This window comes from Homo sapiens, chromosome 2, assembly GCF_000001405.40.
Source record: "Homo sapiens chromosome 2, GRCh38.p14 Primary Assembly".
In the NCBI taxonomy this organism is placed as follows: domain Eukaryota; kingdom Metazoa; phylum Chordata; class Mammalia; order Primates; family Hominidae; genus Homo; species Homo sapiens.
The window spans coordinates 173,410,647-173,482,735 of NC_000002.12; the positions used below are offsets into that span (position 1 = coordinate 173,410,647).

At 42.4% G+C, this 72,089-nt stretch overlaps 1 long non-coding RNA gene and 2 pseudogenes across 1 annotated transcript, besides 2 other annotated features; all 3 read right to left on the reverse strand.

Annotated features, from left to right (window-relative positions):
- Positions 5,155–5,663: an enhancer, noted in NCBI's record as "H3K4me1 hESC enhancer chr2:174280529-174281037 (GRCh37/hg19 assembly coordinates)". NCBI's record gives its function as "activates a minimal SCP1, AML or CMV promoter by ChIP-STARR-seq in naive H9 embryonic stem cells {active_cell/tissue: H9 hESC(naive)}" and the evidence as "EXISTENCE:reporter gene assay evidence [ECO:0000049][PMID:30033119]".
- Positions 20,584–21,278, reverse strand: JPT1P1 (JPT1 pseudogene 1; annotated as a pseudogene).
- On the reverse strand, positions 24,829–36,134 carry LOC105373744 (uncharacterized). The gene is made up of 4 exons (XR_923586.2): positions 35,979–36,134; positions 35,446–35,552; positions 29,647–29,718; positions 24,829–25,347 (listed from the first exon to the last, which is right to left on the reverse strand). It is a non-coding gene; the product is annotated as an uncharacterized LOC105373744 (long non-coding RNA).
- Positions 40,615–40,684: an enhancer, noted in NCBI's record as "active region_16768". NCBI's record gives its function as "activates an Ori minimal core promoter by ATAC-STARR-seq in GM12878 lymphoblastoid cells {active_cell/tissue: GM12878}" and the evidence as "EXISTENCE:reporter gene assay evidence [ECO:0000049][PMID:35858748]".
- CBY1P1 (CBY1 pseudogene 1) lies at positions 67,374–67,754 on the reverse strand (annotated as a pseudogene).

Sequence of the window (72,089 nt, forward strand, 5' to 3'; positions counted from 1 at the left end):
GTATTACCATCTCCCATTTCCAGATGAGGAAACAACACTCAAATTTGCACAATTAATCAGGGGCAGGGCCACTATCTGAACCCAGCACCGGCTGACTCAGAAACTTGAGCTGTTTGTTTGTACCGGTGCATCTCAAACTACACAATAGTATCATCTGGAGTTAAAAATACATCATTGCCTCAGCTCCACAGCCAGAGACTCTGAAGTCATTGTTCTGGGCTGGGGACAGGGCATTAGTATTTTTTTAGAAACTCACCCAGGGATTCTAACAGACGGCCAGGTTAAGAACCATGATTATATCATACCACCTGCAAAGTTACAAACCCACTGTAAGTCACTACATTTACTTGAACCACATAAGTCATAACTAATGAATACCCTGCCATCTATACTGTGGGGCATACAATAAAATGTGGATGTCGTTGAACACGACTCATTATCAATCCTTTCTATGAAGTCTTCATGCATTTGCCATTCCACAGTGGATTGTACTGTCCCCTTTTTTTCTCACTGCAGTTCAACATCTTAAGATGTTTTAAACAAGTTCATTGAGCTGTATTCTGGTAGTATTCTGGTAGTGGTTCTATCATACCAAGCCCATTAAATAAACTCAGGAAAGGAAATAATCAAATTAAGCTGTATATCTACAGGGTCAAAGATTGGGTTAAAATCTTAAAACTTAGACATTTCCAATAGTTAATTTCTTTCTTTCTTTTCTTTTTTTCTTCTTCTTTTTTTTTTTTTTAGAGAGTCTCACTCCTTAAGTGATCCTCTCACCTCAGCCTCCTGAGTAATTGGGTAGTACACCACCACTCCTGGCTAATTTTTTGTATTTTTAGTAAAGACAGGGTTTCACTATGTTGCCCAGACTGGTCTTGAACTCCTGGGCTCAAGCTGTCCGCCCGCCTCTGCCTGCTAAAGTGCTGGGATTACAGGCGTGAGCCACCATGCCTGGCCAACGGTTAATTTCTTTTGTTCATTATCGTGACCTCAATCATGATCTCAAAACTAATTTGATTGGATTTTTGGTTTGTTTCTAACTCGAATCTAGCTATTTGCCTGACAAGTTCTTCTGGTGCTGCAGAAGTGCATTCTGTGGATGAGAAATGGTAAAATCTAAACCTGAGATATTATTCTTTTTACATATTAATGCCATCACTTTCTCCCAAGTCTATGGAGGGCTATTTATAAGGCACAAAAATCCTCAAAACCAAACCCCCAAAAAACAAACACTCATAGCCTAAGAGTTAAATTATGTAAGCAATATTGTTGTGCTTGTGGTTAGAAATAGTAACACTTTTTGGAAGAAACGCTTCAAAATGCTAACAGTGGCTATCCCTGTTGATTAGAGGTATATGTAGAAAATATACAAACTAAACCCAAAAACTTGTTTGAGATTCTTAAGTCTGCTTACATCAGTGGTCCTAGTGGTCCTACTTATTATCCTTTTTTTTTTTTTTTTTTTTTTTTTTTTTTTTTTTTTTTGAGACGGAGTCTCGCTCTGTCACCAGGCTGGAGTGTGCAGTGGTGCAATCTTGGCTCACTGCAACCTCCGCCTCCTGAGTTCAAACGATTCTTCTGCCTCAGCCTCCCAAGTAGCTGGCACTACAGATGCCCGCCACCATACCCAGCTAATTTTTGTATTTTTAATAGAGACTGGGTTTCACCGTGTTGGACAGGATGGTCTTGATCCCTTGACCTTGTGATCGGTCTGCCTCCACCTCCCAAAGTGCTGGGGTTACAGGCATGAGCCACCATGCCCGACCCCTACTTATTATTCTTTCCAAGGCAATGGCTCTGGGTCATTTTCACTTTTTTTTTTTTTAAACTGTTTGCATCTTAGTGCAATGACTTGCTCTAATAAAAGCCTTCTGTTTTAAACATATGGGAGAAGAGATTAAAAACACTTACATTTTTGCCGAAAATCCTTTAACATGAAAAAATGTTTCCAAAGCTTTCTCAGACTTGAATTTCTTTGAACTACTGTTTCTCTCTATATGTTTTTTACCTGATTCTGATTCCAGATTTTATTGAATAAATAAAAGCAGAAGTATTGTATGTGGTTTAACAGGAAGAAGATAAACTAAAATAAGGAGGCTTAATTCCAGCAAAAGCTTTCAACATCACACAGTGTACAGATTGAGAAGGCAGATGCTGGAAGCAGAGGCCTGTGGGCTGATCCTGGTCACGTGGCCTGGGCACCTCACTTAACCTCATTTTCCTCAATTTCATCTGCAAAGTGGGGACTAATATTTAGCAGCTTCCTAATAGAGTTGCTGTGAGGATTAAATGTGTAACTGTATGTAAATGCTTAGAACACTACCTGGAAGTGCTCAATAGGTGACAGATGTTATTGCTGTTGTTAGATCTGTAGGTCAGTGGCAGAGCTAGTAAAACTGTGCAAAGTCTAACGTGGGTAGCCTGTATTTTTAAAAAGCATTCTATTTCCTTTCGTTGAGCTGTTCTTTGCAAGGAGGGGCCTCGTGAGGGGCAGGGATTGGAGAACGGAGGGTATCAGAGTGACTATTTGGTGTCCTTGCTTCGGTGCCATACAAAAACTTGGTCATTTGTTTTTATCCCTGGATGCTGCTCTAGGAACTTCAACAGATACTAAAGACAGGTGCAGAATTATGTCCTGGTGACTAGCAGTTTACTCTCTTGGCCAGGACCACAGGCTAGAATTTTAGTAAGAGATCATCCTCTGAGCCTGGACTTAGGAAATAAAAAGACCTTTTTTTTTTTTTTTTTTAACATAAGGGTACCGAAGCGTTGCAGCACATAGCTGTCCTTCCTTCCTTTTTTTTTCTCATTCTTTTTCTTTCCTTTATGATCAATTCTTTTAAAAACAATCACTTATAAAAACTTGGTTGCCAACTGATCAATAAAAAGCATTGACTAAAAATAGAATAAGTTAACGAAAATGCAACTAAAAAGTTAATTATGTTGTTAACGTAGTTAATAGCACACATGACTTGCCCATTGTTGGTGTTTTGCTGCAGTATCCTAGTACCCTGGGCCTTCCCAGGAGATGTAAACCCCTCTCTTGCTCCCATCCCCTGAACATGCTCATACACAGAGCTCATTCCCCCAGTCTCCTTTTCTTTTCCTCCTTCTACCTCAGGGAACTCTCCTACAGCCTGCTCTGGGGACCAATTTTATGCTGAGGGCAGGAGCTGCTGGCTCTGACGCGGCTGGGGCGCGTTGACCTGGAGCTTTTGTCTGGGATTTCTCACCCCTGTCTCCGCCATGAGGGCTCCTCAGAACCCATGGGCTCGGAAGAAATGCATTTCATTATTTCGACCAGCTTTTACTTAACTATTGTGTTAGATTACAAGACTTTCCAGCAAAATTAAATATTAGAATAAAAATTATTTGCAAAAGTACTCCTCATGTCTTCTCTTGCAACTTGGACCACATTTTGAGTGCATGCAGTTAACTATAAGGCATTCTTTCTTTGGCTACGAGTTCAGATGTCTTGTCTTTATTAGAAAACAGCCCTGTGCAAGCCCCAAATTGCTCATATTTCACTTTTTATCTTTTGATTCACTTAGTATATTATTCTCAAATCACTTTTTCCAATTCTTAACTAAGTTGTCTTTTTTTTTTTTTTTTTTTTTTTTTTTTTTTTGAGACGGAGTCTCGCTGTCGCCCAGGCTGGAGTGCAGTGGCGCAATCTCGGCTCACTGCAGGCTCCGCCCCCTGGGGATCACGCCATTACTAAGTTGTCTTTAATTTTTGCCTTTGCACCTTGGTATCCCCTCAACCCTAAGGCGTATACTCTTATTTGCCTTAAAGAAATGGAGTAGGCTGGGCGAGATGGGTCACACCTGTAATCCCAGCACTTCGGGAGGCCGAGGTGGGTGGAGCACCAGGTTAGGAGTTTGAGACCAGCCTGGCCAATATGGTGAAACCCTGTCTCTACTAAAAATACAAAAATTAGCCAGGTGTGGTGGCACACACCTGTAATCCCAGCTACTGGGGAGGCTGAGGCAGAAGAATTGCTTGAACACAGGAGGTAGAGGTTGCAGTGAGCTCAGATCACACCACTGCACTCCAGTCTGGGTGACAGAAAGAGACTCCATCTCAAAAAAAAAAAAAAAAAAAAAAAAGAGAAATGCAGTAAACCTAAGCAACTGCCTTTCTGCATGTAGTCCCTTCCCTAATACCCCCTGAAGATTGTGCTTTCAGTAACTTCTAGTCATGGGCTTCCCCCCCTACCATGGGATAAAGAAACTTACATGTCATTGTCCATATTTGCTTAGAGGACTGGTAAATTTGATTAGTCACAACTAAGCCATCAGACCAGGAACCAAGAAAAAAATCTTAAGTCTCAGATAAAGCCCTCTTTCATTAGAATATAGATTTGCTGGATCTGGATGGATCTCAGAAAGAAATTAGATTTGTCTCAACACTTTCTAGATGAAGAAACCAAAGACCCAGAGGTTACTTTTTTTGGCCAGCTGCCACATGACTAATGGCAAATGGCAAAGTTATAACAAAAGCCTAAGCTTTCTTACATCATCTGCAGAGTACGAACATTCATTCATTCATTCATTCATGTCTTTCTTTCTTTTTCCTTTCTTCCTTCCTCCCTTCTTCCCTCCTTGTCTCTTTCTCTTCCCTCCTTCCTTCCTTTTTTTCTTTCTTTCCCAACATTTATTCATGCCCACTATGCACGTATTTCATCATAAACAAGTGATTTATTTTCAGAATTGAAAACCTGGTGACATATGGTCTGATGAGTAGGAGTGCACTAATAGACCTACAGAAGCAGAATGTTTGAAATGGGAACTGCCCGGGAAAATCTGATTTACGTGGTTATTGTCATCAGAGCTTGCCACTTTCCCTGTAACGCACACCACACCAGTTTTACTGTGGTGCCATAGAATCCTGATTCAAAACAAGGCAAGAAGGACCAAAGAATAATAAGAGAGTACGTGTACACGTCCAAACCCATGCATAGAGATGGAGCTGCCTCGGATGTAATTCAGCAGACAATTAGCACACTGACATTTTGGCAAAATTTCCAGACATTTCCATAAATCCTTTTTAGATTCTTCTTCCCTCCAGCTCAGCAAGACAGTCACATTTTTTTCCGGGCCTCAGACAAACAATAGCATCCAAATGATATTTAAGAACAACCTCCCAGCATGACAACTGAGGCTCAACCCATCTCGGAGAAAGGAAGGTCACCATATGCCCCGCACTCTTTGTGCGCGGCCTCGCTGCCATTTTACAGGGGCCTTGGCCTCTTTATTTTACTTTGGGAGACAAGAGCTCTACTAAAACGCACAAAGGGGATTTGAGATTAAGGATCGTCTTCTATCTCTCTAACCTACAGCATCTTTCATCCTAACAAAGGTGGGAGGAGCTGAAGAGAAAGATGGGGCTAACAGGAGGGGGCTGCGGAGGAAGCCAGGCAGCCGAGGGGGAAGGGGAAGAAAGCGAGCTTTTTAAAACTTGCTGTCCCCCGGCCCTCCTGTTTTCTTCATCTTACAGAAGCACCATCTGTTCCCAGACTTGATGTGCTTGCATTTGTTTTCCATTCAGCAACAGCTTATGTAGGAAGCAGATTATGAAGTGAGCAAATATGTCACCGACTGGATCAGCAACTGTATTTTGTTCGCCCCCTTAAAACTTTACAGAAACCCTGCGGCCCGTGCACACGGGGCCGGACCCGTCGCCAGCGCCAGTGCGCCGGCCGTGATTAGGGCCACCTGACTTCGATTATCCTTTGTGCTCCAGCCTGTCAGTGTTTATGCACTTCATTTATACTGTATTTTAAAGTACCCTTAAATTATGTTTTCAAAAATTTTTCTAGTGTGCAAGCCTAACGAGAGCATAAACAATTCAAGAACAGGGAATTTACTATTTCTTGCCATATTCTCTTTTCTCTAGTCAGCCATACAGACAACTTTATAATATAGTGACATTTTGGCAAAATTTCCAGGCATTCTCTTAACTATGTAGACTTATTTGATCATACTTCCAAAACTAACAAGATGGGGATGAATCATAGGAGATCAGTTGTAGACATCAAAAAGTCACCTTTTGCTGTCTCAAAAAAGAAAATCCCGTCTTCAGCTTTTAAAAATATTCTGGGCCGGGTGCGGGGGCTCACGCCTGTAATCCTACCACTTTGGGAGGCCGAGGCGGGTGGACTGCCCGAGCTCAGGAGTTCAAGACCAGCCTGGGCAACACGGTGAAACCCCGTCTCTACTAAAATACAAAAAATTAGCCGGGCGTGGCGGCGGGCGCCTGTAGTCCCGGCTACTCAGGAGGCTGAGGCAGGAGAATCGCTTGACCCCGGGAGGCGGAGGTTGCAGTGAGCTGACATTGCGCCACCGCACTCCAGCCTGGCGACAGAACTAGACTCCATCTTAAAAAGAAGAAGAAAAAAAAATTCTTGGCAGGGCGGGTGGCTCACACCTGTAATCCCAGCACTTTGGGAAGCCGAAGCGGGTGGATCACCTGAGGTCAGGAGTTCGAGACCAGCCTGGGCAACATGGTGAAACCCCGTCTCTACTAAAAATACAAAAATTAGCCGGGCGTGTTGGCGCATGCCTGTAATCCCAACTACTCGGGAGGCTGAGGCAGGAGAATCGCTTGACCCTGGGAGTCAGAGGTTGCAGTGAGCTGAGATCGTGCAATTGCACTCCAGCCTGGGTGAAAAGAGTGAAACTCCAACTCAAAAAAAAAAAAAAAAAAAAAAAATTCCGGAAGATATGATCCAGATACTGTGATCTTCACACTGGGCTGTGGTGTCTTCCAGTGACAAGACTCTGAAATGCAGAAAGGACCACATAGCATTGTGTGGAGCTGATACACTTTACATTCTCATTCTGCTATTGTTGGACATTTTAGTATAACATTCCAATGATAAATAACGCTGAGGTCAACATCTTTAAGCACGAAGCTTTTTCTATTTTTATAATTTTTTTAGACTACATTGTGAAAAGTGGAATTAAAAAATAAAGTTAGTGACATTTTGAATTTCATCTTCAAACCACCATTTAAGAAAAGTTTACTGTTTTGAATAGGTATATAAAAGTTGGGACTACTAATCGTCATTGCATGTACATGTTTTTACCCAAACTTTATTGGAGAGCCTTGGCACATCCCTTAACTACAGTCTTCACCTGTCTGACAGAAAATTTAATATTATTTACCTGAAGTACCCTTAATATCTTGGAATATAAGTTGCTGTTAAACTTATTCATTATTTTCTCTAAGGGCTCATTGAACATTTAAACACCTTGGTAGAGAATATGAATGACTAAATTAGATACTTTAAGTTCAAACTTGGTTGTACTATTCTGGCATTATAATACATTCTATGCATACTACAAATTGCTGAGGCATCAAATTACAGAAGTTCAGTAAAGAAATGTTAGATTTTAAACTTCAAATGTCATGGATTAATGCTAGACAATGGTTTTCTTTAAAGTGCTAAATTTAAATCTGATATAATTATTTTATCCCATTTCATATTTTCCTGGGAAATTTTTACTGTGTGTTTAAAAATGAATTAAATTAGTGGAAGGAAAAATTTCAGAATGTCTATTTTATTTTGTTTATTTTATGTTTTATTGAAACAGGGTCTTGCTGTGTCATCCAGACTGGAGTACAGTGGTATGATCACAGCTAACTGCATGGTTGACCTCCTGGATTTAAGCCATCCTCCCACCTCAGCCTTCCAACTAGCTGGGACTGCAGGTGGGCACCACCATGCCTGGCTAATTTTTTATTTTTTCTAGAGATAGTCTCACTATGTTGACCTGGTTGGTCTTGAACCCCCGTGCTCAAGCAATCCTCTTGCCTTGGCCTCCCCAAGTGCTGAGATTATAGGCATGAGCCACCATACATGGCATCAGAATGTTCGTTTTAAATTGAAATTGCTGTGTAGATTTTAAGAAATATTAGAAGTTGAACTATTTGTCATACTCAAACTTTTTCTTTGATTAATGCACCAAGTTGCCTTGTTTTGATATTGTATACTTCTTGATTAATAATTTCTCTTTTACACTCTTGAGCATAAACATTCTTTTGTTGACTGGAGCTTTTATTTTTTCACCCAAAATTATCTGCATATGAAATATGTGTACAGAACAACTTTAGTGGAAAATCACAACAGCCAGGCCTGATGCAAACACATGGTTGAACCCCTGGACCTGCATTCCTCAGTGTGCTGCTGTCCCAACACAGAGTATAACACAACACCAAAAAATCCCAACACAAACATTTTTTTGTTGTTGTTGTTGGATATCCCAACACAAAAAATCTATAAGCATAAAACTCCTATAACTTCCCACAAAATGCCGTTGGCCTCGGCAATGTAAAGCTTACACTCACTAAAGGAATAGGCTTCATTTATTAGACAGAAGGTGGTCCCTGGGAAGGGTTGCGAATTTTCATTAAACTCTGCATTTTCCACATGTTGACTTTTTCTAGATCTGCTTTAATTTCTTTTGAGTTCTGAGTCCATGCTAGTGTGCATGACTGAGATAGAGTTATATAGAGTGAGGTGGGCTGTGGGGCAAAAACCTTGGAGTATTGTCCATTTTGGGGAAAGAAGTGTAGATAGTCTTCAACTGTTCCTGCCAACAGGTTACAGCACTTAAACACAGACAGGGATCAGATGTTTCTCTTAAAGTATTAATACTTTATCTCATGCTCTACTGGGACAACAGGAGATAAGCAGTCGTCTCTTTTTCCTCTGATCTGTGGATATGCACATTATTTAGAGCAGAACATTATTCTCTCGTTTTTCTTCCCTTGCAAAAGTTAAGGCCAAAACCAATTTCTCAGAGAATTAAAGGTGATCCTAAACCAATTCATCTTTATACTGCCTGCTTTTATTCCTCATCTGTATATATTCCAGTTGTCATAATAATAAACAGAAGCGGAAAAGACAGTAAAACCAGAATGCTTCTGACAGTAAAACAGGAACTCCTTGCTCTTAAAAATGAAGGAGGCATGTGCTTTGGCTCTGGGTGCCTTTTTTGGGAGGTATGGCCTCTGCAGAGGAAACCTGGAGCTATTGTCTTATGCAACAGTCTCTTTCATTGTACACAACGTCTGAATCATCACTTCTGCTGTCCTACCTGTATGAAATCTGGGTGTTATTCAATGGTGTGTTGATAACTTATCAACCACCTCTTCAGAAAAAAGAAGCTCTGATACGTAGCATTTGTCGATTCCCATGATGTAAATACTCCCACCATTGCTGATTTTAAGCTACCAGTGTGATTTCACTGACATAGAGTTAGGAAGAAATGTGCAAAATTGACTCTTGTGAGCTGATGTGAGCTGGTTCCAGTACAGTTTTAACTTCCTGAGCACCATGAACCCTCTCCTTTCATCCAGCTCATGAATCTCCTCCTGGTCATCTCAGATTCTTTATCCAATCTTGACTTCATGGTCAGCTCACCTCACCATCTTAACCTTTTCTCTATATCAGACATTTATTGTGTAATTACCATGCTGCAGACACAGCACAACACATTATGGCTACCAGGTCAACTAAGACAAGGTCCCTTCCTCCAGGAGTTTATCATGTAGTGGGGACACAGATTAGTTATCAGGCTAGCCAGGGATACCAATTCAGAGTGTAAGTGAGCGGTACGGGCAGGCTCAGGGTGCTTTAGGAGCCTAGGGTCACCTCTTGGGGTGATTCATATATCCCTAGACTTCTTTTCCTTTTCTGGAAGTTTGGAAAAGCAGGTTCCATCATTCATTCCACCCAAGCTGGCCTGAGGAGCATTGCTAGTGAGGGGAGTTCCTGCTGTTCATCTTCAGAGGGGCAATGTCTGTGTTACTCTTGCTGTGTCTCACAGAAGGTATTCCTGACTTCTGGAGCCACCTGCTGCCCTAGTCGCTGACATCCCAGGGGACTATTTCACCTCTTGTATTAGTCCATTTTCACACTGCTGATAAAGACGTACTTGAGACTGGGTAATTTATAAAGAAAAAAAGGTTTGACGGACTCGCAGTTCCACGTGGCTAGGGAGGCCTCCCAATCATGGCGGAAGGTGAAAGGCACGTCTTACATGGCGGCAGCAAGAAAGAATGAGAGCCAAGTGAAAGAGGTTTCCCCTTATAAAACCGTCAGATCTCATGAGACTTATTCACTACCATGAGAACAGTATGGGGGAAACTGCCCCCATGATTCATGTGTCTCCCACCAGGTCCCTCCCACAACATTTGGAAATTATGGGAGCTACAATTCAAGATAAGATTTGGGTGGGAACACAGCCAAACCATATCACCTCCTCCTTTGACAATTAGATTGAGGCCAACCAGAATAAGTTCCCACCTTTACCTTGTCCTCCCTCAGGGGTGTTCTTTCCCTCTGATTAGCCTTCATTTTTGTCCAGTCTGAGACGAAGAGCTGCCCATTTGTCTCATTAGGGCAAACCAACCTATTTCCTCCTACCTCACAGCCTTCCTGCACCTCTTGGAAGCCCTTTCTGTCTCAACTAATGCCTCTTCCCCTTGGCCTTTTCCCTCTTTTTCTCTTCCCTGGCTTCCTTCCCTTGACTTCATATCCTTAGCAGGCATTCCCCTGCCTGCGTCCACTCTCCTCGTCCTCGTGGTTCCCAGCTCTGCCACAACAGACAGTGGAGGAGAGCCTCCTGCTCATTCAGCTCTCTGAATCCCAGTTTCCTCGTCTGTAAAATGCCGATGTCCACAGCACTATAGTGAATAGATAATGAAATACTAATTAAATGAGATCATTAGATAATGTGTTATTTACCAATCTTTTACTCTTGAAGTCCTAGAATGTTCTTGCAGTGGCCAATGGTAAATGGCTTCTTTTTTTGTGGTTTTCTTCTCTGACCTCTGCAGCATTTGACATCTTGCTGACACCAGTTCTTCCTGAGACTCTTTTCTATCCTGGATTTAGGCACTGCATGGTCTGGAGACTCTTTCTGCAGCCATGAGTGCTGCTTTCCTCAGCCGGCTTCCTGGTTGTGGGAGTTTCCCAAGGGACAGTTTCCACCCTCCTTGCTACCCATCTTGGAAGAACCAACGTGCTCCCTGGCTGATGCTCTAGTTTCTGTGCAAAAGATTTACAGTCTACGTTCTCACTTGCCTAGGATGACCGACTGTCCCAATTTTCCTGGGACTGCGGGATTTCCCAGTGCAGGGCTCTCAGGACTCAAACCCACAGTCCCTAGCAAACCAGACCATTGTCTGCCTAGTCCTCAGTTTCTACCTGTTTTGTGAGGTCTCTCTCTCCACTACGTAGCCATTTGGATCACCTGTCATTGCATTAAGCCAAAGAGTCGAAGATCAAACTCATCGTCTCTTTTTTCCTTCTCTCTGAACTGAATCCATCCCTTCTCACTTTTGGTATTTGTTAGATTTGTGACCCTGGGAAAGTAACCCACTCCTTTGTGCCTTGGTTTCTTCATCTAGAAAATGGAAGTAATAAAAGTTCTCATGTATGAGTTTGGGACTGTTAAATAAGTGATTAATGTAAGCAGTTAGAACGGAGCTGACAATAGTAAGACCTCAGCAACTGTTAATGATCAATAATACTATCAGCACTTCTTCACATTCATGGGAACGTCATTGTCTGAATTCCCAGTTTCAAAGCATGTGAATTATCATTGATTGTTTCACCATTTCTGGGCATTTGCTGAATTGTGTGGATCATTATTTGCAACTCTCACATGCACCTGCTCTTTCCTTTCCTTCCCCAGAGCCGCTTCTGGGCTCTCATCACTTCCTATCTGTGTAACTGTCAGAGGGTTCTCACCACTTTTCCTGCTTTCTGTCTCCACATTTGGTTCCATCCTTGGCATGACAACCACATTAATCTCCCTACAAAATGCTTTTTTTTTTTTTTTGGAGATGGAGTCTTGCTCTGTTGCCTAGGGTGGAGTGCAGTGGCTCTATCTCAGCTCACTGCAACATCCACCTCCAGCATTCAAGCGTTTCTCATGCCTCAGCCTCCTGAGTAGCTGGGACTACAGGAGTGCACCACCACACCTGGCTAATTTTTGTATTTTTAGTAGAGATGGGGTTTCATCATGTTGGCCAGGCTGGTCTTGAACTCCTGACCTCAGGTGATCCACCCACCTTGGCCTCCTAAAGTGCTGGGATTATGGGTGTGAGCTATCACACAAGGGAGACAGGAAGGAGGGAGCCCAGTTACAAAGCTCGAATCCCTCAATTCCCTCCTCTCTGGTTGGCCCATTGTTGTGATAATGTGAGATAGCACAGGAGATGAAAGCTGTGGAGCCTCATGTCCTTGTCCAGTATTGTTGGTAGCTATTACAGGGTGTATTCCATCTTCTCTGATCTGCATGGCAAGCCATCCAGGCTCCAACTCCAATCACCTCACCTCATTTCCTCCAACTGTCTCCCACAAATCATCCTTGGCTCCAGCCATGCTGCTACCCTTCTGTGCCACGAGCAGACCTTTCGCCTCACGTATCCTCTTCCTCTCTAGGCCCTCAGGCCTAGAAAAACTTTCAGTTCCAACAGAAAACTTCTCCCCATCCCATGAGCTCACAGTGCTGTCAAACCCTCTTCTAAACCCCAGCAGAGCTGTCTGTTTTATTTCTGCAGCTGGACTTGACCAGACAGTGCCTTAGAGCAGGGTGTCCTAAAGTATTGCTCCTGGGAATGCTAGTGCCACTGGATGCAAGAGAGCTCTTTCTCCAAGCCTTTAATTAGGTGGTGAACATCATGAATCTTCAAGAGGGGGCTATAAAAAGCAGCATTTCCCAAATCATATTTGTCCATAGAAACATTTTTTTTAAAACATGGAGCATTCACAAAGACTGATGTTCTATCAGCTACTCTGGGAAACACTGTCTTAGAGTGTTACTTGAGTTGATTTGTTTGGTTACCTGTGGTCACAAATTCTTTGAGGTTAATATTATAATCTTTGTTTTTACTACAATAATCATATGGCCATTTGTTCAAAATCTAATAAGAGATGGATATTGAACTTAAAGACATTGAATTCCAGTTCCTCTGTTTTTATTTTATTTTATTTTATTTTTTATTTATGTATTATTGAGACAGTCTCAGTCTGTCGCCAGCCTGGAGTGCAGTGGTCCGATCTTGGCTCACTGCAACCTCCGACTCACTGGTTCAAGTGATTCTCCTGCCTCAGCCTCCCAAGTAGCTGGGATTACAGGCACGCACCACCATGCTCAGCTAATTTTTGTATTTTTAGTAGAGACAGGGTTTCTTCATGTTGGCCAGGGTGGTCTCTATCTCCTGTTCTCATGATCTGCCTGCCTTGGCCTCCCAAAGTGCTGGGATTACAGTCGTGAACCACTGCGCCTGGTCAGTTCTTCTTTTTTTAATAGGGGGATTATGAACAAATTATTTAGTCTCTAATATAGGCTTCATCTTTCTTATGGGGATAATAATACCTGTGTAAACTGGATTACATAAGGATTAAATAAGATAAAATATAAAGTATCAAGCGTAAAGTCAGAAAAAATATAAGTTCAATTAATTTCAGTTTTTTTCTTTCTTTTCCCAGATAGTTCATTTTGATAGGTTTACTCTGGCTTAGTTTTTTTTCTTTTGTTTTGTTTTGTAAATATACTTCTAAGAGAACCCTCTAAATCATCCAAATGTCTTTTTAAAATTTTAATATTGTAAATCTGGTTATTATACATCAATAGTCTTTACTATCAGAAGAAAAAATAGAGCCACAATAAATTTTGGCTCACGATCTGTTTATACCAATATGTTCACATGGTTAAATCACAAGAAATCATCAAATTAATATATTGTTGATGTTGCCTTTAATGTTTTACATATTCACATTTTTCATTTTCTTCTTGTGTACCCATTATCTTTGATTTTGACAACTTAAACCGGAAAGGTACAAAGATGATACGAAGCTGTGGGTAAGAGAGTCATAGAGTCGCCAGGCGCAGTGGCTCATGCCTGTAATCCCAGCACTTTGGGGGGCTGAGGCAGGCAGATCACCTGACATCAGGAGTTTTCAAGACCATTCCGGCCAACATGGTGAAATCCTGTCTCTACGAAAAATACAAAAACCAGCAGAGCATGATGGCACATACCTGTAGTGCCAGCTACTCAGGAGGCTGAGGCAGGAGAATCACTTGAACCTGGGAAGCAGAGGTTGCAGTGAGCCGAGACTGCGCCACTGCACTCCACCATGGGCAACAGAGTGAGACTCTATCTAAAAAAACAAAGAGATTCATAGAGTCACACTCCGGGCAAGGATGAGAGAGCCAACCAAAAGCTGAGATGTCTCTCTCTCATACACATCCCATATACTGACTGAGGCCATAGATTGTGCTCCAGGCATGCACACACCAGAAAAGCTACAAGGATGCAAATATATAACAGGCTTACTATGCATTTTGTGCCAGAGAATGTCAGGGCAGCCAGCCAGTATATAGTTGTCTCTAAGTGACCTGTCTACAGGGTCTCATTTTGTTGGGGGTGAAATTATTTCCTTCTTTCGAAAGCCTGCAAGGAAAGCAAAGAAACTTCTGGTCTGATGGTGACTGCCAAATACTTTGTGGGTGAGAAAGAAAGCGAGATCCATGCATCCTCACCACTGGGAAGTCATTTCTGGCAGGATGCAGTTAATTTATTGCTTGAAGAAATGATCAATAAAAATGGCAGAACTTGAGCTGCTCTTGCTTGGAGGCAGGTAGTGTGTTAAAGCTCACTGGGCAGGTCAGGCAACCGAGGCTCCATTGACTTAAGAGACTTGCTTGAGGTTATAGAATTTGTGAAGATGAGCGGTGGGGCCTGGCTCCAATGTGCTGCTCTTCCAAATGTACCATGATATATAGCAGCTTTCTCCTTAGACATGAGTCCCTGTTCTTTGAGCACATTAGGTCTGAAAAATTCCATCTTAGATTGGCACAGAGAGGGGAAAATCAGAATGAAAAGTATTACTCTTTTTTTATTTTTTGAGACGGAGTCTCGCTCTGTCGCCAGGCTGGAGTGCAGTGGCGCGATCTCGGCTCCCTGCAACCTCTGACTCCCTGGTTCAAACGATTCTCCTGCCTCAGCCTCCTGAGTAGCTGGGATTACAGGCACATGCCACCACGTCCAGCTAATTTTTGTATTTTTATTAGAGACGGGGTTTCACCCTGTTGGCCAGGATGGTCTTGATCTCTTGACCTCATGATCCACCAGCCTTGGCCTCCCAGAGAGCTGGGATTACAGGCATGAGCCACTGTGCCTGGCTGAAAATCATTACTCTTATGACATGCATTGGAGAAAAGAAGCCATTGTAGTTGATGTTATGTGTGAAGACAGCCAAATCTTCTCTGGGGCAAGGAATGCCCACTAGCCAGTTAATCCTTCTCCACTTTTCTTCAAAGAGAGGGAGGGGGAATCTAGAAACCGATTCAAGGGATTGGCACCTACTGAACCAGTTTAGCGGGAAGGGGCATTCTGCTTGCCTAAGCTGAATTCCAGTGCACGTGATTTCACTTGGGTGGTGTCTTTGCTGTCACTTCTCCCTTTACAGGCCTAACCTCAAAACATTCCCTTACCGACCCCTCTCCCCTAAGCAAAATACACAGGCAAAAGGTTTTTGTTGTTACTATACAGGCAAATTATTATTATACAGGTGATATCACAGGCAAAATGTTTTTGTTGTTATTATACCCAGCATCATATAACGGAAGGATGGTGTGTGAATCCACTCTGAGGTGACCTCACAGATGCCCCTTCAGGACCTGGAAGGGGAATTACCCTTGGCCAAGGCCACACTCCTCTCTGGAGGCAGCCCCCATCAATGGCTGGTCCTGGAAGGAAGAAGGATAAAAGGCAGCCCCAGGCAGTTCAGAGCTCCCTGTATAATTGGCCGAGACTGCATCTACATCATAGTTCAGCGCCTCCTCTCCCTGCCTGTCTGTCCTGCCCCAGCTCCCTCACAGGTGCCTGCTTCTGAGAAGATCCTCCTAACCACTCCCGGTAGAAACCTTCCACATGCAAATGTCATCATCTTAGGGTCTGTTTCCCAGGGAATGTGACCCGCAGCAGAAGGTAATTTGGGTAGTGCTACATGCTACTTTGTAACAAGCTCATTTTTACTAATTACGGCATGAGTAGGTGGTGCTTGAACTCAGCAGGGACAGATAAATAGTTTTGATTCAGGCTGAGTGGGGTGGCTCACGCCTGTTAATCCCAGCACTTTGGTAGGCCAATGCGGGTGGATCACTTGAGGTTAGGAGTTTGAGACCAGCCTGGGCAACATGGTGAAACCATGTCTCTATAAAAAATACAAAAGTTAGCTGAACGTGGTGGCATATGCCTGTAGTTCCAGCTACTAGGGAGGCTGAGGTGGGAGGATCACTTGAACCCGGGAGGCAGAGGTTGGAGTGAGCCAAAATTGTACCACTATACTCCAGCCTGGGCAACAGAGTGCGTTTCTGTCTCAAAACAACAACAACAACAACAAAGAGGCAAGTGTAGGATTGAAATATCACCTTTGCTAGTGAGCCAGCTGATCCTGAGAATAGGACCTATATCTGCAGGAATTTGATGGAAGTTCCTCTGCCCCCAGCCATGGCAGTGCTGGACCATAGCCCTCAGCATGGAGAGCATGGAAGGCAGGAGCAGAGCGGAGGTGGCTTCCTGTGGGCAGCTTGTGCCTGAGGGTGACTGAAGAAGGCCCGATTCTTTGTCCTAAACACATCATTGTGTACATTGCTGCACCTTCCCATGGCGGGGCTGGAGTTTGGGGGAAATGAAGTGGAGAGGAGCCCAGGAGTGTTCTGCTGGGCAGCTTCCTACCTGTGGAAGATGGCATAAAGAGTGGGGGGACATTCTGTCCCTCACAGATAGCAATTCCCTTAGGAGATTGTATCTCTTTCTTGGGAATTCGGTCCTCAGCAAATTGATTTCACAGATATTATTAAGTGCCTATTCAATGACATACATTATTTTGGGGGAATCAGAAATGAACAAAACAGGCAAAATCCCTGCTCTCATGGAGGTTACAATCTAGTGGGAAACACAGAGAGTAAATGAGAAAAGCAAGTAAAATATGTTGGGGGATGGATAGCTATCAGTGATCTATTACAACCCCAAAGTGGGAAAGAGGAAATGAGGAATTATGAGGAATGGCATCAAAAAGGGACACAATAAAAGCCTCCATCTGTTTGGGTAGAATAGGGAATAGGGAGTTAATATTTGCCACTCAAACTGTGCTTCAATTTCAGTTGTCCTTTCTGCTGACACTTGTAACACACTTCTCTCTCCCAGCTCCCCTACATCCAAATCCTGCAAGACCCTTATTGCTTTTGTGAACTTGAGCTCTCTCTGCAACCCTCTAGCCCATCCTCTGTAGGCTCAGTCACAGTTAATGACCTTGACTGTAGCCTTGAAGATACGGACATTCCAGGTGCTCTGCCCTGGCAGGAGTTCAGCATTCCTTTCTGTCCACAGTTTTGCTCTTTGGCCTACTTCAGTGCTGATCCAGCTGGCTGTGACTCCCCACCAGATGTGAAGGGACTTGCACCACCTGAATCTGGTTAGAAGCTGGCTCACATAGCCAGGCTTGTAGTTTCAGCTTTGCTACTGTCATGTGAACCCTGGGCCAGAAGATTCTGTTGACACCTGGAAACTAGGAATGGTTTGGCGGTGTCCTGATATGGTGGATATTTATTGTTTTGTGTTTCTGGTACTCCTACTACTTTCTGGGAATAACACTCCCTTTATTTGGGGGAGCTGTTCTTGCTACCCAATGTGAACCAAATGAGTAATTTGTATTTTACATGACCCCACTTGTCTGTACAAAGTGTTTGATCCAAAGGTAGGCCCCTGGCCAAGCTGAGCTAATCATGGGAGCCCCTGTTCTGGCCACAGTGACATGTGTCTAATGCATGACTCAGAACACACCAATCACTCCCCTGGGATTTCAACAACTAAACCTGCGGGGAGAAAACGTTTTTCCCTTGAGGAAAAGCTGGCAGATATAAGCCAGTAGCTGTAGCAGCCATGTCTGACTTCTGTGAGAAAACCAAGCCGTGGTTAGGGGAGAAGAAAGCCGATCCACAGAGAGAGGCAGAGACAAGAGAGTCGGAGAGAGTCTGAGTCCCCGGCTCCAGGTGTCTCAGTCACGCTCCTGCTCTTCAGGGACTTAGGTCAGTACATTCCAATTTTTTCCTTACCTAGGTCAAGTAGGTCAGGTCAGATTCCAGTCATGACTATTAAACATTGAGTCATGGCAACTATATTTGGGAAGACCCAGAGGGTTCAAGTGAGCATCCCCATGTCTTCTACCTGCCCATCTTTGGAAGATTACTTCTTCCATGAAACGTTTTCTTTTTTTTTTTTTCTTGTTTGATACAGGGTCTCTCTGTGTCATCCATGCTGGAGTGCAGTGGTGTGATCTCGGCTCGCTGCAACCTTCTCCTCCTGGGTTCAAGTGATTCTCATGCCTCAGCCTCCCAAGTAGCTGGGGTTACAGGCGCCCACCACCATCCCTGGCTAATTTTTGTATTTTAGTAGAGATGGGGCTTCACCGTGTTGGCCAGGCTGGTCTCAAACTCATGAGCTCAAGTGAGCTGCCTTTCTTGGCTTCCCAAAGTGCTGGGATTTACAGGCATGAGCTACCTACCTGACTCCTCCTCCTTCCTTCCTTCGTTCCCACATAGCGCTTCGGTTCTGCTTCTCTCATGGTACTAGTAATCCTTAGTGTACTTGCTGGTTTAACCATTTGTCCCCACCAAGAAGGTAGAAATTGGTTCTTATTCTTATTCGTATTCTCTAAGTTGGGCATGGAGATGCTTAGTATGTGTTTGTTGGATGAAAGGATAAACAGATAGATGGATGGATAAGTATCATTACCATTAAGTGGGTGCCTCTGTGTGTCAATCCTTTAATAAAGATGTCAAAAGCCCAGAGACTCTCTGGGGACTGAATTAATTCTGGGGCTTTGGAGGGGTTCTGAAAAGGCCTGGGGAATGTGAATTCCCCTGGAACTACTCTGGAGTTGCCACAGGGTGATGCAGAGTTGGTTCAAGTCTGCACAGGACACTTGGTGATTATCAGCTTTCTCTGATTTGTTCAGGGTGCATGAGAGTGGTGTTTCAGCCTGGAGCGGTGGCTCACGTCTGTAAACCCAGCACTTTGGGAGGCCAAGGCGGGCGGATCACCTGACGTCAGGAGTTCGAGACCAGCCTGGCCAACATGGTGAAACCCTGTCTCTACTAAAAAATACAAAAATTAGCCAGGCATGGTGATGTGTGCCTATAATCCCAGCTATTTGGGAGGCTGAGGCAGGAGGATCTCTTGAGCTGGGAGGTAGAGGTTGCAGTGAGCTGAGACTGTGCCACTGCACACTCCAGCCTGGGTGACAGAGTGAGATTCCATCTCAAAAAAAAAAAAAAAAAAAAAAAGAGTAGTGTTTCTTCTGAGGCTTAGGATGCCAGCTTGGGGAACTCCAAACTTGGGCATTATGTGGTGGCAAAGCACCTCAATCCACAGAGACACCCAACATTGCCATGGCAAGTTAGACATAGCAGGGAAGACTGGGCTTTCCCTGATTTGCTCTTGAGTTCTCACTTTTCCCTCCAAACCTCCCAGAAGGGACTGGGGCTCCATTCCCTGGGGTCATTCGTAGCCACACTGCCTCTCCTTAGCCATTTTCTCTTAGCACAGTCATTCTTACTGGTATAAGTGTTTCCCCAAACTGCTTCCTTGATCTTAATCTCTCTGTCTCTCTGTCTCTGTCTCTCTGTCTCTGTCTCTGTCTCTCTCTCTCTCTGTCACACACACACACACACACACCATTTATGGCATTAGCTACTTTCTACCTGGCATTTTAGTCATTCTTTTCCATGGAGACTATGTGTTTTTTGAGGACAACTACTGTATTTTCTTCATCTTTGCAGCCCCTAGGGTGCTCAGCACAGTGCCCGAAAGAAACGGAGTTACATGTTTTTGAATAAACTCTCTGTTCTCACATTTAGGTTTCTCTAATTGCTTTAATTCAGGTTATCTACATAGGTTTCTACATAGGGATTCTCTTAAGAATATATTGTGAACAGCTCTCTTTTGCTGATATGGACGTTTCTCCAAATTTATTTTTCATGCTGACAGATTGTTTTCTGGTCTGAATGTACTGCCATTTATTTTCCCAATTCCCTAGTGCTGGAGCTTCTGGGTGCATCCAACATTTATAATTATTAACTGTGCTGCTGCGAGCCACCTTGCTAGACCTTTGTGTAATCCATCTTTGCTTTCTTAGGATAAATTCTTAGAATGGAATCTACATTTTAAAATCTTTTGACATGTCCTGACAAACACCGTTCCCCATAGCCTTCAATCTGGGCAGCTTTTATAGCTTTCCTCATAGCCATTATTCCATCAATAGGTAACATTGACAGACTTCAGCGAATGGAATCCTCCAGCCCTTTACCCTGATCCTTTCTCCGAGTTACATATTTTGTGGTTTCAAGACCATCTTGAAATCATTGAGAAACAAAGACACAGGAAAAGTTTTTTAAAGCGAGGAAAAGTAGAAAAACCTTTAGAGGTCTTCACAGGGATAGCATAGAAACCATGTAGTTGATATTTTGTCTTTTTATTTATTTTATTTATTTTTTAAAAGTGCTTCCTTTTTAATGAAATAAATTCAAAAGATGTACAGTCAGGCTCAAGTAGTGCAGTTCACAAGCATGGGAGAAACAAACAAAACAACGAAGTTCAGGATGGTCAGAGCAGAGTTAACCCAGGATGAGGCTGCACTTGCCACCAGGGGGATTTCCTATGGATGGTCCTGGGGCCAGGGCCACGGGGCTCAGCACAGGTGCAGCAGGTGCAGGCTTCTCTTCCCTCGGCCCCAGGCTGCCTTGCAAGTCTGTGTCCACATTTTCATGAATGTCACCTTCTCCCTTCAGATCTAAGAATCTGCAGAGTTTGCTTCAGAAGCGTTCCTTCCCTGCAGTCCGGATGACTCCAAGTCTTCTCCGCCACCTCTAGACTTGGCACCTGCCAATGTGGCCCAAGAAGGTGGATTTTCTTCAGGTGTCCCAAAGATACTAGAGGACATTTTGTTCTTTCTCACAGGTTGTTCTGTTGGTTCATCAAAACCCAATGAAAAATTGGATCCACCACCCAGCAGCCGCAAAACCCGGGAGCTATTCCTGCTGTTGGGGTTAACACCCTTGAAGGTAGTGGTGGTGGTCATGGCGCAGAGGAGCAAGTTAGGCTGGCGTGGAAGCAGAATGCTGACAAGGTCGGACCGAGGGGCACAGGGAGGCTCCATACCCCACAGACTGGCCCCCGCTGGGGGAGTCTCCTGCCCACGTTAGCTTTTCAAATGCTATTTGGAATATGTTTATTATGTCTCTTTAAATGTTATTTCGAAATGATACTTATTACTACCTAAGATGTAAATAACTCATCCTAGGTCAAAAACGGCATGGTTAGTGGGCTTCAAACATAATCTCTTCTGTACGGCTTTTTAAATATGGGACACCATGGCTATTCAGTTAGGTCCCTTGCTGGTGAGTCAGGCAGCCAATACCATCAGAAGCTGACCACATACGTGCCCCCCATGGAAGCTTCTGTAGCACAACCATGTGAGGCAAGCCTTGGACACGACGTCCCTGTGCCCAGTTGACTCACAGCTCCACTTATCTCTGCATGAGATCAAAATACAAATGCCAAAATTTCACTTCCCCAATTTTCTATTTTTGCTAATTGCCTCCACCTTGTTCTTTTTCTTTATATCCTATGCATGTTTGACATTTTAAAAAGGTGTTTTTAGCTCTGAATTTAAGCAAACTGGCCCACAGATCTCCCCAGTGAGTAGCAGACTCTGAGTTAATATTCACGGTGTCCTAAATGTTAACACTGCTTGGTTTTGCCTTGTTGCCTTTGCCTTGGCCCCAGCTAGTTTTAAATTGTGTTTACACAATTTTACAGAGTTACTTGCGTTTTTTCTTTAATGAGTCATGATATCTAGTATCAAGTTCAGTTTGGTCGGCTGTTTCACTACTATTCTGTACATAAGACAGTTAAATTATAATGTTAATTTAAAAGACAGAGAATCTATAGTAGGTATATATTTGAACAGGAGAACATTTTTCTGCCAGACCTGAGGACCTTCTGGGCTTTATCTTCTAGAATATCTTCTTTTGTAAAGAAGAGAAAATAAATCTCTGGAACTACTGGGGAACATCTTTCATTCTGGTTTTTTAAAATGTTTGCTTCTTTAATCCCCTGTGATTGAGAAGGCATAGAGGACTGCCAACTGAAGTGGAGGGGACCAATCACAAGGTGTACAGCATGCTTACTTCAAAACGGCTCTGAGAAACAAGGCAACGATTCCTTATCAACACTGACATAATAAAGGCAGTTGGCTCCAAGTATACGTGGGAGTAAAGGACTGTCCTTTATATGTTGATCACTACTATTTGTATTGTCATTCTTGGCTGTGAAGACTATTAATAGACATTTCTGTCAAGATGATATTTTCTTAGAGCCTTTTCTATTTTCTTATTCAACAGAAAAATAGACGAGGGGCTGGGCATGGTGGCTCACGCCTATAATCTCAGCATTTTGGGAGGCCAAGGCGGGTGGATTACCTGAGGTCAGGAGTTTGAGACCAATCTGGCCAACATGGTGAAACCCCATCTCTACTAAAAATACAAAAATTAGCCAGGTGTGGTGGCGGGCGCCTGTAATCCCAGCTACTCTGGAGGCTGAGGCAGGAGAATCACTTGAACCTGGGAGGCGGAGGCAGCAGTGAGCCGAGGTCGTACCGTTGCTCTCCAGCATGGGCAACTAGACCAAAATTCCATCTCAAAAAAAAAAAAAAAAAAGGAAAGAAAAATAGATGAGCAATGTTGGTATATCCCAAATGTTCCCAATTCATCACTCTGGTGTTCATATCACACTCATCTGAGACCCCATGTTGTCTGTCCAGCCTTGTAATTTCCACATCTGTCTCCTGCTTGTTTATTGCCTGATCCAGTTGTCCAGTCCTGGACCACAACCCTGCTCTTCCCCCTGTCGCAGCTGGTGTCCGGCTCTGTCCCTCTTTGTCCTGCTTCCTCCTGAATGTGGTGGACACAGACACTTCCCACAGTCCCCCTGTGGAAGTTGATAACAGGCTGTAATTTTTGAGGGTTTGGGAGTAGCAGAAGTGAATTAAACCCCAGGGACCAGAACTGCAGGCAGGACTGCTCTCAGCATCTGGCTCTCCATCATCACAGGGATACCCACCTGAGTACCATTCTTTCTAGACTGTCAGCAGCCATTCTTCCCCTTACACGTAGCACGGTTATGTTTCCCGCCCTGGGGTCCAGAGCCCATCTCTTACAGATCAGGAGAAATGAAAAGATTCTTCAACCAGATTTGCCTCCTCATTCCCTGCATAAGAATTGCTCTCTTCCCAAGATTATGGTTACTTGAGTTACATTTATTTCTTTTAGCAGAGCCCCATCCCTGGAACCTTCCTCTTTGTCATCTAAAAGATGCTAGAATTCAATGGTTTGATGTCATATATTTCCCAAAGTTTGGGTTAGTTGCTCAGGTTGGAATTTTTTGTCAAAGGGTCAAGGTTGGGATTCGGCAATCCTAGTCTTCCAGTGTGAGGGCACTTCCAGAGAGGACAACAGGGCCTGTCTGGAGTCTGTGTTGTCTAAACCCAGATTTAGTAAGGGAACATTTTTCCTAAGGAAAACCTAATTTGCAGAAGCATAGGTCCCATTAAAAGCCTTACCCAACTGACATTGCTGAAAAAGACACTTAACTTCCCAGTTAGAATTATTTGCATTCTGGTCTTTCCCAGAAAGAGGAGAACATGCTATACATTTGCACATCTCTGAGTGATGGGTCTGGAAGTGGGTACCGGCAGGGCTAGACAAGAGGCTTATCTCCCACTACACTATAGCAATGATTTCCCAAATGCAAGCCAAAAAAGGTTCTGTGACTCAAATTAATATGAAAACTACTGAGATAACAAGATGTTTTTCAACTCAAATAGGCCTAAAGGACTTTATTTTGCTCTGTACATTATATGTCTCTGAGAAGGGGATGATATTATGAGTTTCTTAAACTTTCTGACCATTTAACTCTCTCTCTCCTCCACAGAGAATTACTCTTCTAAAATTCTAGTCAAGATTGGATGGATAAAGACCCATTTGCCTTCCTTGGTTAAGGACACTTAGTTTACAACCCAAAGATAAAAATAATTACCATGACTATACTTAGAATTATATTTCTAGCCTGCCCAAGGGGATAGAGAGAAATCCCAGAAATCCTGTGACCTGGCAGCATTTGCAGCCTGAAACAATCTGTTCTATTCCAGATGGTTTTGCCCTGTGAGCCCATGCAGCATGGCCTACTGCAGCCTCTATGGTCTCTGCTTTCCTTCCTTGTTCTTTCGCTCGCTCCATTCTTTCTCAACTTGAGAGGTTCAGGCAAGATCCCTTAATTTCTGTACATGTCCGTTAGGGGAGTTTTCCCCTCTCTTTCCTATTACTTCAGATGCTGAGAGCAGTCCTGCCTGCAGTTCCAGTCCCTGGGGTTTAATCCACTTCTGCTGCTTCCAAACACTCAAAAGTTACAGCCTGTTCTCAACTTCCACAAGGGGAATGTGGGAAGTGTTCTGCATTTACTGCATTAAAAAATAGGTTCTCCATAAGCTTTTTGAGGGACAACTCTGTCACTATTCAGACTTGAGAAGATTTCAGTTTTTTTTGGTGAGGCAATAGTGTGACGTCTGGTTTCTGGGAATAATTACACAGAGTAATATATTAGTAGTCAATGATTCATTTATGCAAAATATAAAAATACAGACATTGTCATGTTACAAATGTTAATATTTAATACCTCCTTCAGTATTTCTGCAATCATCCATCATTCTTAGTTGATGAATCTTCTATTTTTTCCATAAACTTTCTTTCTTGGTGAAAGGTACTTGTTTTGCCGTATAGCTCAAGTTAATTCTATATCAAGAAGGCATATGCTACCCAAAGTGCTGTTTCTAACTGCAGATGCCTTTCTTTAACCTTTTGGAGATCTGTAGAATGACTTATCTTCAAGAAATGTGAATGCAGAAGTAATGCAAGAGAACCTATCTATGTTAACTGAAAAGTTAGGGTGTAGAGTCCCAGTTTACTCTAATACATGTGCTCTCAAAATGTACACACATGCATACACAAGTGTTTTATTTTAAGATGTGGGAAAACAAGACACCTACCAGAAAAGCTGAATGAGATATATTCATCTTAGGAGGCTACAATGGACAAGACCGAGAGTCAAATGGATAACTCATCAATCAGATTATTGACCTTCTCTGTCACGATGTTGATGAGTTCCATCTACAGCCTTGTTTGGGTTGGGATTAAAGATGAAGAACTGTTGTGGGGAAGAAAGAGACAGAAAGGTTGTAGGACAGTCAGTGAATAGATTTCCCCTAGAGTAAACTCATTGTTCACACAAACATTTTGATCTACTATTATATGGTCAACTTGAAGAAGAATTAATGTTTTTTGTCTTGAATGTACAAAACTAATCTGTAAAGAAAGAGAACAACAAAGACTTTATTGTAGTTACTTGTCATTTCCTTAGTGGTTTTATTTCTAAAACTTGCCAGTGACAGAGACCTAGTCAGAACAAAGGAGTTTAGACTCCATTGCCAGAAGGAAACAGGAGGTGGTGGAAGATTAGAGGGTGGGAATTTCCCAGTTGCTGAAAAGAGAGAACGCAACACACTTCAGATTTCTCAGTATTGGTAGTAGTTATTTTGTATGTGTGTGCTCCTGGAGCACCTTATCAAAATCTCCAATATAACACGTAACACATTGCATTATAATTTTTTACTTGCATTCCTCTGTTACATTTATTTATTTATTTTTGATATGGAGTTTCGCTCTTGTTGCCCAGACTGGAGTGCAATGGCACAATCTTGGCTCATTGCAACCTCTGTCTCCTGGGTTCAAGAGATTCTCCTGTCTCAGCCTCCTGAGTAGCTGGGATTACAGGCGCACGCCACCATGCCTGGGTAATTTTTATATTTTTAGTAGAGACAGAGTTTCGCCATGTTGGCCAGGCTGGCCTCGAACTCCTGACCTCAGGTGATCTGCCCACCTCGGCCTCCCAATGTTCTGGGATTACAGGTGTGAACCATTGCGCCCAGCCTCAGATACATTTATGAACAATCAGGTCACACCAAAAGACTTAATGCAGAAATTTATAGGCCTAGAAAATCTCAAGTTTTCTTCCCTATGGGACTGTGAACTCTTATAATACTATGAAGACATACCATAGGAGAGGTGTGGCTGAACACAGTAGGTGGTAAAGAGGCAATAATGAAAAGAATATGACCTCTGTATTGGTTTCTAAATCAATAGGGGTGATTTAAAATGGTGATTTAAATCCACAGGTGTTTGCTTTTCTTATATAAGAAGAAGTCTGGAGATAGACAGAGTCTGGATGTTGCTTCAGCAGCCCCATATATATCTAGGAGTCTCAGCCTTTCCTTCTTGGTGGCAAGATGGCTCCTGCAGCACCAGCCATCACATCCACATTCAAGGTAGTGCCAGGGCTTTACCTACAGTTGTCCCTGATACTTATTCATTCATTTTTTCTTTCATCAAATATTTTCTGAACACCTGCTATGTGCCAGATAATAAACTAGGCACTGCGAATAGAAAGATGCTCCAGCCAAGATGTAGAAAAGGGGACATCATATGTTTTTGTTCTTATGAGGAAAGCAAAAGCCTTCTTTGGAACCTTCTACAGGCTTCCTTTATGTTTCATAGACAAGAAATTCATACCTGCCTCCTTGTAATTCAATCACGGGTAAAAGGTAATTGGAAGATTGAAGCCTTAGAACAATCATAACTCATTTTCTGAGGCTGGGGGAGGGGCTACCCTTCCCTAAACCATATGACAGTCATAATCCTGGACTTTACACGCAATTGCTACCCCTACTGCTCATTCATTCATCTATTCAACAAATGTTATTGAACACCTGCTGTCTGCCAGGTACAAGTTAGGCACTGAGAATACTAAGATGCATATGACCAGGAGTTCCCAGACTGCTGGAGAATGAAAGCAATGAAAACAAATCATTGTAAAGCAATGTGATAAGATGTAGTAAGGTGATATTGGGAGTGGAGAAAAGCCCACAAGTACTTATGAATTTCTCAACCAGAGAATATGGGGTAGATTGAGATAAATGACGCCTGCATAGAAGAGAGGGTATTACAGCAGGCCCTTGAGGAGAAACGGGATTTCACAGAGCACAGATGGGTTGAAGGTAGAAGGGAGGCAGTGAGGGACTCAGGAGGCTCTGATCTAGTTGCAATTTATCATAGGGTGCTGGGAGTATTTATTTCCCCATGGAATTCAGTGATTTCCTCTTGTCTGTATGTTGACTTCCCATGCCACTGATTCAAGGGCTGTGAAGCAGAGTAGTGGGTACAGGGGAAGGCTGATTCTACTTTGGAGACTTCTCTCTGGGCAAAAATGTCTTCCATTAAAATTATAATCTCTTTATCCTTTCCCTAATCCTGCCAAACTAAGAGATAGGAGAGTTAACGTTGTCCGTCTGGTCCAGAAAGATCTAACCTTTCAAAGCATCAGAGGGGAAGGGGCACGATTCCCCTCATTGTTCATGCTACGTTTCTAACATGTCACCCTCACTTTAGCAACTTTAATGGCATGACAAGGCATACAGGAGCGCCGTCTGGTCATGCAAAGAGCTTTCCAGCTGCAAGCTCCATTTTTCCCAAAAAAGGGAAAGCCTGAAGTTCCCCAATACATTCATGAGGGGGCTTCAGAGGAGGAGGGGCCCAGGGTCTGTCTGCATTTTAGAGAAGTCCAAACATGCCAGACAAGGAAGACATCCATGGTCCCCCAGCTGCTAATCCACAAAAGGCCGGGTTGGTCTTCTTTATAAACCTAATCCTCCCGTCCACAGTGATTAGGTGTCTGAGGACACTCTGCATCAGAAGCACCGGGTTCTTTCTGAATCAGTCGATGAGCCAATACCCAGCAATCCCTTTAGAAAGCAGGGGGTTATGACATCTGACCTTAGAGAAACCAGATGACATAATCCAACCCTATACAACTCTATTTTGGGTCTCACTAATCACAATCCCCTATTGAGGGAGAGGGGTCTACTATCTTAGGATGTGTCTAGGGAGATAGGAAGAGATGACCTCTGGAAGCTTTATTTTGACTTAAAAATATTGTAGCTTAAAAAATATTCTTGATCCCTTTAAAAAGTAAATTAAATGTGGTTTGGGGAGGTGTGTCTTGAATTGGATTAAATATTGGATGTTGTAGCCCGCCAGGATAATGCTGAAACTAAGGCCACACATGCTCTGTCTGAGCTAAAAGAAGGGATGCCAAGTGCACCAGTAATGTCCTCAGCAGCAGAGGTTCCAGATGCCTGGCAACCTGCTGGGCAGAGAATTCAGAGGCACCAGCTCTTCCCACTATTACATGAATTACATCTGCAAACTGAATACATGAAGATGAACAAAATCCTGTATCATTCTAAGTTCTACAGATTTATTTGTCCAAAATTTAAATAGGAAAATGGAAAATAATAATGAATGAATATTTCTAGAAATCCAGATTGATAAATTACAGACAATGAAGAACATTTTCTACTAGAATAGTCTTTTTGGCTGGGCATGGTGGCTCATGCCTGTAATCCCAGTGCTTTGGAAGGCTGAGGTGGGAGGATCCCTAAGGGGAGACCATCACTTGAGCCCAGGAGTTTGAGATCAGCCTGGGCAACATAGTGAGACTTTGTCTCTGCAAATAATTTAAAAAATTAGCTGGTGGTGGTGGTGCATGCCTGTGGTCCCAGCTACTCAGGAGGCTGAGGCAGGAGGAGCACCTGAGCCCAGGAGGTTGAGGCTGCAGTGAGCCGAGATAATGCACTCCAGCCTGGGTGATGAAGCAAGACCCTGTCTCAAAACAGCAACAGCAGCAGCAACAACAACAACAACACAATTTTGATTTTGTGTAAGTTGTAAGTTGTGTAAGTTATTTCATGCCCTAAAATGGAAACATTTTACATTTTATTGTTTAATTATATACATTTGGCATATTAGGAAAAGTGATTATTTAAATAAAGTTTTAAATTTTAGAATAGTTTTAGATTTGCAAAATAGTTGCAAAAATAATACAGAGCTCTCTTATACCTCTCACCACTTTCCTCTACTAACAACTTCTTACATTAGTATGGTACATTAGTTACAATGAATGAACCAGTACAGATACATTATTGTTATTATTATTTCTTTTTAAGTAGGGTTTCACTCTGTCACCCAAGCTGGAGTGCAGTGGTGCAGTCATAACTCATTGCAACCTCAACCTCCTGGGCTCAAGCTATCCTCCCACCTCAGCCTCTTGAGTAGCTGGGACCACAGGTGCACACCACCATGCGCAGCTAATTAAATTTTTTTTTTTTTTTTTTAGAGACAGGATCTCCCTGCATTGCCCAGGCTGGTCACAAATTCCTGGGCTCAAGTGACTCTCCCACCTTGGCCTCCCAAAGAGCTGGGATTATACACGTGAGCCATCACGCCTGGCCCAAGTCCATTATTATTAAAGTCCATACTTTCTTCAGATTTCCTTAGTTTTTACTTAATGCCCCTTTTCTGTTCTGGGATCTCATCCAAGATACTACATTACCTCTAGTCATATATCTCCTTAGGCTCCTCTAGACGATGACAATTTCTCAGATGTTCCTTGTTTCTTGATAACCTGAATAGTTATAAGGGGCACTGGTCAGGTATTTTGCAGAATGCTCCTCAAAAAAAAAAAAAATTCTTCCTCATGATTAGCCTGGGGTTGTGGGTTTTTGGTGGGGGAGTGGGCACCGCAGAGGTGAAGTGCATTCTCATCGCATCATTTCTAGGGCACATCCTATCAACAGAATCCGTCACTGTTAATGCTGACCTTGGCCACATGGCTGAGGAAGTGTTTGGTCAGGTTTCTACACTGTAAAGTGACTCTCCGGCCCCCTACCCCCTGCCCTTCACATACTGCACTCTGTGGGAAGGAGGGTCCCACAGATATTTGATATTTATTCTCCTAGGTTTTATCTTATTCTTGTCACATTATATCCTGTCTCCTTTCCTCTCAGTTTTTAGCAGTCTAGCTGAAGTAGGAGCCTGGCATTCAGTGCAAGAGTAAGGGAGATATCTACCTTCTACGCTCTTCAACTTAGAAATTATAAAAAGGAGAAAGATTATCTAAAAGGTAATTGAAACAATTTGTACCTTTTAAAAGAAGTACTTAATAAATCTTTTCTGCACATATAAGAAGATACGTGGAATTTACTATAAGACAGATAATTGGATCATCGTGAGGGTAGGTATTAATGGGAATGGCAATGAACGGGGGATGGGGATGATGAGGTTATTACCTCTCCCTACAAAGCTGGACCTTGATGACAGTGTTGGAGTGATATTTTGTTGCACATTTTCACTATTAGACCATCTCTGTTAAACCCACCCTTGGTACCCACTTTGCCAAGAACAAACTGTAAGACCTTGGGGCAAATCATTTCACCTTTTGAACCCTTAGGCCCACATTGTCATATGGGGAAGTTATCACCTGCTTTTTACTAGTTTTAGTGCATCACTGACAGATGCTCATGAAATTTGTGTGTGATGCTGCATTGAAAAGGGGAGAACAGATGTACAACCTCTTAGCCACTATTCTGGAATAAAAAAAAATTCTAAAAACTGGAAGTTATTGCATAACTCCCTTGGCAGCCAAACATGGCATGACCTAATATGAGGCCACTGATCATTTTTCTTTATCCCATTTAATATAAACATCTATATATTTAGCTGCAGAAATGTGAATGTTTGATTGTGGATTGCTGCCCAGAGTACAATGGGGACATTATGTAATATATGACATATGTACTGGGTTATAATTCTAAATTCCTGACATTTCTGAATTCTGAAACCCATCTGGTGCAAAGGAATTCAGATAAGAGGCTGTGGGTCTTTATTTCTAGATATCATTATTATTTCCCTGCCATGAAGTAGGACTTTTCTCAAATCTTTCTAAAACCACAGCCACTAACATTTTTCCTTCCTTTTCAGAGAGTCACAGCAAATTTCTTATTCATGTTTTCACTTATAGAATCGTCTCAAAATTCTTCAATGTCAGAGCTAAAGGGTGTATGGGAACCATTGTTCTAGTTATCAGATGGGTGAATTAGGGCCCGAAGCATGTATTGAGGAGGCCATTCCATGGCAGAGAGGTGTCCAGATAATGCGAAAAGCCACCTGAGTCCCATACCCACGTTCCACCTTCTAGAGTGTGCAGCCTCCGTTCCTAGTTGGTAATCTCTTCCCTGCAATTAAATTCATTTGATGGTGCATCTTAAATCAACTTTAATTGGACACTTGCTGTGCTTTAAAAATACTACTTTTCCTTGTCTATGTAAGTTTCTTTGCACGCTATCACTTTTTTTTTTAAGCAGAAGAATTTGTATGTGTAGTATGTGTGTGTGTGTGTGTTAGAGTAAAACAGTCTGTAAAATTATTATCTGGAGGCAAGAGTTCTTTTTCCAGTTACTTGGTTAACTTTACCTGTTGATAGCCTGGGACACATTGTAAATATTTTTCAACCCCATGTAAAGAACTATCTTAATTAAGTGCAATGCATCCTTTAGAACTTCAATGAGCTGTAAAATCAGCTCTTCACCTTCAAATGCCTGATATAGCTAATTTCACGCGATATGCCAGCAACAGGCAGCCATAAGGTAGAAACCAGAACAGAGTGCTAGAAATAGAGACAAAAGTTTTATGTTGCTTTAAACAACAAAACAAGACAAAAAACAACTTTCCCTCTTTACTCTCAGTTTTATATGGCAAACTGGGTATCATTTGACCTCTGACTTTTATTCCTCTTATTTTGTATTCCAGATGATTCTGGGTACAAATAACAGAAGCACAAAAAAGGCTACTCTGATTAATAATTTTTGCTTTCTAAAGAATGTATGCATCAAAATGTGGGTGGAAATTTAAAGGCCACAGTAGACCTATTAGCACTGTATGTTCACTGGAGGAGGATTGATTGGAGCTAACTGCATGAGTTATGCGTAGAACATTATCCTTGAGTGGAGTTATATGTATGTCCTGAATATTATGCTTTGTTACAGTTTATTGGCCTTGATTCTACTTGTGAGGCCAGAGTATATTGCTCAGTTTTAGGGGAGCATTAACTATTTCAATCTGCCCTGATGAATCATAAAGCAAGGAAATAGACAGCACTGGATTTTTCTGGATTTTTACGTACACATTAGGACCCACTGCTTGAGTCTCTAGGGGCCTTTATGCATTCAGAAATCCCCAAATGACAAGGTGAAATCATGCCTAGGTGACAGTAGCCAATAGGTCCCAGACAAATCTTCTATCAATCACATCCAGCTGGAAACAAAACTCCTTCCCAATAAAATATTCCCAGCTAAGGTTTGAGTCAAGAAGAGAATCTTGCATTCAAACTAGGATGCCCCTCTGCTCACATTTTGCAAAGGTACTTCCATTTCCCACAGATCATTTTTTTTTTTAAACAGACTCAGGTATTCTAGCCGGGATGGTTTTGAAAGCATAACGTGCTGTCTGTTGTCTAGAAAGATGATGTGCGTGCCCCACTGCCAGAAGGGCATGCTCTTTGAATTGCTTTTGCTGCAGTGGGAAAAGGAGTTTCTCTAATTCATCCACACATTCTCTTCTATTGTCTCTGGGCCTGTGGAGGCCCCTAGTGAAGACTGGGGAACACGAAATAAGGCTGCGGCTCCTTGGAGAGGTTCCTGGGGGCAGAGATTTGGGTGGCTCTCGAGAAATAGCAGAATGTTCAAGGAAGAACAATCTGGAGAAACTGGGATAGGTAAGAAGCTGCACAATCATGTTTACATGTTTTTGGTTTTGTTTTTGTATTTTAGAAACAGGGTCTTGCTCTGTCTCTCAGGCAGGATTGCAGTGGTGCAATATCAACTCACTGCAGCCTTGACCTCTGGGCTCAGGTAATCCTTCCTCCTCAGCCTCCCAGCGGCTGGGACTACAAGTGTGCACCACCATGCCTGGCTAACTTTTTGATTTTTTGTAGAGACAGGGTCTCACTTTGTTTCCCAGGCTGGTCTTGAACTTCTGGGCTCAAGTGATCCTCCCACCTCGGCCTCTCAAAATGTTGGGATTACAGGCATGAGCCACTGTGCCCAGCCCACAATCATGCTTAAATTTTTTTTCTTTTCTCACTCAAGTATTAGGATTATCATACATCTTAAACATACACTACTCCTTTATTAGCAATTTTATCTTTTGTTCCTATGAAGAGTCCATTTTGCATTTTGCTAAAGGTACTCTGATTTTACTTCATATATTTGTTACTCCTTCATACTGGAAACTGGAGGATGAGGTGAAATGAATTCAGGGAGGACAAGAGTTGGAGAAACCTGAAATCTCAACATAAGCACAAGACCCCTTCCATCTCTGCTCCACCCACTCTTTCCTTTGGGAGTCTGAAGTATGGAGAATGTTCTGTGAAAAACCAAGAGCAGAATAACAATAGAAGCTGATTTGTTTCCATGTTCAAATCTGATGTTAATGGTGAAGAGGCAAGCTATACTTCCATCTATATCTCCCAAGGAGCATACTTCCCTCTAAAATACAGAGCCTGTGTCTTAAAATGTAAGGATGGGATCCCTGCAGGTACAATGGGCATCACTTGCATATACTTTGTATATATTTGCATAAAACTGCATGCTAAGATTAAGTGACTTTAATTCCATGTTTATAGAATAAAATCAAACAAATTGATACTGCAGCCAACTACAATACCCACCAGCTTCAATATCAGGAAAAATATATATAAAGTACACAGTAGACTTTTTTTTTTTTTTTTGAGACAGAGTCCAGCTCTGTCACCACGGCTGAAGTGTAGTGGCATGATCTCAGCTTACTGCAACCTCTGCCTCCAGGGTTCAAGAGATTCTCCTGCCTCAGCCTTCTGAGTAGCTGGGATTACAGGTGCCCACCACCATGCCCGGCTAATTTTTGTACTTTTAGTAGAGACGGGGTTTCAGCATGCTGACCAGGCTGGTCTCAAACTCCTGACCTCAGGTGATCCGTCCACCTCTGCCTTCCGAAATGCTGGGGTTACAGGTGTGAGCCACCGCGCCTGGCCCACAGTCGACTTTTAAATGAGCTAATTTGATTATATCACCACAAAGACCTTTGAGCAGAAAGAAAAAGAAAATCCGGCTAATTTCATACTAGTGACTCAAAATGGCGGGTTGCTAAAAATAACAGATTTCTCCAAAATGCACGCGAGAAGCTATATTTGGGCAACTGCAAGAAATGTATAGTATGGAAAGTAGGGTTAAGGTGTTTGCTCTTTTATATTGTATGCTGGAGAAGAGTGAAATCCTCACTTTTCAGTGGGCAGTTTCATCATTTAAAAAGATATGCACACAATACACTTACAGCAAATAACCATCTCCAGACAAATTCTGTTATGGCCTCTTTGCGTCCCTGTCCATGTTCAGTAGAATGGAACATTAGGTCATAATTGTGGGGGCAGCAGCTCTTTGGTTTGGCTACCACGGTGAAATGGGTGTGGCAAGGGACCTCGTTTCTGGACTTTGCAGAGTGAATTGGGGCAGTACCATGCAGACATCTCTGGTTTGCTCCTGGGTCGAAAGGCCTTGTGCGACCCTGCTCGTTGCCCCTGCTTCAAACCCCCTGTCATTTTCACAATGGGTCTAAGGGTCATGGGGATGCAGTGCTTGCCAAGAGCACTCAGTTAAGAGCAAGGAAGGGAGAATCATAACCATATCCGTTTCCGAGGAAACAAGATGCCATAACAAAGTGCCACAAACTGGGTGGCTTAGACCAGCAGAAGTCTGGATTCAAGGTGTGGGCAGAGCCTTGCTTCCTGTGAAGGTCCTGGGAAGGATCGTTCGGTCCTCTGTCCTAGCTTCTGGTAGCCCCTTGTCTTGGCAGCATGACTTCAATCTTCACATCGCCTTCTCCCAGTGTGTCTGTCTCTGTGCCCAAAATTGCCCTTTTTCCAAGCACACCTTATTGGTCATATTGGATTAGGGGCCCACCTTCCTCCAACGTGAGCTCATCTTAACTCATTCCATCAGCAATGACCTTAGATCCAAATACGACCTCATTCTCAAGTACTGTTAGTTCCCTCAATGTACGCCTTTTTGGGGACACAATTCAACCCATAGCACTCATCAAGTAGATGTCCTGTGGGTTTAACCTTCATTCTGACTTGTATGACTGCCCTGGGCTGTTTCCAGTTTCTCCAGTGGGAAAGTGCTCCCAAGGAAATTACCTTGCACAGAGGAAAGGCAGATGAAGAACTCATCTCCTAGCTGAATTTTCAACTCGATTTTCAAATCATTTTCCTTCTTGGTGAGCACAGATTGAAACAGCAATAAAGACTTTTCAAACTTACAATGTCAGTCTTGTCAACAGAGAAAGCATGCATCACTGCCCTTCCAACTTGATCATCTCAAGGAGTTTCACTGATTTCACGGCTTCTGTAATTCAATCCCCAGTCAGCTATCCAAAGGGAAATAAAGTGTTATTTTGCCTTATTGTTGACATGGCTATAGGAAACTAGAGAAATAACTGTTTGTAGAGTTATTTGGAATTAGTGGACCAGGATTAATACCTATTAGGAAACTGGCATAAAAGCAACTCGCTCAGAGAGCAGAGAAAGCCCAGCTGGTGGGTGGGAGGTCCCATGGCAACTCCTGTCCCAGGGGAGCAATTTTGCTTTTTACTTTGGTGACATCATATAAATTCAAAGTGACAAACTTCTCTTAAGGACTTTCCAAATTATTTACCCTCTATTAAGAGCTTAGCTCTCCTCTCATTACTTGTAGAAATCATTTAAAGTGATCTCAAACCAGATTTCAAACTGTTATTGAGGACTTGAAAGCTGATAAGAAAAATCACTTAAAGTTTCCAATAACTTGTTTATACCTCTTATTTCCTTATACCCTTGCACAACTGACCAAAAATAAAAAAGAAAGTGGAAAAAATGGCTACACACATCAAAAAATAATGATAATAAAAGCAAAAAGTAACCAGATTAGAGAGATTATATTAGGAAGATAAGGGCAAAAAGGACTATGAGAAAGGTGGAAGGGGTAGGGGAGCAGGAAACAGAGGTAAAAGAATGTTAGAAAACAGAGACCTATTACTGAATAAGAGATGATTCCATTTCAGAACCATAACCAAAATATGAGAAGTACTAGTCATATCTCAAGTCTTTGCTCACCATGAAGTCACTCTTTGTAAACATATCCTCAAGGGAAGAAAAGCAATCTAGTACGGCCAACCACTAATCCACAGACTCTGTAATCCAGAATATTAATCCCTAATCCAGAACACTGTGTGTGTTGGTAGTGGGGAAGGGTTATTCAACAAGGACAACCATATGGATGTATGGGAATTAAGGGTCATAATCCCAAGGAATATGTTGTACCTTCAAGGGGCTTATAGTCTGTGTCACTGAACACTGGAAAATAAGTGGCATCCAGCTAGATCCAATGTTTGCTTTTTAGTCACTGTATTCTAATCTGGAGGCCTGGGCTTCCAGTCTCTTTCAGATTGTTGGCAGAATTCTGTTCCTTGTGGCTGCAGGACTGAGGTCCTTGTTCCCTTTCTGGCTGTCAGCTTGGGGCTGTTTTCACCTCCTGGAGACTGCCCACATTCCCCACCACTTGGCTTCCTGCATCTTCAAAATTCACACATGGTGAAGTTGAATCCCCCTTGGGCTCTCAACCTGACTTGATCCTCTTTTGCAACTAGCCAGAGAAAATCCTCTACTTTTAAAGGGCTCATATAATTATGTCAGGCCCGCTGGGATAATCTTCCTATCTTAAGGTCAACTGGCTTGGGACCTTAATTACATTTGCAAAAATCCTTTCATGGCAGTGTTTGATTGAATAACTGGGAGAAGGAGTGTGTACTGCAGGCTGAGTATCTGGAAAGCTATCTTTGAATTTTGCCTACCATGGCTTCCTTCTTACATTAGTGGTACTTCTGCTGAAACAGCAACAAGCCAATTTGCTATTTGTATAGAAATGTCTCTCTAAAAAGCAGAAGGCTGCAATAACATTGCATGATGTATTTTTCAAGATGAATATAGTACTCTTAAAAATCATTGGTCTGGGTGTTGTGGCTAACAACTGTAATCCTAGGACTTTGAGAGGCCAAGGCAGGTGGATCAGTTGAGCCCAAGAGTTTGAGATCAGCCTGCGCAATATGGCAAAACTCCATCTCCGCACACACACAAAAAATTAGCTGGGCATGGTGGCGTGTGGCTGTGGCTGTAGCTCTAGTCCCAGCTACTAGGAAGGCTGAGGTGGGAGGATCACCTGAGCCTGGGAGGTTGATGCTGCCGTGAGCTGTGATCATGCCACTGCACTCTAGCCTGGGTGACAGAGTGAGACCTTGTCTCAAAAATAAAAATAAAAATAAAAAAATCGCCGTACTATTTACAAAAACAGTTCTTAATACTTTTGCATTAAAAGGGTGACTTTAGTGCTCACTTTGGCAGCACATATATTAAAATTGGAATGATACAGAGATCAGCAATTTCAGTTAAATAAGAAAAAAATTTTTTTAAAAGGCTGACTTTAAAACCAGAGTTCAGACATTAAAACCCAAGGTTCAGGGAGCTGAGAGTGGGTGATCCCTGTATAGAGGCCAGTTCTTAGTAGGAATTACATGGCTCTGTGTGGTCCCACTGTCAGGCAAGCTTCACCCAATTTGCTCACTGAAAAGACAAACTAACACGATCATTTTGGTTTTGAATCTGAATTTTGTAGCAACAACATATACTATCAAGACTCAACTTTTGCTAGCACAATAATCTTATTTTATTTTACTTTAAGTTCCGGGACACACGTGCAGAATATGCAGGTTTGCTACACAGGTAAATAGGTAGCACAATAGTCTTAGAAATAGAAACTAAAATAAGTAAATGAAATAAAAGCTCTTTACAAAATATTATGGAAAATATCGCAAATCACAAAGGCCAGAATAAAAACAACCTCTAATTATACTACCCAGAGTTAACCACTGTTAACGTTTTGGCTTTTTGTTTCAGTCTTTTTTTTCCTCTCTTCTACATAAACATGTTTATTAGTCATAGGCCAATCAGGAGACAGAAACCACACAGTAATTTGAACAGGGAAAATTTATTATAAATAATTGTTAACTATAACGTAGGCCTAACTAGGAAGGTGAAAACAATGCTCTAAACAATATCCTAGGGCTGAGGATGAAAATCGGGAGGAACCACTTTGAAGGAGGTCCTTTTCCCCACGACGGATTCAGACAGTGAGGGAAAAGAGATTCTCAGCTCCATTGAATGGTGGAGCTCTCCTGGCTGCCTGAGACAGAACTGGTGCATGGTTGCAGGGAAAAGGGGGAACATATGTCTGCAGGGCAGGTCCTCAGAGACAGCCAGGGCACAAAGAGTCATCTTGTTGGCAGGACAGATAGAGGCCCGGGGTGAGTGGTGTCTCTGTTGGGGGTCACCGGCTGGGGCTCTCTGAGAACTTGCAGAGAAACTGCATGCTCTGGGTGTGTGGCAGGGGCAGAGGCTTCTGGCAGTGGTGCGCTAGGAGCAAGTAGAAAAACAACGGCCGTCCGACGGACGTCCGGGAACCTTGGGCGGGGCTCGTGGGGTAGCTTCTTCCTCCTGCAGTGTCTCTCCTGCGCCCTCTACCGACAAGCTAAACCTCATTCTCGCTGCAAAGGAAAAAATGCTTGAAGGGTCCAGCCTATGAAAGCAAAACAGGTCATGAAAGTAGATTTGGAGGTGAGAGGCAATGTACTACTAAACTGAGATCACAACATGTATCTTATTTTGTAAACTGTTTTATTTACTTCAAAATATACTCAAAACATTTTCTCATATGATGAAAAATATTCTTCTACTATATATATATATATATGTATATTTATTTTTTTCTTTTTCTTTTTTTGAGACGGAGTCTCGCTCTGTCGCCCAGGCTGGAGTGCAGTGGCGGGATCTCGGCTCACTGCAAGCTCCGCCTGCCGGGTTGACGCCATTCTCCTGCCTCAGCCTCCCAAGTAGCTGGGACTACAGGCGTCTGCCACCACGCCCGGCTAATTTTTTTGTATTTTTTAGTAGAGACGGGGTTTCACCGTGTTAGCCAGGATGGTCTCGATCTCCTGATCTCGTGATCCGCCCACCTCGGCCTCCCAAAGTGCTGGGATTGCAGGCGTGAGCCACCGTGCCCGGCCTACAATATAATTTTTAACAGGTGTATGATAATTTATATAATGGATGACCCTAACTTTTTTAGCCAGTATTCAGTTTTGGGCCATTGAGGTTATTTCCACTTTATAGCTATTATAAACAGTGCTGTAACAAATATTCTAGTGGTGAATGCTTGCCATATTTGTATTTCCTTAGGATAAAGTCCTAGCAATGGGATTCCTGGATTGAAGAACATATATACTCTTAATATTTTTATTCATGTTCTGAGATTTCCCCGCCAAAAGACAGCAGTATATTTTAAAGCAACGAGTCTTAGTAACATCTCTACATTTTATTTTTAAAATTTGTACTAATTTTACAAGCATACTAATTAAATGAATTTCATGATGGTAATAAAATAGTCTTGGAGAAAACAATTCTCAAAACAACATTTAATAATGAATTATACCAAAGAATTATTTAAAATGATAATGAAGTGGCTATTAGTACAATACCAAAGAGAGAGAAATGAACAGAACTTACAAATGCAGACACTGATTATTCCAAAATAAATTTTAAACTGTAAACACAGAGCTTATTGTAACAGACCATTTTTTTACAGGAACAGTTAATAGTTTGCTTTAAAATAATTATCTTTTTAAAAAATCGTAGTAATTAGATTTATTCTTAACTCAGAAAAATGCAGTAGAAAAAATACTAGAAAGAAAAACAGAATGAAATGAGAAAGGAAAAGAGGGAAGGAAGGAAGGACAAGAAGACAGGAAGATTTTTCCGAAAGAGGCAGGAAGGAGAGTGTATTGAAGAAAAGAAGAAAAACTAGAAGGAAAGAAAATATGAAAGAGTATATGAATAGAGCAGAAGCAAAAAAAAAAGAAAAAAAAAAGGGAAAAGAAACATTTTAAAGCAAATTCCACCTCCAGAATGGTAATATTTAATGGGCTAACTATCAAAACATTTTTAAGTACTAAGAACACACAACTTAAGAAAGAAAGACATACTTGTAGGAAATAAGCCTTAATTGTCCAATTTGCCAGAGAAGCAGAGATGGCAGTGTTTCTGTGACACTTACGTGGTTGGCTTCTGTCATCATGGAAGTAAGTACAGAAGCACATGCATTTCCACATGGCTACAGAATCCCCAACGCTTCGGTTTGCTATAGGATGCCTCCAAATAAATGGCACAAGTATTTCCACAAAGAAGGTTTGGAGTAGACACATTGAGCATTTCCACCATGGGGTGGTAGAATTTACTTGACGGGTTAGTTATGGCAATGTGGTTTCTCAACAGGCTGCATGGGGGTCTGGCTTGCAAAGGAGCTCGCATATAAAGTGAAAGCTGCTCAGGAGAGCCAGGTCTCCCCACAGGCGTCCTGTGTTCACAGTCCTCGTAAATGTTCTCTGGAGGCCACAGATTCATTATGTCGGAAAAGGTAGAGCAACAGACAGAAAATGCTGGCAGAGGTCCAGCCCTCTGTGGGCTTCGAGTGTGGTATTGCCTAGAGTTTGTTCCTACAGGTATTTTTGCATAAAGACCTCTGTCTGAGGAAGTGAGTCTAAGACAGCAGAGCTCAGGACGGTCTTTTAGAGTATTGGGTGCCCACGACTCTTTTGAAAGAAGTCCATTGATACTCCTCTACTATTTCCCCCGATCTATTTGAGAGCCAGCAAACTGATTTGATAAAACAGTGATAGATTTGTCAGATTAAGATAGTAATTTGCTTCCATTAATTTGAGAGGCATCAGTGTCTCACAGTGAGAAGAAATATGGCCACCCTGGTGGGATACATTTAAATTCATTAAATTTTCTGGCTTTCATCTGAGACACTGAGACTTTTTCTTCTCAGCCCATAAATCCTTTCAGTTTTTACTTCAAATGGCACCAAACAAGCACTCATCAATTTATATTTTAAATTCTCCTAACAATATCCAGTTGGATAAATCTGTTTAATTAGCAGTGGGTTGATGCTTTCTTGGCCCACTCTACGTCCAGTTACCAAAATAAAAGAAAGGCATGGAAAGCTGCTGGTTGCAAAAAAACATGCCTCCTACAATGGCAGGGAACAAGAAGAGACATTCTCCCAACACATGTTAACCCAGGGAAAAAATTTGAATATATACAAAAGATGAAATTAACAATAGATGAATGGCAAATGAGAAAGCTGCCAGTGACCAGACTTTCTCAGGAGCCAACCTTTAACAATATGGATTATTTCGGATAATTCATGGTTTGCCACTCTTTATCCTTTGTCTCCTCTGTAATATCCAGGGCACATCTTAGACAGATAATTAGGGCATTATCATATTCCTTAACTAAGTCGGACAAATTGCATTGCGCTTCGTGGAAAACCAACCTAGGGCTCTGTCATTAGCATTGTCTAATTGTTCCAAATAAAGTCTTTGCTTTTTTTTATTGCATCAACTTTATTTGTCAATACTCAGGAAAGAGCGGCTGTTCCCTTTCCTGTAGGGTTTCGTGAATATGCTAGTCACTAGGTAATCTTACAGTTAATACAGGCCGCAGCATGGTAAAATGTAAGAAAATGTAAAGGTCAAAAACATGTTTCTATTATGAAAAAAATGAATGATAATGACATAATTTTTTCAGCTCATCAGGCTCTTTGCTAAGTGCTGCTGTTATTGCCAGATCAGTAGTGTATAACAAAGAAGTGCTTTCTGCAGCCTGCTTCATTAGTCTGCCCTGTAGGACCTCACCTCCAGACCTTTCACTAATCTGTTGGCGCGCTCAATAGTCTTGTTAGTTCTATTCACTTCTTCCTGACAGCGGATTTTCTCAGCTGTAGCCCTCCCAGAGGCCGTGGTTAAAGCAGCCAGGTTTGTGTCTAGTTCCTTTAAATAAAAACAGTGAGAGACAACTTTGGACATTGTCGGAACAAGTAAAAATATCGCCGCAGACTTATTTTATATTGCAGAAACTTAAATTATACAGTATGCCCAGAAGTAAACACAATTGCGTTCAGGAGACTGTGCCAATTCACACAATGAGAAGGTGCAGTAGGGAAAATGTGAAGAAAAGGATATTCGACAGTTTATGTAATTTTTGTTGTTTGTTCAAAACAGCACCGAGGTGGGAAAAAGAACATACAGACAAATTCAAAATCCTAGGGGGAAATGGAGAATGTCATTTTCCCAGACAAATTACCTGAAGTCATGAAGATTTAATACAATTGATTTTTATGTACCATTAGTGCCAATAACACACTTAATACAAAGTGTCCCAAAACATTTTGCATTGAGAGCTGCCGCCAAAATGAAATGTAGGGGAAGCTTTTAAGGTGAGATTTGAAGAGCTGCGGCATATTGGTGTATTGACTGCTCAGAGGGAGGGAGCCAGGGCTGGGGAGCTGGGGCAGCGTGTGGCAGCAGAACTTCCTGCTGGGGGTGTGATGGGGAAAGGGGGCCAAGGAGATGGGGCTCTAATTGAGCCAGTTGCAATGGCGGTGGAGCTCACCAGGGATAAGTGGAAAGAATGGGTAGGGAAATGAAGGTTGTGAGTGTACATGTGTTCAAGAGAGTTGGCTGTTTCTTTGGTAGAGGGGGATGGTGAGAAGAGGAAGAATTGGAAAAGAAAAGCCGTGTTTAGGAAGAATCATTGTTCAAATAGCAAAAGAACAATTTTTTTTTTTTTTGGCTGGGCACGGTGGCTCATGCCTGTAATCCCAGCTCTTTGGGAGCCCAAGGTGGGAGGATTGCTTGAGGCCAGGAGTTCAAAGCAAGCCTGGGCAACAAAGGGAGACCCTGTCTCTACAAAAAAAAAAAAAAAATTAGCTGGGCGTGGTGGCGGGCACCTGAGGTCTCAGCTAGGTGGAGGATTGCTTGGAGCCCAGGAGTTTGAGGTTGCAGTGAACTGTGATCACATCACTGCACTCCAGCCTGGGTGACAGGGCTAAACATTGTCTCAAAAAAAAAAAAATTAAAAAAAGAACATTTCTTTTTCCTTGTGTGCTTGTTTCTAACTTGCTGCTCTCTTTCAACAAATCATCTGCTCATTTAACATTTGTAAAGAACTTCTATGAAGAAAGGAAACTGTTTATGCTCACACAGCATATTGGGAAGGCATTTGTAGACACAGCATTATGTATAATTTTGCTCATGATATTTTAATGAAAAACATTTAACACTGAAAATAATAGTAAAAATGATGATAACTCTCCCCAGATATGCAACTTAATATGAGCATCTCAAAGTCCCTTTGGGGACTACTGAGCTGTCATAATAGATAAAACAGACTGTTTTTATTATTTATTTATTATTTTTTGAGATGGGGTCTCACTGGGTCACCCAGGCTGGAGTACAGTGGCAAAATCTCAGCTCGTCACAGCCTCAACCTCCCAGGCTCAAGCGATCCTCCCACCTCAGCCTCCAGAGTAGCTGAGACTACAGGCACATGCCACCATGCCTGGCTAATTCTTTCATTTCTTATAGAGATGAATCCTTCCTATGTTACCCAGGCTAGTCTCAAACTCCCGGGCTCAAGCGATCCTCCTGCCTTGGCCTCCCAAAGTGCTGGGATTACAGGTGTGAGGCACCACACCTGGGCCCCATCAGTCTGTTTTATATCTAGGGAAACTGAGGCCAAGTACCTGATAGGAAATGGGAAATAATTGCTTACGGAACTGAGGAAAGAAATTAAGTCAGTATTCCTTGGGCGTGTGGAATTATTTTTTAGGCTGGCCCTGATCTAGCCACCACTTAAAATTCCTCAAGCAGTTAACAAGTCCCCCTCCAACCCTCCGCCATTTCTACACCCCTCCCTTCTCCCCAGACAGCTGGCTCTTAGTTGTGCCCCCACAGAACTGAGCTAGACCATTAAAACAAATTAGGATGAAGGACCAGATACTGCAAAGTCTATCTAATATGTCTTCAAACTGCACTGATGGCAGCACATCTGGCAAGGTGGGCAATCTTTCACCAAGAAGAACATCCTTCTCCTTCTAGAACCTTCTGATTAAACAATCTATTAGACAAATAGGCTGCTGTATTCCTCTGCAAGGCTGCCATAACAAAGTACCACAAACTGGGCAGCTTCAACAGCAGAGACCTAATTGTCTCACGGTTCTGGAAGGTTAGAAGTCCAAGATCAAGGTGTTGGCAGAGCTGGTTCCTTTTGAGGCCCGTGAGGGAAGATCTGCTCCAGGCCTCTTCCGAGCTGCTGGGGGTTTGCTGACAAGCATTGCTGTTCCTTGACTTGTAGAAGCATCACCCTGACCTCTGCCTTCGTCTTCACGAGGCGTTCTCCTTAGAGAGACAGTGCACGTGTCTGTCTCAAAACTCCCCCTTTTCATAAGGACACCAGTCATATCGGATCAGGGCTCATCCCAAGGACCTCATTTCAACTTCTGCTAAAATGTAAAAGTCTATATAAACCCTATCTACAAATACTGTTACATTTTGAGGTACTACAGGTTAGGACTTCAACACAGAATTTTGAGGGAACATAATTCAACCCCTAACAGCTACCAAGAGCTGGACACAGTGCTATAAACCTGAAGGGGAGGATGGTAAAAAGATGGATAAGTTGGCCCCTGACCTCACACCCTCACAATTCAGTGAAGGGGTGGGTTGATGTGTACATGAGGGAAAAGAATATCAGTATCAAGGGATTCATGGCTCACTGGGGCCCTACTGAGCCCGAGGGACCGAGAAGCCCAGATAATTTCTTCCTGGGAAGAGGGGAGGAGAGTGTAGTGAGCCAGGCTTTTATTTCAATCCTCCCTGGAATAATGGACCTGAAGGGACAGTGGTCCCCATTCCTCTTGGAATTAGTTGCAGTGGGTGTCCTGCCAGAGAACGGGGGCTTCAATTCTTACTGCCTCACTGTCAGCCAGTGGGGGTGTGTATTCATCTGTTCTTGCATTGCTGTAAACAAATACTTAAGACTGGGTAATTTATAAAGAAAAGAGGTTTAGGTGGCTCACGGTTCTGCAGGCTGTACAGGAGGCATGTTGGTTTCTGGGGAGGCCATGAGAAACTTTCAATCATGGCAGAAGGCAAAGGAGAAGCAGGCACATCTTACGCGGCCAGAGGAAGAGGTGTGGGGAGAGAGGTGCCGTATACTTTTTAACAACCGGATCTCATGAGAACTCACTCACTAGACAGTACCAAGGGGAGATGGTGCTAAACCATTACGAAGGATCCACCCTGTGATCCAGTCACCTCCCATCAGGCCTCACTTCCAGCACTGGGGATTACAATCGAACATGAGATTTGGGTGGGGACCCAGATCCAAACCTTACCAGGGTGACACCTCGTTTGGCAACTAAGGCGGGCCAGTGTGCAGGGCACCTGATATTTGGGGTCAGGAGGAAGGGAGAGCACCAAGGGCAGGCACTATGTGGATGAGGGTTCTGGCTTCAGCCCAGGTGCCCTGGAAGCCCATGGGGACCCCATGCTGGGGGCAGGGGACAGGAGTCTCCTCAGCAGTCTCCATGGCTCCGTAGCCCTTGGGGAAGACTGGGCCCAGATGTTTCTTTCTTTCTTTCTTTCTTTCTTTCTTTCTTTCTTTCTTTCTTTCTTTCTTTCTTTCTTTCTTTCTTTCTTTCCTTCTTTCTTTTTGAGATGGAGTCTTGCTCTGTTGCCCAGGCTGGAGTGTAGTGGTGTGATCTCGGCTCACTGCAACCTCCACCTCCCAGGTTCAAGCGATCCTCCTGCCTCAGCCTCCTGAGTAGTTGGGACTACAGCTGTGTGCCATCACGCCCAGCTAATTTTTTGTATTTTTAGTAGAGATGGGGTTTCACCATGTTGGCCAGGATAGTCTCGATCTCTTGACCTCGTGATCCACCTGCCACGGCCTCCCAAACAGCTGGGATTACAGGCGTGAGCCACAGCACCCGGCCTGGCCCAGATGTTTCTTCAACTGTCTTCCTAGTCTCTAACCGAAGTCCTTCCTGCTGGGCCATTCCCTCCTACCCTCTCCTCGGTGGGAACGGAGAAGAGCAGGGAACTCGCTGGAACTGCAGGATGCTCTGGAGACGAACCTCTTTACTGACTGTTACCAAATTTCAAAGATTTTTGTTCAAAAATTATTTGGAAGATTATTTGAGTTTATTTTGGAGGGAAAGGGAAAAGGTGGGAATGGAAAAGAGAAAGGAAAGAAAGAACACAGGAATTCAGGAATGTAAGGGGGTGGGATGGCCACAGAAGAGAGGGGAGGGGGAGGGCTTGTGCAAGAGCCGCTGAAATCTGAAATCCCTTTCTAGACTTTCGCTATTCTTTTCTCATTCAAATCCGTTCCTCACACCAGCGATCGGGATTACACTACCAAAACACAGGCCATTCCTCCAGCCAGCCCTCTTCCACCTTCCCTGTCCTCTCTGGGAGAGCGCGGACGCCTTGGCTGGCCACCCTGGGACCTCTGCGGGCTGGCTCCTGTCTACCCCTCCAGCTTCACTCCCCTTCTTTCCTGCCCTGCCTCTACCCCTGCTTCGCAGAATTACTTTCCATACCGAACCTAAGTCATGCTAGTTCACACCCGAGAATCTTGCAAATGCCGTTTTCTCTATTTAACTTTCCAGGCTTCCAAAGTATCTCCTCATTTGAGTATGCCACCTCCTTTGCAAAAGCTTCCCGGAACCCCAGGCAGAGGTCGTCCCATCTCCACCCTCTGCTGAGTGGTACAGCCTTGTTGCTCATCAGTACAGTACAAACAGCATTATGCTGTCATGACATGCTTCTCCCCCGTCTTCCCCGTGGGACTCCTGTGGGAGGGAAGCTTTGTCTTAGGCATCTTGGAGGCCCCTGTGCTCAGCACCAGGCCTGGCCACGTAGCAGATGCAGAGTAAACTTCTGCTGAGTGAATGAATATTTGCAAGGCTTAGAAGAGAGACAGAAAGAAAGAAAAAAGGGAGAGATAAGGCAGAAAGACTAGGTGAGGGGAAGGGAAAGACAGGTGAGGAAGAGCAGGAGCTTCTGATTCTCTACTCTGAGCGTCCGCCCTCCCCCCATTCCCACTCACTGAATAACTGTGGCCCTCAGGGTTAGCCGTGAGGCACCCCTCTGGGAAGGGGGGATATGGACACGTAGGATGTAGTGTCCGTGGTCAAGGGCCCCCCAGTCTGGGTAGTATTGCAGGGGTGGCGTGAGGAGGAGGTGATGAGTAAGAGGGCAACCAATGAGCAAATCAGTGTTTACTGACAGTCACATGGGGAGAGAGGCAGAGGGTGCAAACACCAAGCCTGCAGGAGTGGAGGATTTTGATAATTGAACAGGTTTGTTGACCAAGGGTAACGAGTGGAAAGCAAAGAAACAACAGTGGGGCTGGGTGCGGTGGCTCACGCCTGTAATCCCAGCACTTTGGGAGGCCGAGGCACAGGAGATCGAGACCATCCTGGCTAACACGGTGAAATCCCGTCTCCACTAAAAATACAAAAATTAGCCGGGCGTGGTGGCGGGCGCCTGTAGTCCCAGCTACTCAGGAGGCTGAGGCAGGAGAATGGCGTGAACCCGGGAGGCGGAGCTTGCAGTGAGCCAAGATTGTGCCACTGCACTCCAGCCTGGGCGACAGACGGAGACTCCGTCTCAACAACAACAAAAAAAAGAAACAACAGTGGGCCAGGCGCGGTGGCTCATACCTGAAATCTCAGCACTTCAGGGGGCTGAGGCGAGACAATGTGTTGAGACCCCCATCTCCACAAAAAATAAAAAAAGAAGAAACAATAGTAACTGTTAATGTTTTTTAAATTTTATTTTAATTAAGAGTGCCAGAATTCTAGTAACTATTCATGTTTGATTTGTAGAGGAAAGTCTTTTAAAATAAGTATTTTAACATTTTTTTCTCACATCTGAAACTAACAGAACTTGCAGAGTGTTTCTTGAGATCTAAATTTTCTGATTCTTTCTAGAATATTTATAAAGATATTTGAGGTATTTGAGATTGGCCAAGAAATATAGGATTTAGCCCCATGAGCAATTTCCTAAGGTTGGATATTGTTCATTTTATAGGTTATAAACCTTTTACAGAAAGGTTTATAATTTTATTTTGGAAAATCACTTTCTCTTGTTTTTCATCCTCCTCGATTCATTTGGGTTTTTGTAAGTGAAGCAAAGGAAGAGAGAGAAAGAGGATCATTTTGAATCCTGTCTTCTACCCTCATTTACGCCCAGGGTCTGTGTCCCCCCGGGAGAGTTGAACTCTGGTGGCAGAGATGCCCACACTCCCGGTAAAGGCAGCAGCAGCAGCTTTCCCAGCATAGAGAGCAGCGCCATGAGCCCACATCACACTGCAGTTTCTTTAGAAGGATTGGAGATTTCAAGCTGGCATGATTTGCTTTTAGGCCCTCTTTTTTGAGTCTGTTTCGTGTAACTATAGACTTTTTTGACACTCTGAAAAAAACTGTGCTAAACAGATAAAAGATAATGCCATTATTCCCCCATTTTTCCATGTGGCTGATAACAAGACCTACCCCTTCCCTTACAGGATGTGCATATCAATGTGATTAATATGAAAAAAAATTAAGAGTCTAAGCCCCTTTCTTTTCCAGCCCCCCCTCTCTTTTTTTTCCTTCCTTCTTTCTTTCCTTTTTTTTCTTTCTTTTTCAAAGCATTGCCCTTTTCAAAACAAGGGGAGATTCAGTATCGTTCCCGTGCCACAGTGATCCAGTGGTGTCACATCACTATGGCAATTGCTGCCCAGGGCAGGAATGCAGAGCAGCTGTAATTGTGCAACGCCTTATTGCTGGTGCATGTCAATCAGAACCTATGAATTGAGAAAAATTTGCTCTGTTCATTCTGTTAAATGATGTATCCAATTAAACCTGTTAGAATTCATGATCTTCAGTCAAGGTTAAATGAAAGTAGTTACTCCTGTCAGCTAGGTGATTAAATGCTGCCTACATCAGGCACATTTATGTGCAAAATTAAAATTTTGGTATAAAGCATGAATCTTTATGCATGCCAGTTAATTATCTTGCGGTTCCTCCAGTTATTAAATGCCCACTGCATTTCTTCTTAATCATCAGCTTCCTTTCAAAACTTATTTCATACTTCACATTACACCAGATTTCAATGTTTAAATGAAATGCCTTACCAATGAAAACTTCCTCTTTTTGAGGGCTTGGCTGTACTATGCTACTGAAAATAATCACGATGAACATTTTCTCATTATTATATACAAGTATTTCTAGAAGACAGGTTGACTAATGCCAAGATATTTTGAAAGTGATTCTGTTCAGGCTGGACCAAGGCTTGGTTTTGACCTGGGATTCAGCTTCCTGCATGCCCCTTTACTTCACCACTGCAGGTGGCCACTGCACGGTGACTTGCGCTGATTGTAAGGCATTGCTTCTTTTTCCTCTCTCATGTACTTTGAGTACATACAAAATGAATTCATATGTAATAACAAAATGATTTACATCCAAAATACATTAGGGCTGGGTGCAGTGGCTCACGCCTGTAATCTCAGAACTTTGAGAGGCTGATGTGGGAGGATCACTTGAGGCCTGGAGTCCAACCAGCCTGGGCAACATAGTGAGACCCTGCCATCTCTCCAGAAAATTTTTAAAAAATTGGCCAGGTGTGATGATGTGCACCTATAGTCCCAGCTACTTGGGAGGCCGAGGCAGGAGCCCAGGAGGTCAAGTCTGTAGTGAACCAAGATAGCACCACTGCATTCCAGCCTGAGTGACAGAGCAAGACCTTGTCTCTAAAATAAATATACAAAATACATTAGAAATAGATAGGGGAAAAGACTTCTTTTCTAAAAAATAAGACAAAGACCCGATCATTCAAGTCTCAGGCATACACAAATGTTGCTTCTTCTATTGGGTATAAAAATGAATGAAAACTACAAAGTAGAAATGACATGATTCCATAGTACCCATGGTTCCCAAATGCTGCATTATCAGAGCAGTAAGATGTCATGAAACACTCCATCAAATACTTCTCTTAGAAGCATTTCACACTACGAAATCCACCTTTTTTTGACCTTTTATTTATTTTTACTAAGAAAAACTCAATAATAGTTGCATATAATTAAAAATTTTGCAACACGATTTCCCATACTGATGTTATTATTCCAGACATTTATTTCTTTCTGTGTGAGGCAGATGATAAGCTTATACATTTTCAAATGTAAAAATAAATTCCTACTATTTAATTGATATATAATACATAATACCAATGGAGCCAATGTAACTGAAATTAATTTCCTTTTTGTTTAATTTTCTGTGTCATGTTTAATAGTTTCACAATCTTTTATAACCACAAAGCATTCATGAACCACAAGGAAAATACCTTTAAAGATGAGAGGTTTAAGTCCTCCATTTAGTTATTGCAAATATTTAAATAAAAATACTTCCCACACTAGAAAGTTATGAAATATTCCTCTTAAATGAACTTGGAAGGGACTGATTTCCATGAAAATGAAAATAAATTTATCAACAAATGAAATGGAAGAAATGTTTTTCGCTGAATAATATTAATGAATTAGCCAGTGGTTGGTGACACTGAGCAGCCGCCTATAAGAAAATGTGTTAGAAATTAATCTTCACTGCAAATATGCCCTCAGACACACCCTGTGTCAATAAGGATGTCCTATTATCCTTCCTGATTTTATAGCTCTCGATAATACATACTAATATTCAAATGTCGACATTAAAAAAAAATGGAACTCTAACACCAAGGGGTTCAAGAAATGATGAAACTTGAGCTCAAGTGAATATACATCCTTTCATTTGTTGCAAAGACCAGACTTATGTGGGTGGGTGGGTGACTCTCATCCTGGGGAGGGAGTGGGGCTGTCTGTGTGGCAAAGGTGATTCAGGGAGTCTTAGGGGGCAAGACTACCTCAGAGCCCTCCAGTGACTGTAACCCTTATCCCAGCCCCAAGAGAGGTGCAGGGTGTAGGTGGCTCCTCAGCTTGTTAATGCTCTTTGCTTCTGATACTAGTGTCCTCTCCTTACTTGCTCCTCAATTGTTACTGCTTGGATCCCTCAGTTCTTCCCCATGGAATCCACCCCAGGTCAGATCTCAGCTCTATTCAGAGCTGAGGTAGGATAGAACATTAGAATTGGAATGAGGGTTGAACTGGGCAGGTGGTCCTGGAGACATCCACTTTTAAGGACTTTTTAAACAGAGTAGAAATGGAAGGGATGGAGTAAATTGTATTTAGGATGCATTTCAGGGAGAATAATGTGTCCTGCTGGAAGGAATCTGTTGATGTACCCTTTAGGGTGGGGGAAAGGTTTGGAGAACTCTCTGGTGCGAAGAGCATGCTTGAGGTAACCACAAGTGGTGAACAAAGTGCCCCCAAGAAGGGGAGGTCAGCTAAGTTCAAGGCTTTGGTGTTATGCAAAGGACTGTCACAGTGTCCTCTTATGCGCTTCTCCTATGCAGCCCTCTCTTTTTTTCACTATATGAATGCTGAGTGATTCTTTAAAGGATATTGACTTAAAGTGGTCCCAAGTCATGACCCGGGAAACCCACATGTCTCATTCTGGCTCTTAGGAGGTGGGTTAGGTGGAGTTCTGGCAAAGAGAGGTGTAAGCTGGAGCTCCCCTGAGTTCTGTCTGGGCTGAGAGGCCAGGGGAGCGGATACACACCACTGTTGGACAAAAACAGTGTGCGGGGTGACACCAGCAGCTAGTGAAGAGCAGAGTGAGCAGATACCTCTTTAAGTTAATTCTTATAAACTGGCCTTTTTTTTTGTGTCACCATATGTGTATATTATGGATTAGATGTCAGAAAAGCAGTATCTTTCCTGAGAGATTCTTTTCTCCCTTTCTTTCTTTCTTTCTTTCTTTCTTTCTTTCTTTCTTTCTTTCTTTCTTTCTTTCTTTCTTTCTAAAAATCATTTAGAAACAGGAACAATTTTCTGTTCAAATGGTTGCTGTCCCTAAGTGGCTTAAAAACTCCCAGTGGGAAGGACAACAGCCTCTCTGAGGCAGAGTGGCCTCTGTCTGTGAGAAATATTCACCTACGGGTATGCTTTTCTGGCTTGCTTTATCGCTGGCTTTGCAACTTGGAGATGTAACGTAGCTTGAAATCAACCGTGTGTTTAGCCCTGCTTTGGTCAGCCTACCTAGTGACAGATTGGGCTGTTTTGTAGCCCTGCTGCTTTCCCGGGTCACACAATGCCATGGCAAGTAGAAGGACTGGGTCCGATTTAATCAAAGGCTTTTGATTGTACAAAGCTTAGAGCCTCGTTCCAACAGAGAAGCCTCTTCTGGGACAGGGGAAGAAAGGGCTCGGTGTGTAGCACATACACACTAGTTTAAAGCTCCATGCAGAGAGATTGATTCACCTAAATCTGCCTGGCAGCAACATCAGCAGACCACCACTGCTGCACATGGGTCACCCTGGGAATGGCAGGAAGCCAGAGGAGGGCCACCACTTCCTTTCAGGGAGCAGCTGTCCGGACAGCATGGTCTGTGGCTCTCACGATCTCACACTGCCGCCATCAGGCTAGTTAACTTCCAGGTGAGGGTGAATTAAACAAGAACAGGTAGTATCACACCTCGGAGCTGGTACACAGGCTGGCGCACCCTTTTGCACTGTGAGTCAGGAGGGGAACAACTTCAAAGGCACACACTGGTAGCAGGGAGATCTGTGTTTCTAGCCTGACAGCCTCCTGACCTGAGGTCAGAAAGGAGAGTCAACCAATAGGTGCCTGCCCCTCCACCCCACTTTTTGTTTTTGCTTAAAATAGAGATAAAAATAATTTCCAGTTTTCAGTCCCTTGGGGTGTACATCAGATGGCTTATATAATGCCTATAAAATAAAAACACTAAGACTCTCATTGCCTTTATTGATGTGCTGTGAATAATTTTCCAGCGAATGAGAAGTTTACGTTGAACGTTAAGTAAAGAAGAAAAAAGCAAAGTCCACCTAAAACAAAGCAGACACTGTAAAATGGACAGCTAGCAACTTTCCCTGGTGGTCTTTGATTCATCTCATGAACTCATGGTAACCTGCGATGGTATATGTGTGGGGTTATATGGCTTTATGGGCAGACAATCAGTTATTTTAAGACAAGAGGTGCTCAATCTTTATTTATGAGTGAGACAATTCTTAGTGCTCTCGGATTCGCAGTATTCAAGGGTGCTAGAGAGAGAGAACAGAGAACAGTTAAATGTGGGTGTGGTTTGGAATAATTTATGTTTGGCCACAAAGATATTTACTAAAATATCTTTTTCATTTAAAATGTACACAGCATGGCAGTGGTTACACCCGAATTGCATTTATTTATTTATTTATTTTTTGAGACTGTCTTGCTCTGTCGCCCAGGCTGGAGTGCAGTGGTGGGATCTCGGCTCCCTGCAGCCTCTACCTCCTGTTTTCAAGAGATTCTCCTGCCTCAGCCTCCTGAATAGCTGGGATTACAGGCGCCTACCACTAGGCCAGGCTAATTTTTGTGTTTTTAGTAGAGACAGGGTTTCACCATGTTGGCCAGGCTAGTCTCGAACTCCTGACCTCAGGTGATCTGCCCACCTCAGCCTCCCAAAGTGCTGGGATTACAGGTGGGAGCCACCACGCCCAGCCCCCAAATTGCATTTAAACTCAAGAAAATTACAGTAGATCACTACAGTTTCTTGATGTACTTTCTAAAGGGTTTTCTGTCACTTCGGCCAGGCATGACCTGGTGTAGGGGAGTAGTTCATATTCTTTCTGTAGGTTTGAACAAACATCAGCATTGGGAAACTGGAAAACAAATTGAATACGGAAGTAAAGGCAGAAGGCTGTTTTAAGGAGAAGAAGCCAGTGCACTGGGACGGCTAATAAACACAAGAAAGGACAAAGAATCCACTTCCTGGCTGTTTTCTAGACTAGAAGAGCTCAGCGACACACTCAATTAAAGATCCGGTTGCTGCTTTCCCTGCGGCACTGTGACAGGGATAACAGAACAGCGTTGTCCCCTGCAGTTTTCTCACACCTATTTATGCCGTTAGGTAGGAGGCGGTTTTTTGGCCCTAGGAAGTGATGGGGTGGGGGTGAAGGTTTCATGAAGATCTAAGCTGGGGTTCATGTATGAGACAGGAACTATTTGGTAGAATACACGATAGGGTAGAAGCAGCCTCTCTGCTACCAACTGTATTCCCCCAAGAGTTAAAGAAGATCAAAATAGTTAGAAGTTAGTGACCGTCTCTCCCACAGGGGTTCTACGCTGTGCCTGTGTCCCGTACACGCAGGTGACAGACCCTTAGGTAAGTTAGCAGCTCTACTTGCCTGGCCTGCAAGGCAGTGCGGAGCTGGGAGTGTAGCCACGGTGGCCTCTTACTCCTGTGCTGCTTGCGGGCAGCTGGGGCTGAGGCCACCTCCCGGAGCATTTTCAGGCCCTGAGAGGACACAGAGGCCTGAAACCTTTTCCTGCGTGGCCTGCAGCAGTTTAGACCTGTGTCAAGATCTGTCAGAACTGGGATGTCTTACAACTGGTGTAGGGGAAGGCAGTCACAGGTACAGGCTGAGTGCCATGGCTGGAGGCCAGATGGGAACATCACCATGCTGGTGGGTACCAGCAAGAAGAGATGAGGATAGCAAAGAATCAGGCAGGATCCCTACAATTCTGAAGATGCCCGGTGGACAGATGGAGGCTGAGGACCCGAGGCCTCCCCCGACGGGAGGGAGCATAGATGACATGCCTCCTCTGGGTGAAGGGGAGACTCTAACTTTGACCAAATTTACCATGAATCCATTAGGCAAGCTCTGATCTGACTATGTTTCTATGAATTGAAAAACATTTTCCTTTAGAGGACAGAAGGAAGATTTGAGTTTCTATTGAGACAGATACTCAGTTCAGTTGCAGAAAAGTAAAGAGAGTTACAGTTTCTGAAAACCTGAGTGTGGAGTAAGAAATATTAAGAAATATCATACCCATTTCAACACCAATTCAATACTGAATTTTAAACAGATATTTGGAGTAGAAGAGACACAGCCAAATGCTTGAATTTCATTTGAAAACCTTTAAGATACATGATTAGCATAGCCTCACAATTGTAATCTGTGTGAGGCTGAATTTATCTCATTTTCCTTTGAACCCTAAATTTAAAAAATTTATTTATTGGTTAAAATGCCTATTAATGGTTGCTGTCCCTAAGTGGTTTCAAAACTCCCAGTGGGAAGGACAACAGCCCTCTCAGAGGCAGAGTGGCCTCTCTCTGTGAGAAATATTCACCTACAGGTATGCTTTTCTGGCTTGCTTTATCGCTGGCTTTGCAACTTGGAGATGTAACGTAGCTTGAAATCAACCGTATGTGTATTGTATTTATATACATGTGTAGATACAGGGAGGATAAAGTCACATAAAATGTCTTCTTTGACCTCAAAGGGCTTAAAGTTTATTGTTTTGCAAATAGCGTATCGATATTTTGCTCAACACATTTATGTCATTAGAGTAAAATTAAAGCAAAATGATAAAAAGATCATTGAATGTAAGTAAAATCAGAATCCTAGCTTAGACTTCATGCATATTTAATGTACTACCATTAAATGATGAAGTTCATTAGGAGTTATAAATACGAGAGGCAGCATGGCAGAATTAAGTCCACGAGCTCTGGAGTCAGGCTCCCTGGGCCTGGATCCACACACTCACTAGCTATGTGGTTTTGGGCAAGTTACTTAACCTCTCTGTCTTTCTGTTACCTCAGTTGTAAAATGGAAATAATAATAGGACTATGACCTCATAGGGATTATTATGAGATTAAATGAGTTATCATATATAAAACACTTTTAATAAAAACAACAGATAGAAAGAACACTAGATAATATGTATGTATTTATGCATCTGTGTAATACATGGCAATGCATGTACTTTTTTAACATGCTCTTTCTTTGCTGTTACCTAAAAGACTATTCTATTCAGTTGATGCTGTACTGCAGAATATAAATACATCTTTGGAAAGTCTTTTTATTTAATTTAGCAAATGAATTATATTAATCCCATACACTAAAAGAAAGGTGAACCAAATCATCCCCTTAATATTGTTTTTGCAGTTTTGCATCCAATATGAAGTCCCACTGTTTGGAAACTGCCACAAACATTAAGAAACATAGACAGTAAAATACTTTTAAAATGAAGCACCAGATTTAGTTAAATATATGTCTTTTTGAATTAGCTGTGTGATAAGAAGGAGCTGGTTGATAAAGGACAAGAGAAATGCTAAATACGCATCATGACAAACAGTGAAAAATTAAGGATTGTAACTAACATTAATTACATTCCAGTAAGATGAATAGGCTGCTCATCATTAATGAGAACATACACCTTTGTCTAAGTTTCACATCCACCTGTGATGAATGTGCTAATGGGGATAAAATACATCATAGTAACATTTGAATTAACAGCACACTAATAGATTGACATATGAGTATGAATAAAGCATTTAATCATAGAAACTATACCACACCCAAGAGCAAATTTTTCCATCTCTCCTACATCACATCCAAGTGAGTGTAGAAAACATTAGAGACTTATTTTAAATTATATATTTAAGACACTATCCACATTGTGTAACACTACAGAAAAAAGAATTTACTTATTGCATTCCAATGAACTTCACTAAGGTGAATAAAAAGATTCAATCTAACTCTGATGAGATAAAGGGACGTCAAATCCTGTGTTATGCAAGCTGTAGCATTGTGTCTTGTGTATGTGCTGCTGATGAAATGTTATCAGTTTAATACCAAACATAAAGTGTACTGAGCTAAGGTCAGGCTTCTGTTTTGGGGAGAGTTCTATGAGAAGTCAAATCTATCCTTTTTGTTGCTATCTGATATCATTTCTATTGCTATAGACTAGTACCTCATAAATAAGGCAGTGCCACATTATTTTGATGGATGTTGGATTTCTAATATATTAAGTAATATTATTTAAAGCTGCACCCACTGTGATTAAATATTCTTGGAGGAGAGCAATTATGCATATATCACAACAATGGGGATAATAAGCATATGTGTATAATCTAAATCCATTTCTGGTGAAGATAATAAGCATGCTATGTGATATTTTCAAGCAATCCCAAGATCATGTATAAATCACTTTAGTCTTTATTCTTATTTAAAAATTGTGAGTCAAAACCATTTCATTGCATAACAATAATAGCTAGAAGCCCTTTGAAAAGTATTATAAACCATCAATCATTTATTCAGCCACTGAGCTCCTATTAGGTCATGTACAATGGCAGTGCTCAGATAGGTATGTGGACACTGAAGACAAGGTTTTGGCCCTCGAGGAGCAAATAGACTCACTGTGGAGGACAGAAGTACCAACAAGTGTGCTGAAGATCTCAAACACAGACTTAAGCTGTGTGGATCCTAGCATGGAGGGAGGGAATTGCTTGGAGGTAGGGTAATCACTTACAAGAGGATAGAAGGATATTCTGCGGAAAAAGGATAATTAAAAAATTTTTAATTGACAAATAAAAATTTTATAGATTATGTACAACATGATATTTTAAAATATGTATACACTGTGGAATGGTTAACTCAAGCTATTAGCATGCGTTACCTCACATACTTACCATTTTGTGGTGAGAACACTTAAAATGCACTCTCTGCATTTTCAAGAATATAATACATTGTTATGAACTACAGTTACCATGTTGCACAATAGATCTCTTGAACATATTCCTCCTATCTAACTGAAATTTTGCATCCTCTGACCAACAGCTCTCCCCTACATCCCAGTTGCAAGACATTCCAGTTCTGCCAGCTCTTGACACAGGTCTAAACTGCTGCGGGCCATGCAGAAAAGGGTTTCAGGCCTCTGTGTCCTCTCAGGGCCTGGAAATGTGCCCGGCCTGAGTTTGACTTTTTTAGATTCCACATATAAGTGAGATCATGCAGTACTGGCCTTTCTGCTCATGGCCTATTTCACCTAAAAAAACATCCTCACAGTTCATCTGTGTTGATGCAAATGTCAGGCCTTCCTTATTTTATTTTGTTATTTATTTTTTTAACTACTCCCTTGAAACGGCATGAAACTTCCTTATTTTTTTAAGGTCAAATAGTATTTCATTGTACATAAATGCTACATTTTCTTTATTCATCCACTGTTGAACATTGAGGTTAATTTCATATCTTGGTTATTGTGAATAATGCTGCAATAAATATGAGGGTACAGGTATCTCTTGGAGATACTGATTTCATATCCTTTGAATACATTCCCAGTAGTGCGATCACTGGATCACATGGTAGTTGTATTTTGAATTTTTTGAGGAACCTCCATACTGTTTTCCATAATGGCTGCATTAACTTACATTCCTATCAACAGTGTGTGAGGTTTCTTTTTTCTTCACATCCTTAACAAATCTTTTATCTTTTTGATAATAGCCATTCTAACAGGTGTGAGGTGATATGTTATGGTGGCTTCAATTTGCATTTTGCTGATGATTAGTCACGTCGAACATTTTTTCCTAGACCTTCATCAATTTATGTGTCTTTTGAGAATTGTCTGTTCTCCTTTACCCATTTTTTAATTGAGTTATTCAGTTTCTTGCTATTTATTTGTTTGAGTTCCTTATATATTTTGGATATTAAGTTTTTGTATTAGTCCATTTTCATGCTGCTGATAAAGACATACTTTATCAGCAATTGCCAGCAAGACTGGGCAATTTACAAAAGAAAGAGGTTTACTGGACTTACAGTTCCACATGGCTGGGGAGACCTCACAATCATGGCAGAAGGCAAGGAGGAGCAAGTTACATCTTACATGGATGGCAACAGGCAAAGAGAGAGCTTGTGCAGAGAAACTCCCATTTTTAAAACCATCAGATCTTGTGAGACCCATTCGCTACCACAAGAACAGCATGGGAAAGACCCACTTCCATGATTCAATCATCTCCCACTCGGTCCCTCCCACAACATGTGGGAATTATGGGAGTTACAAGATGAGATTTGGGTAGGGACACAGAGACAAACCATATCAGTTTTTATCAGATGCGTAGTTTGAAAATATTTTCCCCCATTCTATAGGTTGTCTTTTCACTCTGTTGACTGTTTTCTTGATTGTGCAGAAGAATTTTAGTTTGATACAATCCCATTTATCTATTTTCAGCTTTGTTACCCATGGTTTTGAAGTCATATAAAAAAATAATAGGCTGGGTGTGGTGGCTCACTTTCATAATCCCAGCACTTTGGGAGGCCGAGGCAGGTGGATCACTTGAAGCCAGGAGTTCAAGACCAGCCTGGCCAACATGGTGAAACTCCATCTCTACTAAAAATACAAAAATTAGCTGGGCCTGGTGTTGCACGCCTGTAATCCCAGCTACTTGGTGGCTGAGGCACGAGAATCACTTGAAATTGAGAGGCAGAGGTTGCAGTGAGCCGAGATCACACTGCTGCACTCCAGCCCAGGCAACAGAGTGAGGCTCTATTTTAAAAAACAAAACAAAACAAAACAAAAAACCAAAACATCATTGCCCAGACCAATGTCATTGAACTTTTTTTTTGAGACAGGGTCTCATTCTGTGAAACCAGCCCAGACTAGAGTGCAGTGGTATGATTTTGGCTCACTGCTGCCTCAGCTTCCTAGGCTCAAGTGATTCTCCTGCTTCAGACTCCTGAGTAGCTGGGATTACAGGCGTGCACCACCATGCCATGCTAATTTTTGTAGAGACAGGGTTTCACCATGTTGCCCAGGCTGGTCTCGAATTCTTGGTCTCAAATGATCTGCCTTCCTTGGCCTCCCAAAGTGCTGGAATTAGAGACACGAGCCACCGCACCTGGCTAGAGCTTTTCTAAAAGGGAAAAATTGGAGTTCATCATGCAGCTTTTCTTTTTTGCCTCCTTCCTGAGACTTATGCCCAAGGGACTAAAATAAGACCAACATTAAAAGTAGTCTCCTAAAATGTCTTGACCTAGAGGAGCTCAACAGTGTAGCCTAAAAACAGAGTGCATCTGAAGTCCTTCATCCACTGGGGGTTACAGGCAAAGTCCATGGGAGTGTGGAACAGACAGAATGGGAAATTGGATATAAAAATCAAATCTACACAAATAATTACAATGAATATATTACAGTAACAGAGGTAAATAAAACATGCCATAGGCAGACAGAAGATAACAATGAATCCTGTTCTTAATATTTGTAGACATTTTCACAAAGGAGATAATATAAGTTGCACCTTGAAAAAAGGATAGGAGTTCTTCAGATAGAGGAAAGAGGAGAATTCCTAGTAATGGAAGAGAAGGCACAAGGCCAAGGCCATGGATATTTAGAAGAGGGCGAAGAGTTTGATATGATTGGCATATAGGCTGCATGAAGCTGGAAGTGAGAGAGATAGGACTGGCTATAAAGTGTAGAGTATATCATTTAAAAATATATATTCTTGTTTTTGAGAGAAAATAATATTCATCTCCGTATCTATAGGAAGACAGTTGAGGAAAAACAAAGCAGACTGATTTATTTACCTATTGTATAGTGCCTTTATTTTTTTCCCAACAAATACATGGAATATTTTCAGCAAACGTATCAGATTTGAGCTAGTTGCTGAGAATTATCATAGGAAACAAGGGACAGTAGGGACAATGTCTATCCTCCAGAAGCCTGCAGTCTACTGTGGATCAGAAGAAAATAGACAAGGAGAGTCAGTCAAAGGAAAAACCTGCTGAAACTATGATGTGGTAGGCCTAGGTGTTACAAGCCACAGTAGGAGAACTTCAGAAGTCTGAAAGTGAATGACATATGAGGTAAACTTTCTAGAGGAGGAAACATTTAAGTTGACATAAGAAGGATGGTGAAATTGGATAGGGAAAAGTACAGAATTAGGACAGGTGCAGTGGCTCACGCCTGTAATCCCAGCACTTTGGGAGGCTGAGGTGGGCAGATCATGAGGTCAGGAGATCGAGACATCCTGGCCAACATAGTGAAACCCTGTCTCTACCAAAAATACAAAAAAAAATTAGCTGGGCATGGTGGCATGCGCCTGTAGTCCCAGCTACTCAGGAGGCTGAGGCAGGAGAATCACTTGAACCCGAGAGGAGGAGGTTGCAGTGAGCTGACAGTGCACCACTGCACTTCAGCCTGACGACAGAATGAGACTCTGCCTCAAAAAAAAAAAAAAAAAAACAAAAAGTATAGACTTAAAACAATACATTTCTGAGGTCTTAAATATCTTTCTACTCTCCACCTCATCGATCCCAGTGCTTTACACACAGTGGGCACATTCCTACTAGTCGCAGCTGCTATTGTTGCATTAACAAACCCCTCCAAAACCTAGCCATTTTATTTATGGATTCTATGAATTAGATATTTGACACAGCAGGAATGGTTTGTTTCCATTCCATGATATCTGGGGCCTCCATGATATTTGAGAAGAAGCCAGGTGTGACCAGATGTCTAAGGGCTGCAATCATCTAACGGTGTCTTCACTCACACGACTGGGTGATGCTGGCTGTTGGTTGAGGCTTTAGCTGGACTGTCAGCCAGAATATTCACACATTAACTAGCTATTGGAATACCCAGAGGTGCCAACTGGGTGGCATCCACCTATGTGTTTGTTGATTGGTGTTGGCTATTGGTCAGAGCCTCAGTTGGACTGTCAGCCAAGATAGCTACATGTGATCCTTCCACATGATCTCTCCACATGGGCTAGCTGGGCTTCCTCATGACATGGCAGCTGGGCTCCAAGAGCAAGTGTCTCAAGATAGCAAGACAAAGTGCTTGGCATTTTAATGATCTAGCTTCAGAAGTCACAGAACATTCGTTTCACAGTACTCTGTTTTTCAGGAAGTCACACTCTCTCTGATTCTCAGAAAAGGGACACAGACCCCTCCACTTGACAGAGGAGTGTCAAGGTCACGCTGGACACAGGCTGTGTGGGATGGGAGGTATTGCTCTGGCTAGCTTCGGAAAACATGATCCGCTCTAGCACTCAACAAGTATCTGTTGAATGAATGAATAACTTGTAAAAATTGTGTTTGAAACTAATGGCAGTTAATGAAAGACTAACAGACCTTTTAAAAAGGAAATTTCTGAGGCCACAGCAATCACTTATTAAGAAGTTGTCTCACTGTGATTTAGACATGTCCATCATGTTAACTACTTAGATCAGCATTTCCAAGAATCTGTTAGGTAGAATAGTGTTACAGAGAAAAATTTCATAATCAAATAAAATGCACAGAATACTGCATCTATTTACCCCTGTATCAGTTATCTATTGCTGTGAAACAAACTACCCCCCAAATCACTGGCTCAAAGTAGCCACCATTTTATGGTTCTCGCTTCTGTGGGTCTGGAATTTGGGCAGGACTCAGCAGAGACAGTTCATCCCTGCTCCTTGGGCTACTAGGTGGGGTGGTTCCACTGGGGCTAGGCATCTCAGATGGTCTCACACTCACATTTAAAAATTTTTACTTTACCTTTTCTTCCTTCCCCCTCCCCCAGCCCAGAGTTCCTTTATAGCCCTATTTAAAATCAGTGCTCCAGAGACTACAGAAACGGCATGTATTTAAATTCTGCTTCAATTGTATTTATCTGGGCATCAGAGGCAACAAATCACCCATGGCAGAGTTAGCTGTGTAATATCAGTCAGTGTTGAGACAATTGTCCCAACTTTGGTTTAAAGCTGAAGTCCGCAAAAATGGTGTACAGGGCACTCTGTGGGATGTGCAGTGCTGGTTATGCCTTTGCATATGCATGTGGATGTGCATGCACCCTTTCTTCCCCCCATACTCATGAGGCGTTCTTAGAATGATGTGATCTCCCCAATCCTTTCATTTTCTTCCTTGAAGGGAACTCAGAGAATGTAACTTGTGACCTCCCTGTGCCCTTTTACCAACTCTGCCCTAGAGAGGTGGGATGGCTTATTTGATTGGTCAATTTGAGAAGAAGAGCTGGGCTTGCTTGGTTCCTTCTTTCCTTTTGGGCATGTTGCTCTGCTCCCTCATTGATGTAAGCCCCTCCGGCAGGACCCCTCTGTACTGCTTCCCAGGGCTGAGAGCACAGGACTGCCAGATCTGGAGTTCAATGTTAACGTCTACTTTCCTGAAAGGCCTAATGCTCAATGTCTTCCAACTTGGCCTCCATCAATTATAAAGATAACATTTCCATCCCCGTTATTGTTCTTTTGTTTTATTTCTCAAATTGTTCAGAGCTAGGCTGAAAAGAGGGTGAGTATTGAAGGGACCCCTTTATAGATTGAGCATGATGTCTGGGTTCAAAGTCTAGTTCCTTTTCTTGTTGGAATGGTGACTTTGAGCAAGTAACTTAACTTCTCTGGGGCTCACTTTCCTCCTCTATAAAATGGGAATAATAATAGTACTTATCAAGTTATTTTGAAGATTAAATAAAAAGCACTGATAATACTGTAAAACAGTCAATACATTTAGCTATTATGTGTTCATTTATTCATCCACTGATCAAATTATATTTTAGGTGGATTTTTCTGCATGCTATGGATAATAAGAGAGAGAGGGTGGCTACATTTGTATCATTTAGAGTTTAGTCGGGAGAGAGGCAGTGAACAAGTAACTAACCACATACACCATGCACAAGAACATTTCAGAGAGTGATAGATGTTACGGAGTAAAACGCCAGGGGATCAGGTGGGGTGTGGAAAAAGAGTGCTTTAGCTAGGGTAGTCAGGGAAGGTCTTTCTGTGATTCTCATGCAGTAGCTGTTTAGTTGGCTGAGTGAGGGCCTCAAAGGAGAATGGATGGTTAGTAGCGAAAAGCAAAACTACCCCTGCAAAGGCAATCTGCAAAGTCTGTAACAGAACATTCTTTTGCTTTCCTCATGAAATTAAATGCTGTCACTTATCTCAAAACAGCTGTGGGTGGTTTTGTGCAAAAATTTTGGGATAGTTTCTGGGTTCTTCAGATGGTTTCCTTTGCCTAAGAATGATTTTCGGGGTGTGGGGATTAGTTCCTTATCAAGATTAACAAGGCATCGAGAGCCATCATATAGTCAGAAAAGGAAGTGCAGAGGGTTTAGTGAAACTTTCAGAGCTCTTCCAAGGACCACAAATAGTAACCTAGTAAAATGGGTCAGAGTGTTGGGAGAGTGGCATCATACTCATATAGGTAAGCAGAGAGGTTAACAAAGAGTTAAAGCTAAAATCTCCACAAGAGGAAGCTGGAGAGGAACACCTTGTTCACCAAGCTGTCCAGCTCCCAACTCAATGGAGGGTAACTCCTGGCTGGCTGAGGTTTAATTTGTCCTGCTGGGTGTTCACAGTAGAAGCTTCTTGCTTGGCATATGGACATATGGGTCTGTTTACTTTGACTCTGGCTACTGGGTTTGTTGGGGGTACATACCAGTTCCTTGATATGGTAGTGCCCCCACTCTCCCTATTACATTGTTTCACCAATTTACAAATCACACTGGCAGATTCTTCTTTAAAGAACATATTAAGAGCATGTGGAGAAATGAAAATCTTAATGATCAATATAAGTTATTTAACAAGAGGGCTAATAAAAGACATCCAGGTAATATCCAAATAAGAAAAATGACAAGTAACTCAACAATATGTACTAGAAAGGGCACAGATCTGGGTATTAGCACCTTGGTTCTAGCTCTGCCACCTGTTAGCGGAGCAAGTAAATCGGGAAGAAAACTAAGATTTATTGGGCACCTACTATGTGACAAATTTTGTGCTAGTAACTTTCTATAAAATATTGCATTTAATCTTTACAACACCTTATAAAATAAGTGTTAATCCTCCCATTTTATAGATGAGGAAACTGAGGCATGGTGAAATTAAGTGTTCACACAATTAGAAATGGGAGGCCAAGTTTGAAGCTTAGGGCTGTCACATCTACAAGTGAGCTCTTCCTAGGATACTATGTTTTCATTAGACTCAATACTGCCTTTGGTTACTTTTACATTTTCCCATGGGGCCATAATGTACACTCTCTAATGCTTTCTTCTAGTTCTAAAGTTTACTCATGGCTGCCTGAGGTTTTAGTTGAACCTAGAACTACTTCTAGTTCTAAAAATACTCCTCTGAGTATTTTAAAAATATTAATAATCTGTTGGTTTAAAACACGTTCACAAGTTCTTTGACATTCCCTTAAAAGATAGAGCCTTATTTCCCTCCCCTTGAATGCAGCTGGGCTTAGCAACTTGCTTCTAACGAATGGAACAAGGTATAAATGGCAGCATGTGATCTTTAAAGCTAGGTTATAAAAGGCAATACTATTGATTCTTCTTTGCTTTTTCTTAGATTTCTTGTGTTCTGGGAAAGCTGGCCATGCTGTGAGGACACTCAAGCTGCCTAATGAGAGGTGCCTTTGGTGGGGAACCCAGGCCTCTTGTCAACAGCCATGTGAAGGAACCCCAGTTAAACCCTCACATGAGACTGCATCCTCGGCCAACATCTTGATCATGACCTCATGAATTTCTGACCCACAGAAACTGTGAACTTATAAGCAATTGTTTTCTTAATCCACTAAGTTTGGGGTATTTTCTTACACAGCAACAAATAGCCAATACAATAATAAATGGGCCAGGTATAAAGTCAAACATGGCCTTTAAAAAAGTGTTATATACTCATTGAAGATATATTAAGGAAATCTGAATGGATTAGTCAAAAAATACAAGGAAAATGAGAAAGAGAAGTTTATAAGGCCATGTCACACTTTTAGCAGCACCAGTCCCTTAAGTCTAAAGTTTTGGCCCGACAATATTCATGCCTTTTTTGCTGAAAGTTATCAGTAGGATAAGAGAAGATTTGGCATAAGAGTTTGGGTGAATTCTATCTATTTGTGATTGTCTTTAGTGCTCTGCTCATAGAATACAAATCTCCGGATAAGATGGGAGGAGAGAAAACTTGATAGTGTTGACTTTCTACCCCACTGCATTCATAAAATCTAGCTAGATTGTATCTGCAATATAGAATATCAGTGTTGGAAGCAACCTCAAGAACCATCTAATATTTTCTTTAAGAGATTTAGGAGTGGGAGCACTAAAGTGTAGTGGTTGTCCATAGTCACGGGGCAGGTGGGTGCTTTTCCTGAGACTCCAGGTGGCTGAATTCCAGAGCAGTCCTTGTGCTTCTACTGGAGGCTGGAGGCTGCTTAGGGTCCAATTGCTGAAGTGACTTCTGTAGGTATATTTATCTGAGCAGAGGTGACAAAGTGGCTTCCAGTGCTTCTACAGGTTCTCCATACTTCTCTTCTCACACACCTTGCCATGTGTCTTGGGTAGTAAGATTTGCATTTTGTTGGGAAGCCTCTCCTTTGATCATAAGGAAGCCTAAAAGATCACTGATGTAAGCTAAAAAGAACTCAGATGGGAATTGATGAAAGCAATTCAAATGTTGGAGAAACAGCATTGCTCAACAAAATGCTCCAGAGTCACTGATTTTAATGGCTATTTCCTTAGAGAGGGTGGCCTTCTTACTACTGGAGGATTGACTGGTGACATTCCTAAGAAAGACATTTCTAGAGAAATTCTGAAACTGACTCAAAGAAACACGAGACTTCATTTTCATGGACTTAAAAATAATTTTAACATCAATCATTTAATGAAAAAGAAGTAGTGTGAACAGGAAGTAGCACAAAATACAGTGTTGCAGTGGAAGATTGGTGCATGCTGTTGGGAAGCGGAAGCCGAGGAGGTTGTGGATGTGGGGAACAAGTACTCTGTAAGGACAGGGAGAGAGTGGTCAGAGGGGCAGAGAACCAAGAGAGCCACTCATCCAAGCAGCCCTAATATGGGCTCTTTTGAACTGGCGTAGTGCCCCAAACACTAAAGGGGATGAGATGATGAGCTCCAGCTGCTTCTCCCGATGGTGTCCGTCCAACATGGTGATTCTGGGACATGGACATTTGCATGCTTACATGTGTGGAGGGCACCCCAAGGCTTATCATCACCCCCAGATCTCCCTGAGGTTTTCTTTACAGGCTGGCATCCCTAGCAGTGCATCTGGAGTGACTTTCTGGTTACTGCCCTGGCCTGGAGGCCTGGTTTCCTCCATTAAATTTCACCATCTTATTGCCAACCCAAGGGTATCAGTGCCTATTGGCTACATTATATGATACTGTCTCTCAGGACCTAATCCGCTAGTCTGCTAGAAAACAAACAACCCCTACCCCCCCCGCAAAAAAAAAAAAAAACAAACAAACAAATAAAAAAACCCTGCTTAGCCACATCTACTCCCCTGATCAGTGGCTTTCTCCCTGCTCTCCTAACGAAAGTCTTTAGGGTCTTCATTTTCTCCTCTGGCTGACACTCTTCCATGCATCCAATTCCTTCTCCATTAAAAGGGATTTAGCAGTGGTCTCTGAAAACATGTCCAGCAGGATGTCCACTTTCAGCTGCAAGAGACTGTTCTCTTCCTCCAGTTGCTAGTTCTGCCTGTGAAGGCACTGGGCCTCCCTCCGGTCCACACCTCCACTAATCCCTGTCTCTGCTATCCACCGGCCATTTTCAAACTTCTGGCTTTGTGTTTGTTTTTGTTTTATGAACATTTTCCAGGTTCATAGTGGGAATTCCAAGTCCAGGCCCAGCTCCACCTCCTGGGTTGACTGATCAAAGGAATGCAGGTTGGAGAGAGAAGCAGACGTCCAAGGAGGCATCTCCTTGGGACTAAAGATACCCCCAAAGAGGGGCATCTTTGGCTTGATGATGGAAAAGCCAATGCTCCCTTCTCCTGACATGTCCCAGAAGCCAGGGTCCAAGCATACCTCAAGACTTCCTGCAAGGACCCCATCCAGGTTCCCATCACCCACTGTGACCATAGCCTGCCAGCCTTCCTCATGGATTATTCTAATTATTAATTGGGAATAAGCGAAGTGAAGACAAAAGGTCTCCAGAAATGCTGGAGACATTGTTGTTGACTCTTCTCTTACTCTCACACCCACTTTTGGTCTCTCAGCAACTCTTCCTAGCCCTAACTGAAGATTATGTTTATGTATGTGTGTGTGTGTGTGTGTGTGTGTGTGTATATATATATATATATATATATATCATAGTGATAAGAGCTATTATATATATAAGAACTAATATATATATCTCCAAAATTCTGGCACTTTTCACTAAACCCTACCCCACTGCCACCATCTTGGTCAAAGCCACATTTCTCACCTGGATTACTGTAGAATACATTATAGCAATACTGCAATTACTAGATTACTTTCTGTAATAGATTATTTTCAACTGACCCCCCACTTGCACCTTTGCTGTCTGTAATCTATTCTCAACACCACGGCAGAATGCTCCTGTTGAAAGTAAGCCATTTCTCCGTTCAAAACTTTTCAATGGCTCCCCACCTCACTCAAAGTGAAAGCCCAAGTCCGTTCCGTGACCTACCAGGCTCTGTGTGTCCTGGCCACGGGGCTGCCCCACACCCCTGTCATTCATGACCATTCTGAGCTCATCTCCTGCCTCTCCCAGCCTTTAACTACTCCAGCCACACGTGTCTTCTACTGGTGCTTGAATGAGCAGGCATATTCCCATCTTAAAGCCTGAGACTCCCATAGCTGCACTGGCTCAAATTTCAACCCCTTCAATCCAACACTTTCTACCCCGACTCCTTGCTTTACTTTTTCTCCTTAGCTCTTATCACTATGAAACATGCTGTATATTTAACTCATTTTTCTTGTTTGTTGCTCTTCTGGTGGTCCAAGGGAGAGAAGACGATGGTGTAGACTGAAGAATTTGCAGTGGAGATGACCAGAAGAGTCTGGATTCAGGATAAATTTTTGAAGGTCATGCTGACAGGGCTTGCTGTGGGGTTGAATGCAGAGTTGAGAGAAAGAAATCCAAGGAGATGACTCTGGTTTTGACCTGAGAAATTGGGTGTATGGTGGTACTAGGATAGGAAAATAATTTAGGAATGATTTTTTTTGATAGAGAAGATCAATAGCTCAGTTTCAGCCGTGTTAATTTAAGACACCTATTAAACGTACAGAGATGTAATAAAGATGTATTTATACATGCAAATCTAAACCTCAGGAAAGAGATCTGGACTAGTAAAATGAATTTGGGCATCATCAACATTTGGATGATATTTGAAGACATGGGGGCTTTTGGAATCACTAAAGAAAAAAGTGTAGCCAGAGAAGAGACTTATAAAAAAAATTGCTGGAGGAGCTAGTGCTTAAAGATTTAGTTTAGGAAGGAATAGATGATACAGAAAAGAAGAAACTGTTTCAGGAGCCCAGCTCATGAGAAGGAGAGCAAGCTGGGAAATAGGGCACAAGTTTACCAGAGCATGTGACTACAGATATGAATAAGCTTGTGGAATGAAGGTGGGAAGTTGAAATGGTTTTCACATGATTGCATCTATATTTCTGCATGAAATATATGACAAAGTCTTCGGCTGAAGTTGAGTGGGAGGAGATGTTGGAGATTTGAGGACTGAGGAGAAAGTGTGTAATAGTCATCTTGGGAGTAGGTTAATGAATTTACTAGGGAAGTTTAGTTGTCAGATAGTGTTGAGTGCTCACTGAAGATTTTTGGTCATAAATTTGAAATGGGTCCTGATAGCCTTGGTTGTGTGACTTTTCTCCAGCAACATTTAGCCGCTTGGGTATGGGGGTACAGTAAGCGATTAGTTGAGTTGAAGAAGAGTTGGAGTGGGGAGAGGGAGAAATGGAGAGTTTCTATTCAATGGGTATAGCTGCCATTATGCAAGGTGATCAAGACTGAGAGATCTGCTCTACAACATTGTGCCTGTGGTTAGCATTATTACATTGTATATTTAAAATTTGTTAATAGCGTAGATTTCATGTTAAGTGTTCTTACCACAATAAAAAAATAAAAAAAGACAGGTTCCATATAATATCAAATAACATTAGATTTGGTTGCAGACCTGAGAGAAAATTTCTAACTCTGGATATGCATATTAAAAAATAAAAGTAAAAAGCTAAAGAGTAAAAATATAAATAAACCTTCAAATAAAGGTTCAGAAAAATAAAGCTCTGGAAAGCAGATTTGGATAAATGGACTTTATAAATCAGGAAATAGAATAAAATGTACAATAGACGGCTGGGTGCTGTGGCTCACGCCTGTAATCACAGCAGTTTGGAAGGCCGAGGTGGGCGGATTGCCTGAGCTCAGGAGTTTGAGACCAGCCTAGGCAACATGGTGAAAACCCATCTCTACTAAATACAAAAAAAGTTAGCCAGGCATGGCAGCGTGCACCTGTAACCCCAGCTACTAGGGAGGCTGAGGCAGAATTGCTTGAACCCGGGATGTGGAGGTTGCAGTGAGCTGAGATCGCTCCATTGCACTCCAGCCTGGGCTGGATATTTGAGCAAAGGTTGGAAAGAAGGGACTGGAATTGACATACAGATATCTCAGGAAGTGCAGTCCAGGCAGAATGACAACAGATGCAAGGTAGGCCTGTGGCTAAAGCGAGGTGCCCTGGGTATCTCGGAGGGCTCATACTCTCTGCAAGGGAAGAGTAGTAAGAGAGGAGGTCAGAGACATGATGGGGGGAAGGGATCAGATTGCATGGAGCATGTGCCAGCTTGAGGAGGGCTTTGCAGGTCATTGCAAAGATTTGGCTTTTACCTTGTGTAAGATGGGAAGCCACTGGAGGGTCTGGAACAGAGATGAGACATACTCTTAGAAGGAACACTATGCCTGCTGTGTTGAGAGGAGACAGAAGAGGGACAAGATCGAGGGAGGGAGGCCAGCTGGGAAGCTCTTGCAATAATCCAGGTGAAAGCAGATAGTGACCTACACCTGGCTAGTAGTGCTGGCGATGGAGAAGAGAATCTGGCCAGAATTTGGATGTGTTGTGAAGGAAGAAGAAGAAGTGTTTGCCAATGGGCTGGAAGTGGGACATGAGGCAGAGAGGAGACAAGGGAGAGTCTAAGAACTTTGTCCTGAGCAACTGGAAGGTTGGAATAAATATTTACTCAGGTAGAGAAAACTGAGGGGTAGTTAGATTTGGTTTCAAATCAGGTTTTGGTTTTGTTCATGTCAGGGTTGAGATTCCTTTTAGACTTGAAAGCAGAGGTGTGGAATAAGCAGTTGGCTGTATGAGACTAGAATTCAGGGTTCTGAGCTCTAGTTCAGTTCTATTTTATACTGAAGTTAAAAAAATTTGAAACTCATCTGAAGCCATGAGACTGCATGAGATCTTTACAGGAATGTGTGTGAATAGAGGAGAGAAAAGGCCAACAATACAAGAGGCATACCAATGTTCAGAGGTCAGAGAGATGAGCAAGGAGGTCAGGGAGATGAACAAGGAGAACATGGTGTCTGGGAGCCAAAGGCTGCAGTTATTGGCAATGGCAGGGTCTAGGTTTCACATGGTCTAGGTCTAGCGAAATAGTGGAACACTAGTTTGAAGATGATATTTTGCTAGACCTAGACCAACGACCATGTGAGTGAATGGCTGAGGTGGGCTGGAGGAAAAGGTCACTGGAGCAAAGGAGGACAAGGAGGTGAGTCTCAGGATGTTGGTTGACTCCAAAGTCAATGATGGGGCTTATGGCAGTAAGTCATAAGCTGACATCACCCATGACTCCATGAACCAGGAGGCAGCCAGCACACAGCAATGAGAGGCTTGTGAGGCTGCATAGTTTGGTGATTGGCTTCAAAAAAGCTGGGGTTTTTGAAGGAGAAGATCAGACATTTGAGAAGTTACAAGGGGGCACCAGATGAGCATTTACCCCTCTCCCAGCCTTCAGGTGCTTGGGGAAGAGGAGAGGCAGTCTTTAGCTGAGAGGGCTGCTGGAAGTAGAATCCTCAGAGGACAGCCTGGCTTCCCTGGGCAGGAAGATACATTTATTTTTAAATTTATTTTTATTTTAAATTTTTTTATTTTAAAATTTTATGGGTACTTAGTAAGTGTATATATTTATGGGGTACATGAGATATTTTGATATAAGCATGTAATGCATAATAATCACATCAGAGTAAATGGGGTATCCATCCCTCAAGCATTTATCATTTCTTTGTGTTATAAACAATCCAATTATACTCTTTTAGCT